General features: G+C 33.6%; 3 protein-coding genes across 4 annotated transcripts; 2 read left to right on the top strand and 1 right to left on the bottom strand.

Annotated features, from left to right (window-relative positions):
- The first annotated feature begins 9,671 nt into the window (after positions 1-9,671).
- Positions 9,672-15,162, top strand: LOC111057185 (cuticle protein 19.8). 2 transcript variants are annotated; one of them, XM_039432384.1, is made up of 2 exons: positions 9,672-9,714; positions 13,765-15,162. In XM_039432384.1, exons 1-2 carry the CDS (start codon positions 9,697-9,699, stop codon positions 14,587-14,589), a joined length of 843 nt encoding a protein of 280 aa, XP_039288318.1. In that variant the 5' UTR covers positions 9,672-9,696; the 3' UTR covers positions 14,590-15,162. The 2 variants fall into 2 exon arrangements, with proteins under 2 accessions (XP_039288318.1, XP_022200318.1); XM_022344626.2 differs by lacking the exon at positions 9,672-9,714 and adding an exon at positions 10,589-10,689.
- Positions 15,163-17,853: 2,691 nt separating this feature from the next.
- Positions 17,854-21,744, top strand: LOC111057187 (cuticle protein 7). Its single transcript, XM_022344627.2, has 2 exons — positions 17,854-18,163; positions 20,765-21,744. The coding sequence occupies exons 1-2, from the start codon at positions 18,149-18,151 to the stop codon at positions 21,239-21,241; spliced, it is 492 nt and encodes a 163-aa protein (XP_022200319.2). The 5' UTR covers positions 17,854-18,148; the 3' UTR covers positions 21,242-21,744.
- Positions 21,745-29,761: 8,017 nt separating this feature from the next.
- On the bottom strand, positions 29,762-33,484 carry LOC111057184 (cuticle protein 7). Its single transcript, XM_022344625.2, has 3 exons — positions 33,229-33,484; positions 31,743-31,937; positions 29,762-30,536 (listed from the first exon to the last, which is right to left on the bottom strand). The coding sequence occupies exons 1-3, from the start codon at positions 33,241-33,243 to the stop codon at positions 30,282-30,284; spliced, it is 465 nt and encodes a 154-aa protein (XP_022200317.2). The 5' UTR covers positions 33,244-33,484; the 3' UTR covers positions 29,762-30,281.
- Between the last annotated feature and the right edge of the window lie 38,605 nt (positions 33,485-72,089).

Consider the following 72,089-nt stretch of genomic DNA (forward strand, 5'->3'; position numbering starts at 1 on the left):
CAAGAAAAGGGAAGAAGAGCAAATAAAAAATACGAAATATTAAAGTTTTCCAATTTTCAAAATTATATGGGGTGGAAGCATATGAGCTAAATCCTTTACTGGAAAATATTTATTACCCACCCCCTTGGATTTTTTAAACCGCTTGTTCTCATTTATGAGAGGTCTCACCCTCGTTCAACCTCAAAAATACCCTCGGGGGCATTATTGGTGACACCGTAGTCAAGAGAGGCTTGCCAACGTCCTTTTTTAATACCGCTAGTTTCATCGCCCTGGGCTCCATCTCACTCACTCACCCTATCTCTCTTTTTTCTGTTCACTTCTCTTTTAACATCCTCATTCCGTTATCAGCCTCCCACTACTCCACCCTCCATTCTCCTTCTAATCCGAACGCTTGATAGCCACCGGAAGTGTGTAGATCACTATAACCCCTCATCTCAACTTTTTCCTTTTTTATGCACCGACGAAATTCGCTCCAGCTATTTTCTTGCAAACATCAACCCTCTGGACGACGCGCCTTGTTAACACAAGAGTTTAAACCCATACACTCAATCCCTATAACCACTTTCTTCATCCTTCTATATCACCCATTCTTCTTCTACCTTTTCTTCGATGCTTTTCTCTAAATCTGTGTTTATTTCAACCCCGCAAGTATCCAGTCTAGCACACGCATGCTTCCCCACACCCCAAACTACCATCCTTATATTATTATTACTCCCTCAAACACCAGAATGAGAGTCGTAAAATATCTAAAATTTTACAATCCTTCCTTCCTACTCTTGCGTACCTCATCCTCATCCTCTCCTTAATCCTATTCTTCGCCGTGATTTTTCCAGCTTGCCAATAAACCTCAACATGACTCCAGATGGTATATCAAATTAGAAAAATTATGATCGCTTTTTGTTAGAAGGCTGAAGATAACGACTGTTGGTGATAGGTGAGATGATTGATTGACGTGATCATTTTCATGAAAAATTGAAAATTATACATTCTACTAATCAATTGATAATTTTTCTGTTTAAATAGAATGTTGACAGAGTGTTGAATGTGTGTGTGACTCCGTCTTATAATCATATAACTAGAAAACCACAAAATAGTGGGAACTTCCAGCCAAATTGATCACTTTCGATGAAATAAGAGGAAATAGCTAAGAGTTCGCACTCTTATTAGAATCTAAGATCTAAGATGCTTATGAATAGTTAAGAGAGTATAAAAAGCACACTACACAATTTATTTTATCGAGATGATCTATATTGGGAAGCATTTCGTAGACAAATATTCCGAAAAAAGAAGTGATTAACAATTTTGATATGATAATAGTCATTAATCAAAAAAATAAAAACAAAAATAGTTTCAAATCTACTCTTGAGAATCGAGCGCTTGACTAGAAGCTGAATCAATTGAATTAATATTAATTATAATATAGATTACTATGAATTAAATACGTTATTGTGAAATTATGTAGAGACTAAATAGTATTTACAGATAGCATCAATTCTTACTTCAAATCATAACCCTGAATGAATGGATAATGATGGAGGAGGTTTGAATAACAATCCTTAATTGAATTTTAAAATAATCAGTGTCGTTTCTCACTGGTATTCTGAATGAGTGCTCTGTGTTTTAAGAGAGTGAATCGTCACTCAAGTGACTGGTGTATAGGTGTTTCAACTATTAACATTTAAGTATAGAATTACTCACATATAACTCATAATATTAATCTCAGCATTATTACATATCTTAACATTCTTAGCATTCCAAGAATCGTTCAGTTCATCTCGAGTTATAATCGAGCACGCAGCATAATACACACATGCAACAAACATTCCACTATCTCTTGACATCACCTCCTACAACTACGTGATAATCGCTGATCACTTTCTAAAGAATTGACTGCAAAATTCAACGTTTCAACATCATCTAGTTCTACATTGATGAGTTCACTGATGCAACGCTTTTATCCAATGATGCAGAACTGTATTAAAAGTTCGTAAATTTCCAAGTGCAGTCCACTCCTTGACTCAACATCCAGTTCATTGCGGCATGCCTTGAATAGATTTGTATTGTTGCAAGAGGCAAGCTGCTTGTGAAGTCACAACACTTCTCTCCTGTGATTCAGAACTGAAATGAAAGTCAAATTTCAGAGTGCCATCCCTAGATGTTCAACATTGCATGCATCGATAATACATTTTTATATTCACCACGTTGCAAGAGGCATGTTGAAAGGGAAGTTGCAAATTTGTGGACATATCTAATGAGCTTTTGGTTATATTTCCATAGGCAAGTGACCTTTCATGTTCACCGCTCTCAATTCACTTAACACCGGCGCTGGAAGGATTCAGTTCAGCTTAATTGGCTATTTCTGTGCTGGGAATGATGACCACTCCACCGACATCCAACAGCTAGTTATCTAGCTGAATAATTTTGTAGGTCGGATAGTCGAATCGAAGGCTAATTCCTAAATTGTTGTTGGTTTGGACATTGTGAAGCAATTCCTGACAGATTGTAAGTTGTACAATAGCAATGTTAGTTCCTTTGAGAGTCAATCAGATTATCAAGTTTTTTTTTACATAGTCATCATCATATATTAAATGAATTCTGTATTGGATGTTGCTGAGCATGCAGTGTCCAGAAATAAAATTTGGGAATTGAAGTATCTGCGATTGAGGGAGAGGGTGTAATGTAGAGAATGGATGGTGTTATGAGAAGAGAAGACATGAGTAATAAATTTCAAATAGGGAATAGTAAAAATATAATTTCTACGAGTTATAAATGGACTATTCACAATCAGCCTGACCGAGCGAGTATCGCACCATTGAACCCCATTGCAACTTGAGGAAATTGAATTTTCACTGTCCACTGTCACTGCTGTGTGCGAATTCAGCTTTAGAAATTTATTGTTACAAAATATAAGGATTGCACTAAGATCTTAAAGAAATAAGTGGTCTTAGTTTTGTCCGTTAATTGACCGAGCGAAGTGAGGTCTAAGATTCAAGTCGATGGTTTTGCATTTCTCTTAATGTTTAAATGTTTGAATGTTTATATGTTTTTATGTTGCGCATTTACGGCGAAACGCGGTAATAGATTTTCATGAAATTTGACAGGTATGTTCCTTTTTAAAGCCAATATTACCGTAGAAATCAGACTATAGAATTATTCATCATAAATCAGCTGTCTAGTGGACTTTAATACTACCCGTTCAAAAACATCGAACATCAAGAAAATGTATCTTTCCATTAACGTTAGTAGACAGTTGACTATAATACTACCCGTTCAAAAACATCGAACATCTTGAAAATTGTATCTTTCCATGAACGTTGTAGACAGTTGCATCCAGACCTGATAACAGCGCTCACACTCACATTCCGGGACGACACGTCACGGTACGATATAGGACAGAAAGCTCTATGTTTATTTAGGATTTTTTCTAGACATTTTTAATTGATAAATTATTTATTAATTTTTGAGAAAACAAAACAACAGGTCAATGTAACTCACTAAGCGCGAGGTCTACTGTTCACAGAACTACTAGTAAAACAAGAATTGAGAAAAAATAGTGTTTGTCAGTGCTTCATTCGATTTTTTTCGAATTTTACTTGCTCGTAATCATTTGGGTTGCATTTTTGAATTGTTGATTTGATATCTTATGGAAAATAAATTGTCCAATTTCATTTTTGTAAGGAGAACTCGATCAATGTTGATCTACGACACATTTGAATTTAGTAGCTTTTGCAAGAAAACTGGGTATTGGTTGAAATTGAATAAAGGAGATCGTAGATTCGAAGTAATTAATCAAAAGAGGCACTCAAAATGTCAGACTGAATTATTTGACTCTCCAAATATCATAGTCATTGTGCGATTCCGAAAGGGAGCAAAAATAAAGAAGATTACTGAGACAAATTTTATCGGATGGCATGTCAAATTCCGTAATTGGATAATGTCAAGGCGAAATTGTCGATGGAATGGGCGATGAGAGGTGAGCTTAGACGTCGGCCCTTGTTGCAAAAATAGCTTAAAAAATTCTGCAGCACACTGAGCTCTGGCATTGATAATTAAATTTCATCGATTTATATTGCTGAATATCGAGCTATTCAGGAGTTTAGTGAGAGGTACGTGTATATTGTCGAATATAGATGAGGTATCATTGAAAGGTGAGTTGATACAAATGAAGTTCAAAGATTATAAGAAAGATGAGATATTATAATCCTTGTTAATTGAAGTACAATTGGCAATACATCCATAATTTCATTTTTAATAAAGGTTTACAGGTTGGTAGCCCATACAATAATAAAAAATCAGATTCGTAAATTTCAATAAAGGTTGATAATACGTTCGAATATCTTATAAGACGTATAATAAATAATACGTGAGTATCGTATAGAGTATTTTTCCAACAATTTAAAAAAAAACATTATTATAAGAAAAATAATTCCAATGAACGCTCAGTTTACAACATTATTTCGGTAATTCCTAGTAAAACTATTTTTATCATTTCCATTGACTTTAGTCAAAAGCTAACTGTTGAACTAGTTATTCCTAGTACCAATGAGCATGATTTTCGGGCAGATTAAATACTGCTTGAATTGATAAATTCTTGATTTTTTATGTAAGATATACTGAATATATACGATTCATTGAGAGAATGAGCATGTGATCAGTACAATTCCAAACACAGAAGTAATGCCAGAATTGTATGATCGTAGGTATACAACATGCTGGAATATAGCTTCAAACTATAAATAAATTTGTACATCTTTGAATTTCAGAGTGAGGCTGAAAAGTATGATAGTAATTATGAAGCTATGTGAAAGAGTGGAGTATAATCTTAAAAATTATATTCGATAATTAAATTGTCCTGTATCTGAAAAGTGAAAAGTTAAAGTTAAGTGAATCATTAATGTAATTATGACTCAAGGTATCATGCAAAGTTTGAAAGGTTCCAAAATAGGCAAGCTCGATCAATAGATGGTGCGTTTTTCCCCCACCTTGATATTCCCTAATCCCAATAGGTGACAGTTGTGAAATGGTGTAAACCTTTGCCCCACTGGTTGGGTGACATTGTGTGAAGTGCTAAATTGCAAATCTGTTACAGCTGATACGATGTTCTTGAGATTTATAAGAGCAGTCGCTAAATTCCCTCTTTTGCGAATAAATTCACAAGAAATTAAGGCCGTCCGGCTCGCAAAATTACTGGTTTCAAACCTCAGCTCTAGCTCAGTGGTAGATACATGAATTTTCCAAACACAATTAATCACCATAAGGTTCAATGACCAGTGATTATTAATTCTTACCGCTGCTTCTATGAAGTTCTTGAAGAATACCAATGAGGAAATCAAAAGAATAGTTGATGACTGATTATCAGTAACCATGCACACAATAAAGAATAATAAAGACCAACTATAGTTTTTCTAGTTGATCCTTAAAACGCTTGTCATGAATACAGGTGTTCACCAATTTATCCTTCTAAAATTCCTTAGAACTTACAACGCCAGTTCTTGAAGCTCTCTGGATCCTTATATGATATAACTGGAACCTTATTAATATAATTATCAATATACTTGTTCTGACAGACTGAAATGATTATCATCAAAGGATAATAAATACTGAGTGCTCTTAATAAGATCAATATTAATTGATTCAATAATTTTATGTGCTGCTGAATATTTATTGGTACTAAAACAGCTCAAACTGTATATCACGAGATGAGTTAGGATATAATAAAAAATTCTATGATTTTGTATGCTGACATAAAACACAAAATATATTCCCATAAAACAGTGTATATAAAATATTCGATATCTATAATTTTTCAATATATATAAAATTTTCTTATATCTATAATTTTCTTTAAATAAATTCTTTTCTAAAATCTGAACAATTATCACAGGATTTGCTAGTATTCACAATAGTGAGTTTCAAAATTTATAAATATATTATATTTAATACTGATGCTTAGACTTCCAGTCAATTCAAAATTCTACAAATAAAAACCTGTTTGGTCTATAGATTTGATATGATATACTTTGTTCAATTAGCAAAAATAATAATCAACCAATTAATATTCAAACATGAGATCTCAGGGTTTTATATGAGTTCAGGCCGTGCATGGAAGTAAGCTTCCTACATATATCAAATAAATTTATAAAATGTTCTTACAAACTATGTGATAGTACTCAACACGTTGTGACTTTTTATTGGATTTAAGTTAATTTTAATAGCGCTTTTAATTAATTTCCCCACTATACGTAGAAAGCCTAAAACGAGCTCGTTTGATTTATCACTCACATTAATGACGTTCTTGATGGTCTCGTGGATTGAATTAATTATTTCCAATAATTAATTAGGCAGGCTCCTTTCGTCTCTGCTGGGCTAACGCGTGGTCCAGATTTCTTATAGATTTCTTTCTAAATTAAAGATATATTTATAGGGAATGATTACAATTACGAACTCTTTAACAACACTGAGTTCACAGATAATTTGACATTAATTACAAATATTTCACATTTAAAAAAGGGGTTGGCTTGATAATTTTAAAGGAAGAAAGAACCCTAAACTCCATGTGCATCCTCTCCGGTCAAGATCTTAAGCCAGAAGAAAGAGGTTTTCAGAAAAATTTATCTCTTCCTAGAACAATTTTGTAAGCTTCTTTCTGATTGGCCTTCAATTTAATAAACTCAATACAATTGGTCGCCTCAGGATCAAGGCTTATTCAACTTTATAATAGAAAGAATTTAAATAAAAAGTTTTTATATAAATATATGGAGTGTTTATCTTAAATTAATTTCATAAATAAATCGCAATATACGATGTTAATAAACAATATATATTTAGTTTTTTATATGAGTTTTGTTTACTCTGGATTTTCGTGCTTTTTAGATTATAATAAATATTTATACAGCAATAATAGTTGTCCGTATTTCTATACATCAACCTTCCTTAATATATATAATACATCTTTTGTGAGTAAATTTTTATAATTCAACCTATTATACTGGTTGATCAAACGATCAGCTGATTCGCTCAGTATTGATTCAAATAATTATCGATTTATTCTAGATCGATTGATTCTTTTAAGAATGTAAACAAATAATTCTAACCTCAACGTACATGCAAACTTTTATTTTTTATAATCCGCCAATAATAAGTAAGCCGCTTTATAACTTTTAATTTTGCCAATAGATTCCTTAGTTGTTGAATCACAGTTATACATGTTTTCTTATCATTTTAGATAATACAATTACTCTTTATCGCTAACAATATTCGATTTAAGTTGATTGATCCTTTGACTAGGTCTAACTTCTTTTCCATTTTATAATTCTATTAAAATTCACTGGTTCATTTCAAAATATTTGATGGTACTAAAATACCACGTGACACAGTCCTGTGCTATCTTATTTCAAGTCCACATTGAATAATTTCAAATACACAGTTTCACAGTTAAAATTACTCAACAAAATATTAATCATTGAAGAAAGAAAATAAAGCACTCTATTCTTTCTCGAGTAGCTTTGATACTCAGAGATGATGTCATTAAAACATACATTACCTCAAAGAGGAATATTAAGTCCTTGTTATACTTGTAGTTGTAATGCTATCAACTGCTCCTAATTGTCTAGAAAAAGTCCAAAGTAGAACAGCATTTGAAATATTGCAATCAGGGAGTGATATCGTCTCTCGTCTCTGGATACAATGAACTGTAAGAACTAGACTTTAAGGATCCATGCACTTGCAATCATGTAATAATAATTAGTGTGAAGTTGAAAGAACAGTGATATTGTGTTGCAGTCAATCATCATATCTTTGATGATACTTCGAGGACAATGTATTTTTGTTAATGTTATTGAAATTTTTTGGATAAAATATCGTACGTGAAAATGTATATATCACTCAAAAGGATGAAATATCCCTTATCCCTTATTGAAATATAGAATGAATAAGATATCCCTTATGAACCATGGAACTTTTTCTCGAGGAGTGGTCCACCTAACTCCGGAAGCTCGCATATTTATCACCATCTTTAACTGTCATATTATCACGTTTCTAGAGAGTTCGCAGACACTCAGAATAATAACAGATCTGCAAAATCTATAAAGTGGATACTAGCATCTCTATGGTTCTTCGCCGCATTGATGATTATTTGTGTGATTTTTAATGTTTGAGTTTAATTTTAGTATTCTCTCTGATAAGATAATTATCATTGAAAACTTTGAAAAATGTTTCTTTCTCCTAATGCATTTCATATACAAAGGTTCGTTCATCCCCAACATGACATTACATCGATTCTCTTTTATCGAATTGTGCGGTTCAACAATCTGGTCTCTTCAAAAATATACTAGTAGTAGTATCAGCCAGTAAAAGCTGAGCAAGCTTGGAATTATAATAATCACTAAATATGTTTACCAATAATCGCATGGTATTGGTTTAAGTTTCAAGTTTTATGACGTAGTCGATATTCTAACATTGTAACATCAATCGATAGAAGCAGCTGTTTTTCTTCAAGCAAACTCTCACATGAATCGTGATTTTCCCATTGGAATTCAAATGGAACACAACTTTATTGATGGTTCAACGAATTAATTAGGGATTTGAAGTTAGATTCTGTAATAATATAAACTACTAACTACTCAAGTGAATCTATGTTTTATTCCAATATAATATGATGGAATTCTAGAAACTATCTACTGAGTAGTTCACTGAACTGAGTTCAGTTAAATCAGTGGTCAAATCAGTTTATCAATCAATCAATTAGTGTTCAAATCATAGTTCTGAACACTAAGCTCTGATTAGAATTTGGCATTATACATTGTATGAATTGGTGAATAGTGGATAATGGATAATGGTGGATATTCCAAAGATTTCCAGTAAGTTATGTTTCGATTCCATATCCATTCTGGGAACCCATGATTTCAAGGCTCTTATATAGTCATAGACCATAGAGAGAGTTTCAAATAGGAACAACTGAAAAAACATATTCAAATTCGGATTCTCTCTACCTCTCTAGCTGTCATTCAACCTCAACTTGAGCATCACACATCAGTAAGGCAGTATAGTAGGTCAGATCACCTTGTGCGACTCTTGGATCTTATCAAGACAGTAATTTCTGTTACGTATACCAAGTTTTCATCCAAGCAGCATCAGTAGTAGTATTTTAGAGCAATTACGGAACTCAATACATTGTGCATGGTGCAGCAAGCCAAAGCTCAAGCTCAAGTAGCCTATATCGATTATGATGTGATTTCATACTGTTACAGATAAACACGTGATGTATATGACTATGTGATGTGTATATAATCATACCGCAACAGTTAAATGTTACATATAGTTATAGATAACAGAAGTGATGTTCAGATATGCTTATGTTATTTGTGCTGTACATAGGTATACATCACTTTATTGCAGCTTCTTCAATGGTAGCAATCCTTACCTGATAAACAAGGATGTATACAGATTGTGTTCTGTATAGATATAAGGTTTTGGATTGCGGTTTGCTCATTGGTAGCTGATAAACTAGGAGGTGAATGGAGTTTGGGGGGATGCGTAACTTGAGCGACCTTTCCCCCATCCTCCCGGGATCATCCTTACTCCCGAAATTATCCCCTCGACGACATCCTCTCGACTACAAATACCCACGACTCCTTCGGTAGTCACACACTAACACAGTTCATCTTCGAAGGATACGTCTCAAGTGCTCTGGTTGAAATGGCTATCTTTTACAAGGTAATAATTTTTGTGAATATTTTTTTTATAATCATCTTACTCATTCAAACGCAAAGATTCCAGGTTCATGCTAGTAAAAACACTTTTCCAAAAGTAGGCTCTGAGAAACCATAGTAATTGGCTTGGAAGTTTTCTGTGTATTATAAATTCTCCAATTCTTATTGTAAGCATCTGATTTGATTTTTTTGAATAGAGCATTTCGATAATATTATCACTGAAAAAATATCTCATTTAAAACACTTGAAAGTTTCACTGAACTTGGAACAAGTCTAAAGTCTGAATCACCTTTATGTTGATTTAGTCCAATCTCACTACAATAATTAGCTATCCATAACGTCACCAAACATTTTCCTCAATCACGTATTCGTTTCATTAATCCAATTGCAAGTACCTCAATGATTGGTTTTATACTCGAAGCCTTCAGTTCATAAAAATCAATTCTCCATTCACAAATGTAAACGTGAAACACTCGCTTTTGAAGAAATTTTTAAATGAGTTCCAAAAATATCCTCGTACTAAAAATAAAAATATCCTCTTATCTTCTTGAGTCTGCAAAAAATATAGTTAAGTTGCGAGGTTGTCCAATTGGAAACAATATTGTGCCCGCTTGAACTCTACCATTCAACATATTTTTCAATCATTGGTCATCTGAAGAAAATTTTTAAATGGTAGCAATCCTTACCTGATAAACAAGGATGTATACAGATTGTGTTCTGTATAGATATAAGGTTTTGGATTGCGGTTTGCTCATTGGTAGCTGATAAACTAGGAGGTGAATGGAGTTTGGGGGGATGCGTAACTTGAGCGACCTTTCCCCCATCCTCCCGGGATCATCCTTACTCCCGAAATTATCCCCTCGACGACATCCTCTCGACTACAAATACCCACGACTCCTTCGGTAGTCACACACTAACACAGTTCATCTTCGAAGGATACGTCTCAAGTGCTCTGGTTGAAATGGCTATCTTTTACAAGGTAATAATTTTTGTGAATATTTTTTTTATAATCATCTTACTCATTCAAACGCAAAGATTCCAGGTTCATGCTAGTAAAAACACTTTTCCAAAAGTAGGCTCTGAGAAACCATAGTAATTGGCTTGGAAGTTTTCTGTGTATTATAAATTCTCCAATTCTTATTGTAAGCATCTGATTTGATTTTTTTGAATAGAGCATTTCGATAATATTATCACTGAAAAAATATCTCATTTAAAACACTTGAAAGTTTCACTGAACTTGGAACAAGTCTAAAGTCTGAATCACCTTTATGTTGTTGATTTAGTCCAATCTCACTACAATAATTAGCTATCCATAACGTCACCAAACATTTTCCTCAATCACGTATTCGTTTCATTAATCCAATTGCAAGTACCTCAATGATTGGTTTTATACTCGAAGCCTTCAGTTCATAAAAATCAATTCTCCATTCACAAATGTAAACGTAAAACACTCGCTTTTGAAGAAAATTTTTAAATGAGTTCCAAAAATATCCTCGTACTAAAAATAAAAATATCCTCTTATCTTCTTGAGTCTGCAAAAAATATAGTTAAGGTTGCGAGGTTGTCCAATTGGAAACAATATTGTGCCCGCTTGAACTCTACCATTCAACATATTTTTCAATCATTGGTCATCTGAAGAAAATTTTAATCCCATTTACAAAGGGACAATAGTGGAAGATCCCTCCCACACACTAACAACACCCTCATATTTCAAATAAGAGATTCATTTGTGGAATCACAAAACTTGAATGTTTATTTCTTTTGAATTATTGTTGAGAGAAAGATTGAGGAAATGGATTATTGAAGTGGAATTCTATGAAACTAATCTTTTGAGCCTGCAGCACAAAACTATTTGATAAACTACAAACTCCACACAGTAAATTATTGAATCCTATCTAGCAAAAAGAGATGATCCAATTGGATCGATAACGTCTATCGCTGACTATTCTAATACTATTCATTATTATTCAGTCACTTTCCTATAAAAAATTGAGAGCTGAAGTGAATTTATCAAGGATTGATATTCTACATAGATGAATAATGCATGACTAATTATTACCTTATCTTCATTTGTGAACTTTCAAGTTAAACAAATTGTAAGGATGAAATGTTTTATTGAGCTTATAGGGTAATGTATATACAGTAGTGTCTTTCTTTGCATACTTCTCGAAATATTGTATACTCAAAGGATATTGTAATATTTTGCTTTTCTTCGCAATCTTTTCAAGATTCAAAAGTACTGTGGAAGAATTCAAGACATTCAAAACATTCTCTTCGACTTGACCCACTGTTTATAGTGTTGGTGAGGAAAACTAGTGTACCGTGTAACATTACTGTCATTATTACTCGTAATCTTTTGACTTAATTCAGCTCAACTTATAAGACAGCCCTACTCAACAATCAATTATTATTAGCCTACGAAAGCTCTCATATTGAAAGGTCAATGAGCATGCGGATGATCCAAATATTGATGACATAACTATCAAGTAGAGTATTGTAACAGAATCGTGATCTGTTATTATTTTGTCAAGGAAAGGAGAGCCGCAAATTACCTTACTGCTCTGCTTGGGAATGAACTATAGAACTTGATTTAATGACGAGTCTGTAAATTATATCCTCTGCCGACTGGAGACGTTGACTCTCGTCCCTCGTCATCTGGCCAATGATCCCCATCCGATAATAAAAATAATCATTGAAAGAGGATTGAAGAAGGAAGATATTTTTATCACGTCTATCCTTCTTCTATTTCTGCTCCTCTTCACTAGAATATTTAAATTATAAATATGCTGGAACGATAACTGTACAGCCTACAGCCTGAGGCTGTAGCACATACTTTTGTCATATACTTTATGAGCAATTGAGACTCAGCTACTGGACTATTTTTTCAAATTAATTGATTAAATACTCTCTTATCCTCACCTAATACTCATCAACATTATTTTATAAGTTTTCTTTTCCTCTTCCAAAGTTCAAATAACGTTGATAGTTTGAGGAACCTCATTACAATAATAATTATCTCTCAATGTAGCCTGGATTCCACCATGAATTTTCAAAGCGAGCTTTTCACAATTATCAGATCCTTCTATATAGTCGGAAATCTGTTAGTCACATTTTTCGACGTTACATATTGTTTTCATTTCTCAGTATCTAATCAGGGAAAATACAATGACAAAACATTATTGGATCATATAAATAGAAATATCAATCTCAGTACCCTTTTTTGAATTATTTTATCAAAACATTTTTCGGACATTCATGCCATTTTCAAGTCAAATTTCGACTATTGATTATCAAATTAACTATAAATCATCCAGTCAGATTTTGACTTGCGAATGGCATGAATGTCCGAAACATGTTGTGATAAAATAATTGAAAAAAGGGTACTGAGATTTGTATTTCTATTTATATTACAAGTAGCCCTAAACAGAAAAGAGACAATTATTGGATCATTATGAAAATTAATGTTGAATCAAATTGAATTATTTTGTATGCTATCATTTGTAATGTGAGAATTTTTCAATGAGTTTCAGTTGTCTATATTTCAAATTTCAACTGTGATTAGGATTATGATAAATATATTATCTATTCAAAGCTTAACTATTTGTGCCAGGTTTTTAGAGGAAACACAATTTGAAACCCTTCACCAGTAACTTTCTTCCATGATTGATGACTACCAATATCATATCTATCTAATCTACTACCAATCCTATCATATACCAAGAATAATCTCACTATCAATCGTAATTCCTATTGAATGTGATTCATATTTTAGAAATTGGATATATTACAATTGGAATCAATAGTCTATTGTTTCAATTTTCAATTTGTTTGTCAATTAGTTCACAGAGCGATCTAGATTTCAACATATTAATACAAATCAGAGTTCACAACCTGTATGATTGTATGATTAGATATAATATCATTCCGAAAATTAACAGAGTTTCCATTATAATTCGTATACTAATAAAGCTGGCCACTATAATAATTTATAGTAGTCTAGCAAATAATAAGATCATAAACATTCAATACGAACATCTCACTTTGGTTGTTCCAGGGTCTCTCAGTCCTGCTGTGCTCTCTGGTGACAGTTCAAGCAGGATACCCAGCAATTCCTGGAGCAGGAGTATTACCGGGAGCAGGAGTATTACCAGGAGCACCAGTTCCTCCAGGACTTCCCGGCGCTCCCATTCCACCAGGATATCCTGATCCCAGTTCGGATTACTCCTTCAACTACCAGGTAGCAGATCCAGTCACAGGAGACACCAAGGATCAACAGGAAATTCGCAGAGGGGATGTTGTGGAAGGAAGGTACAGTCTGATCCAACCTGATGGATCTCTGAGGGAAGTGACCTACACCTCAACACCTCAAGCCGGCTTCAATGCTGTTGTTAAGACCACACCAGGCGTAGCTCCTCCCAATGGTCCTCTGGGTCCCTCAGGGGTTCCAGTTGCTCCAGCTTCGCTCATCAAGGGACCAGGCGCCTATGCGGTATCTCCTGTAGCAGGAGTTGCACCAGGCGCCTATGCAGTACCTCCTGTAGCACCAGTTGTTCCTGCTGCTGTCAAGCCAGTTATTCCTCCGGTTGCACCAGTTGTTCCACCAGTCAACCCCTACCTAGCCAACCCAGCTGCAACAGCCTACCCCAGAGTACCTGCTTACCCTTACGCAGGGGTTGGAGCACCAGGAGCATACCCAGGAGCATACCCAGGCGCTTATCCAGGAGCATACGCTGGTTATGCTGCTACTGGTTACCCCTACAATAACTATGCTACAGCTGGTTATCCTGGTGCTTACCCCTATGCTGGATATGGTGGAGCCTATCCTGGAGCCTATCCCTATGCCAGGCCAAATTATCCAGTGCCATACCATAAGAAATAGATAAGACTATAATCCAAACTATAAGTGAGAATATTGTATACAAGAAATATCTTAGCTCCAGCTCTTCTCAATACGTATATGTGTAATCTTTGCCCTATAGAAATATGTAAGAACTAATATCTTCCTACATCATTATAATGATGTATATCTAAGTGCAATACTTTCTAAAAGTTTCTGTATTCCAATAATTATATTGGAATCCATGACTTTCTTTCAATTGGGGAAATTGGTATTAAAATTTTCTCTTAAAAATTCTTCTTTGAAAAAACAAAAACTGAATAAGCGAATAATTTCACAAATTGTTCATTCTAGCCTTCATTCTGTTATTGAGTTGAGAAGCTTATATATTAGATATCCTGTTAAGGAACTCATTTCACGCAAAAGCTTCTTGAAAAATATTCTGCTAGAACTTCTCCAGTAGCAGTTTTCTCCATCAAGTTCATCATGAATACTTTATATTATTTCGTTCATTATCATACACTATTAGACTAATATTTTCTTCTACTGTCTCTCACTTATTTTTGTATATAAACTATTGATATAATTGTGATATTAAATGGATATAACACTAAATAATCTGAATTTTCACTTTTCAAATCTGATAATACCTTCTTAAATGTAGCAGTCTCAGCAGTAATCTGAGACTTCCATTTAATTTTTTTCACAAAAGAAAATGTGAGTTAGCTGTAAGATGGAGCTTTCCTATCACGAAACAGAATTTTTCTAATCCATTTGATGAAATAATATCATATTTATTTATCTCATATACTACAAGGTACAGAATGGATGGTGTCTTTCCAATCAAAAATTTTATACAAATAATTCCCCAGTCTCATCATTCTTCATTTCTCAAGCATCTCTCCATATATCGTAGCTCTGGAGAATAGCCAATAGAATGGAACTCTAAAAAATAAGCCATTACAATCAGATGAATTTGTTGGGGTTGAGAGGGTGGATTTTTGTAGTTCCAAGATGAGACTCAAAGACACAATTACTGCAAATTCCAAATCGACTACTGCCAAGTCATTACTTTTCAGTAAACTCTTCCTTTTGAAGCTTTGCTTCTCAAATTTCTAATTCTGAGATGTCTAGGAATTCATATAGCTTATTGTAGGCAATATTATTCCTCATTTATGACTTTGTTTTGTTAGATTCAGTCGAAGATTCGAAGTTCATGTAGAAAGGAGTTATCGTCTTGAATTATGTATTTAGAGATTTGGCAAATAAAGACGATGATCGAAGCTACAAAGTTTCGAAAAACTTCCTTCAATATAATGTGTTATTCCTTCTCTGATCGCAATACTATTTTGAACATGAGTCACATCAACAGAAAAATCGCAGAGAAAATTAGAAAATGAAAATAATCATTTTCCAATTGGCTGTAACTTTTAAACTTGTATTGAAATCAGAAAAACGATTTATGGGAGCGAAAAGAGGAAAAAATTCTCCACAACCTTGACTACTTCTTGTACTTGTAAGTGTTTCACAAGATACGCAACTTTGAATATGCGAGACTGTGAAAATGATTAACGTATCACAAATGTTTCGCATATTCAATGTTGCGTATCTTGTGAAACACTTACAAGTACAAGAAGTAGTCAAGGTTGTGGAGAATTTTTTCCTCTTTTCGCTCCCATAAATCGTTTTTCTGATTTCAATACAAGTTTAAAAGTTACAGCTAATTGAAAAATAATTATTTTCATTTTATCATTTTTTCTGCGATATTACTGTTATTCAAGAGTCTCTAAAACGAGTAAGGTACATGATAGAAAGTTGCGAATGGTCTCAAATGGAAGAAAATTATTTGCTCTATAAGCTGCGTTGCCTTAAATCCATCTTGCATGATTGTTTATTATCGCTGTCGATACTGTGAAAATGAGGAGAATATCATGCTATGATACATGATTCAGAATACAAATTTCAGCTATGATACATGTTTTTGAACCGCCTTGACGAACTGAGAAGAATGATCTGTGGTACGAGGAGATCTGATCATTCTTTCAATAGTAATAAGTGTTTAGAGTTTTGATCTTGACGTATCCTTATGACGTACCCCCCCCCCACCACTAGCAAATTAGCAAATACTAAAATTGAATGTTTCTAACGGGTGATTCTCATATAAAATAACCCTCGTGAGATGATTTCATTTTATTTTTGTTAGGAAGGCCTTGAAAAGGTATTATAATGAAAAATTTGTATTTTGGCTGTGGGACATGATTTTCTATTTTTGGGTGTATTCCCTCTCCCCCACTACTTTATTCGAAAACTCGTCAGGAACCCTGTTCAAAATTAATTGTTCTTTCACGTGATGTGTAGTTTTTTATCTATACTAGAAAAATATCCAATTTTTATAGGGTACAAGTGGTAGACTCGCATTATTTTGAAAACCCCTTAAAAAAGTACCCCTTTTTTGGAAATTCGTAGTTCCGGAACCATAATCAATGGTAGAATTCTAGGCGAACATTCAATTTATTGAAAAGTTTATTATCTTTCATTTTGAAGAGGATAATTTTTCTCCAAAAACTCGAAGTTTTCGAGATTAAATGGAAAAATTAAAAAAAGTCCGAGATTTTAGGGGTTTTTGGGGGTTTTGGGGGTGAAGCCGCACTCTGGCGTGTCAGAAAATTTCAGATTCCAATTTAGCGCCCCAAAATACATATAGAACCGTCGAGAAAAATTCTTTCGGGGCTGTTTCCTGAAAAACGACAATTTCACTGAACTATTATACGTTCGTTTGTGTTTAAAAACTGAGCAATAGGCTACAATGAACGAATGAATTTAATAAAGGCCTTTCAATCCATGTAAAAAGTCTACAAAAAGTCAAGAATAATGAAAGTTCAAGAGTAAATTGAATTTAGACTATTCTAATCAACATCCAACAACATTATAACTTTCCTATTTGAACAATGCTTATGGACCGGCAGGATTGCAGAAATTGTTAAAAGATAGAAAATTGATTATAGAAAAATTACAAATAAATCACTTCCATGTGATTTCCTATGCACAAAAAGCGAAATATTTTATTCAAATCCGATGTGAATTCGAATCTACACAAACAGTATTCACATTATTTTGTAAATGTGGAGATTTCGTAATCTGGATAATCAACAAGTAAGCTGAGGAGATAATTATTATGAATGTTTTGTGAGATGAGAGTTGAAGAAGAAATTGTCAATTAATATTTTCTGTCCCCACTAATAACACTTGACATTTTGAAGTGTGAGTCCCGGACTCCACCTTCACCTTGGACCTTGGCAACTTGTCGAGTCAGAATCTTGATTCCTGGATGTTCAATTCCAATTAGTTGACACTAATAAGTTTGGACAGGCGAGTTATTAAAACAGGATCGTGCGACAGTCATTGTGTCTGAAGAAGAGAAGAAAAAAGAAGACAGAGAATCTTGTCCAATGAAGAAGTGCTCTAGATTTGGGTGGGGTCGCCAACTAAGAGGAGACCTTCCTGAAGGACAATCGAGATCCGATCGGTTTAAATAGCGTTGCAAACCGAATCAGAGCAAGCAGTCTTCAGTTAAGAAGAGGCATCTACCCATCTATCCGAAATGGCTTTCATCCAGGTAAGGGTTCGGCTACTCTCTCGAAACTACATGTTCTCGTAAATTATACAATCAGTTTTCAGTTACGTTGAAATATTTAATTGAAATATTCTCTCCAATGCATAAATCTTGATATCTGGTTTTGATCATTCGATTCTTACCTTTTCAACATACAGATCACAGTACCTATTTGATCTAAGTCATTTTTTATACAATTTTGAATTACCCAAATAAATATATCTTAATTATTTATTGACTGATAAACTCTCAAATGGAAGTAAATTTGATAACAAAATCGCAATAATAATTGGAACACCTCTTCATACTATCTTTTTATTGATGATTCTTGTTTATTAAAATAATTTTTGATGGATATAAGACTCGATTCAAGTTCCAGAAGTATTTCAACGCATTTTAATAGATTATTATTGACATAGTTTTGATTATTGTGATCATTCAATATGAATAAGTCTCATGCACAATTAACAATTAATCCCATGGAGTAATTCCTGTATTGCCGATAATGTGAGTTACAAATGAGATTATGAATTTCTCAAAACTTTAAAGAATCTCAAATTCTTCAAGAATTGTATATCCTTTTCTATTGCTATGTAGGATTATTTCAATTTGCATTATTGCAATGTACTTTAATTGATGAGCTCGGTTAGATGAAACTCATAACAAAATTTTTAATGGTTTTATTGCCGTGAACAAATAAATGTTATTCACAAAATCATCGGGTGAACATTAAACATTCATTATAAACACAAACTGTATATCATTGTTGACAAATTCAACTCATACACCTACAATTGATGGAATATTTTATTAAATGTATTTTCTGAATTCAATATTATATTTTATATTACATCATTAATACATGAGGAATTTTGTATATTTCCTCCAATGCAGAAACTTGAACCTTAGAAATAATCAATAAGACTGTCATAAGATAATATGAAATAGCAGTACTGGTTCAGCGATGGTACTCGTCGGTAGACTGTAGGCCTACCGGCACCTCTCGGGACGAAAAAGTTTTGATTTTTTTGAATCTCTAACACTTTCTTGCTCTCAAATAGCTTCAAAACAGCTCTAAAATCCACCACCAATCGTAGCATTGCGTACCGGAACCTATATTGTTAGAAAAAAACAGGATTGCGAATTATTAAATAATATGATTCACTAGTGGTTCATGTTTATCAGTTTTTAGTGTCTGATTAGTATTGATTGTATTACGAAACCTCCTGTCAAAAATTTCAAACCAGAGAATAATTAATCATTATGCACTCTTCCTCATTAATCTTTTGAAAGTCACCGTCACTATAGTAACAAAGGAATATTGTTAACACCGTATCAATTCTAATTAAAAATGGATCAAGATTGTTTCTCCCAGTTCTGAACTATTTTAAATGAATAGAGTTCTTATCAATCAATATTTCTCAACTCCTTCCTTTTCAATAAATGAATGATTCGATAAAGCATGAATAATGCGTATTTTTTAGATTACTCTCTACGAGCTATGCATTCTTGATAAATGAAACTGACCAATATTTATCATATTGTTACATTCCACGGTAATAGCCTGGTTTTATGTTTTATGGTTTTATGTTAATTATTCTCGACTATTATAACGATTCTAGAGTCGATTGTTAAATTGCAATAAGCAATTCATAATTCCATTTCATTTATTTCATTCACTCAAACACAACATCAAGTAGACTATTGGTGTTAACAGGATTATCCCAAAACAGTCTATCTACCTAATTTTGATAATAAATGTGTTTATCTGAACACCTCTTATATTCGAATTCTTCTTCTTATTATTATTACTACTATTATAATTCTGTAATTAAATATATTTTAATTCATAATAATGAACGAGATAATTATTTGATCCAGGGTGTATGTGTTGTTGTTATGTATTAACATTATGATTGTCAATTGCCCATTGTTTTTGTAGCCTGAAAGTAAGTAAAATGAGTCAAGAATCTTAATCTTGTGTGCACAGTGAATAAAATACGGGAATTTGCAGTTTGCAACCATATATTATCTAAATATAAAGAAATAAGAATCTCAGTACCCTTTTTTGAAATATTTTATCACTACATGTTTCGGACATTTATGCCATTTTCAAGTGATAAATAAAACATAAATGTCCGAAACATGTAGTGATAAAATATTTCAAAAAAGGGTACTGAGATTCTTATTTCTTTATATTTATATCACAAGTAGCCCTATACAGAAAAGATATATTATCTAATTTGCAGTTAAATAATAATAAATAGCTTAGCAATCAGGTGGGATGATAATTTGATAGTGATTCATGGTGAACTCAATGATGGATTTATTGTTATGACATGAAATTTGTCAATGTATATTTCATAACTACTCTTATAACTCACCCTATCTATTTTTGGGTTATGTAGGGGAGGGGCTCTTATTGTCTCAACTTCGCCTAGAATGTGTAACCTATCACTCCTATCACCTCCAGTAATAAACATATATGTTCCACCAATGTTGCCATTGGTTTCACATTTGAAAGTGATTCATATCTGAAATACGTTTTAATAAGTTCCTAGATTTAATCAAATATAAAAAGTTTTGTTTGTTTGTTGCACACAGACCAGCGTCGTAGTGCTCGCCCTAGCAGTGTTGGGTCACGCTCAGTACCTATCCGCACCGCTGGCCGAGCCAAGCCGCGACTACGCCTTCGGCTACCAGGTGGCAGACCCTATCACCGGAGACGTCAAGAGCCAATCAGAGGTGAAGCAGGCCGGAGTTGTCCAGGGCGAATACAGCTTCATCCAGCCGGACGGCTCTCTGCGTCAGGTCACCTACGCTGCTGCCCCAGGAACAGGATTCAACGCTGTTGTCAAGACCATCCCCGGCGCTGCCCCACCCAACGAGCCTATCGTGAAGGCTGCCGTCGCTCCAGCTGCCTACCCGGCCATCGCTCGCGCTGCATACCCAGCAGCTGCATACCCGGCAGCCGCTTACCCCTACACTTCAGCTGCATACCCCTACCATCATGGTACCTACCCCTATGCCTACTCGGCCTACCCCTACGCCGCCTACCCAGGCTACAACAGGTTCTACTAGACCGCAACATCAACCCACGCGCAACCTCGAACACCCTCGCTAAAAGTTCCAAGAAAATTGTAACCTGAAGATAATCACATCCTTGGAGTGTGTTGTGATAAGAATGTTTCGACACTGAGAGCTGCATCAGGAAAAACATACTCTGTCCATTCCAATCAGCAAAGCTTGGTAAAAGCATTCAGTGTAAACCTATCTGTATGCAGCTTGTCAGATCTTAAAAAGTAGTCGAAACATTACATTACCACTACAACACACCATCATTAACAACTTGAAATACCATCATTGTAAGCTACTCAAGTACATCAATATGAAGATTTCAATAAGTGGTACTTGATACATCATTCTCATCCGTTTTGATGATTTTCTATTGTTAGTTTTTCAGCTGTATATTTTTAAAATGGATAAACGATGTGGTTAATTTTGTATTATAAACTGAGTTACTTGACTCCATTTCTCCCTGTTGACTGTGATGAAAGCCGTTGAATAAAATAATATCATTGGAATACTTGTTTCTTTCTAACTCACCTCTCATTTATTTGCACAGTTGAAGAATAGTTCATTTATTTATTTATTCATTTAATCATTCAGAATTACACAACTTACAGAAAAGTACCACAGGCTTATAAGCCCAAAACGGTTCCAATTCTAATTTATACAACAGTCCAAATGTAGCTAGGTTATGTGTCACTCAACATTCATCAATTACACACTCAATTTACAATTCAAGACACACAAAAATCATTTTTAAATTGAAAAAATACTTCTAAATTAAATCAATCACAATTAATTAGAAAATTCCAAACTTTGAAAGGAATAACTTTGATTGTTCGATAGGAATGATTTGTTTCTGAATGAGATTGATAATATAATCTGTTTCAATGAACTTTTTTCTCCACTTTCCCCTAAATGGAAAATGCTTCCTCTCAACAACGGAAGATTGGGCAACTTCTGGTTGTTATGGAACACTTCAATGGGTACTCGTTAATTTTGAATGGAATAGGAAATACATTTTCAGGTTGAGTTGCACAGATAGAAATTCAAAAAAGAGCATCAATCTGTTCTATTATTGCTTTCTACCTGATTCCACTCAACCTCAATAATATTGTTCTGATAATTGATAAATATGTTTATTAATATTATTATTATCGATATAATAAAAGTATTGTTTTAATAATTAATTATTATCATTAATATTATAGTAGGTATTGTTTTGGCAATCAATAAATATTTTTATTTTCACAAACTCTGTATAATTTATAATGGTGAATGTGAAACAGCTGCATCAAAGAAATTATCTCAAAAACATATGTTTAGGAAAACCATAGTTTTGAACTTCGTTTTCCTGATGCAGTTTTATCAATGCTGTATCGGCAATATGAAAACGGCAATATCTACAATATCGGCAATATCTACATGATAATAGTTATTCTCTACCATTTTTATTTAATTAAAATTTCAAAATTATTCAAGCCTTGATAAAATGATTGACTCACTGTACAGTCAGTCGAAAATTTTGATATTGAAATGAGGAGTAATTTGGCATGCTGAACAAAAAAGTAAGGTCCCATGCACCTTTTTGATATCATTTCTTCAAATGAAAAATGAGTTTTGTTGGTTGTCAAAACTCCCCCTGAAAGAGAACTATTCATTTTATCCTATCTTTCAGTAAAATAACAATGATTTCTGTATTGAATAACATCTATCTTGCCAACAAGAATCGAACTCTTTGTGAATTTAGATATGACCTAAACTTTGAAGTACTTTTGAAGTACTAATTGAAGTACTTTTTTCAGTTAGTTGATGAAATGATTATCAATAGAGAAAATGATTATAATTTCATCAATACAGAAATAGTTGAATGAATTGTCGATGTACTGAGTTCCTGATCAACAATAATTCAATATTGGTATTTATCCAATCATTATTTTTTTCAGAAGTTATTTCATTTGAATTAGAAAATATTTATAAGCTCCTGTCAATTTATCATTCGTAACAATGAATTCTTCAAAACATGAATTTAATCAAATAAAAAATTGTCCATACTTCTGTATTCATGTTCGCATGCTTTCCACTTGTGATGGATAGCCAAATATTGTGGAGTGAGCTGCACGGCGAATTGTAATCGAGGGCTCTGATTGGCTGAAAAGTTCAGCGTTCGGAGTGAGGTGAGGCGAGCAGTTAGAACAGAGGCAAGCGGCACGGCGAATGGTTTGGAGTACGGTACGGCGAATGATTAACAGCTGATTTTTAACATTATGAAACATATGCTCATGTTCGTTGAAAGGCAAGATGTTCGGAGGAATGCACGGTTTGCTGCGCGGTTCGAGGTTCGGTTCGGCATGTGTGGACGCACCTTTAGTTGTTACAGGACATTTATACAGATCACAGGCCAAAGCAACATAATAATCAATCTTCTTCTTCTTTTTCTTCTTCTTCTACTTCTTCTTCTTCTTCTTCTTCTACCTATATCTAAAAGGCTAAGCCCCGACAAACTGAAATCACACCACAGCCCAAACTACTTAGCCTAAAAACTTGAAATTTCGCACAATTGTTTATTGTAGCCTCAAAACATCCATTACAGAAGGATTTTCAGAAATCTGCCCCCCCCCCTGAGGGAGCTTGGCCCCCAAAATTTTCACTTTTTAACCGTATATTGCACAGCAAAGTCATGAGGAACTTTTTCGTTCAGGTACGAAAAAAATTAGATCTATGCAGAAAAATTTCGATCAGGAGCACAAGGGGGTTTCAGGAGAGGGCACTTTTCGAAAATGTTGATGTAAAATCACACTACAGCTCAAACTAATTGGCCTACAGACTTAAAACTTTGCACAAATATTCTTTAAACATGCTAGATGCGCACTAAGAACAGATTTTGAGATATTTTGCCTAGGATTTCAAAGGATGAAAAAGGATCCTATTAAGTAAGCTTATGGTAAGGTGAACTCCATATGGAACTGAGATAATTGACACATGATATTCTAACATATGTTGTAATCATTGGAAAGCTTAAAACAATTTCATCAATTGATCGAATTGATTTTGCGTTGATTGAGAGCACGAGCTTACCACGTGTTTGTCCATCCTTGTATGCTTGGCCAGTTCGGTTTGCGCCTTCTATCAGCTGTATATGGAGTCTCATACACTCCGATTAGAGCAGAGCACAAAGGTTTTCTTTGGTTAGGAGTTTGTTGATAATTCTTTTTTCAAATTCAAATTTTATTGCAATCAAAAATCACATTGAAAACTTTTTCAATAGACAACAAGATTACAGAAACAAATGTCAAACATATACCTACATTTATTTGTAGCATTAAATATAACTTAATATATATATATATTTTGTTAATATTTTGCGAATTAAAATTACGAGTTGATGAAAGATGCGGGTAATTCCTTATATTTGATCCAAATGGTCATTCATAATACAGTAGTTGGGGTCACTGCAATCAAAATTTTTTTATTCTGTACGGTAGCCAATAAATTCCATATATATTGATTGTCCATAATGTATCCAGTGTCCATAATGGAAGTAATTGAACTACTCAAAATTAATGGTATACTGGTTCCTCATAGATTTATAGTATTCCTGGTGATTGAGCCTGTCTTTTTCAGCGTTGTCTATTAATAATAAAGCTTAATTTAGAACTAGCTTACCCAGCGAACTTCGTACCGCCAATTTATCTCATGTTTCACTTGACTTTATTTGGTGAATCATGAAATTTATCTGACAATCAACATGTTCATTTACATCTCAATACGGACTTCCTATGTGCTTAGTCATACAGCATTCATTATTCCGAAAACATATTATTCTTCTCAATCAATTGGTAATAATATCTATATGTAAAGTTAACAATTGAAAAAAAGCTTATATCAGTGTTTCAAAGAAAAATATTCAATGTTTTCATAGCTGTAGATTGGTCCAGGAAATATGCGATGTACGATGAATCACACAGAATTCCATATTCTTTCCATTTTAGGATGAATATAAGCTAAGCTAAATTCAAAAAATTGTAAATTATTCTTTCATTCTTCAGTAATTAATGAATGCAATATGAATACTATACATATATACTATAGATATACTCTCTTTCATTAGGTGAATAATTTTTTCAACATTTTCCAGTTTCTCAATGATAGGGGAGTGATAATTATTTGTATAGGTCTTCTAAGGAACCATTATCAACAGCTGGTACCAATCAACTACACTTCAACTCCAAACTACCGTTTTAATACCAATACACAATAATTCATCACAGGGTGATATGTTTATTACAGCTGGTAACTTTAGATGCTAAATCATATTATCACAATATGATCTTGAATCATGATCATCTTTTCGTTCTTCAGTAGCTGCTCGGCAGAAAATTTCGAAAACATATGTCTGTAAAATTGATTAATAAATAATTATTAGCGGCTAATTTATTATTGGCAGATCATAAAAAATAAAAGTTTGCATGTACATTTGAGGTTAGAATTCTTTGTTTTTGTTCTAAATGAATCAATCGATCTAGGATCAATTGACAGTTCTTTGAATCGATACCTAAAGAATCAGCTGATTGCTCGACCAACCAGTATGAATTAAATTATAAATCTTACTCAAAAAATATATATTATATACACTAGGGAAGGCTTATGTAAATAGATAAGGACAACTATTATTGTTACACTATTTTTTATTGCAATCTAAAAAAGTATGAAAATCAAGAGTACACAAAACACACATAAAAAATTATATGTACATCATTTTATAGCATCATGTATCGAGATTTAATTATTAAAATACTTTTAGTCTATAATTTAATTTATTTATGTAACAAATTTCCATTTATCTTTGTATAACAAAGTTGGAGAAACCCTGAATCTGAAGTAACCAATTGCATTGAGTCTTACTAAGATTAGAAAGCCAATCAGAAGGAAGCTTATAAATCATTCAAGGAAGAGATGAAATTTTTCTGAAAATCATTCCTCTCTGGCTTGTGATCCCGATCTGTGAGGACACACATGGAGATTAGGGTTCTTACTTCCTATTAAATTTTAAAATCATCAAGCCAATCCCTTTGTTAAATGTGAAATATTTGTAATTAATGTTTGATTATTTGTGAACTCAGTGTTGCTAAAGAGTTCTTAATTGTAATCTGTTCCCATAAATATATTTTCAATACTGAAAGAAATTTATAAGAAATCTGGACCACACGCAAGCCCAGCAGAGATGAAAAGGACCTACATAATCAATTATTGGAAATAATTAATTCACTCTACAAGACCTTCAAGAGCATCATTACTGTAAGTGTTAGTTTTAATGAGCTCATTAGCCGGCCATTAATAGTGAATTGGGGAATTGATCAAAGCGCTATATAAATTAATTCAAGTTTAAAAAATTCGCAACGTGTTGAATGCTATCATAATAAAGTCTATAAGAACGTTTTATGAATTTACTTGATTTATGTAGGAAGCTTACTTCCTTGCACGGCACGAACTCATAAAACCCTGAGATTATTGAATTGTCATTTTTATTAATTATTATTTGCTCATTGATCAAAGTATGTCATGTTAAATCTACCGACCGAACAGGTTTTAAGTTGTAGAGTTCTGAATTGACTTGAATTCCATGTATCAGTATTAAATACAGATTTATAATTTTTAAAGCTCACAACTGTGAATGCTAATAAACCTCGTGATAATTGTTAAACTAATAAAGAATATATATATATATATTGGAATTATAAATATAAGAATATTTTATATATATTATTATTATATGGGAATATATTTTATGTTTTATGTCAGCATACAAAATCATAGAAGTTTTTATTATATCCTAACTCATCTCGTGATATACAGTTTGAGCTGTCTTGGTACCAAGAAATATTCGTCAGCAGCATATAAAATCAGTGAATCAATTAATATTGATCTTATTCAGAGCATTTATTACTTATCATCCTTTGATGATAGAAATACTACTCAGCCAGAAAGGTCTTACTGATAATTATCTTAATAAGTCTACAGTATATCATATAAGGATCCAGAGAACTTCAAGAACTGGCGTTGTAAGTTCCAAGGAATTTTAGAAGGGTAAGTTGGTGAATACCTGTATTCATGACAAGCGTTTTAAGAATCAACTAGAAAGATCATAGTTGGTTTTCATTATTCTCGATTGAATATATGGTTACTGTTAATCAGTCACCAATTATCTTTTTGACTTCCTTATTGGTATTCTTCAAGAACTTCACGAAAGCGGCGGTAAGAGTTGTTGATCACCAGTCAACCCTGTGGTGATTAATTATATTTGGAAAATTCATGCGTCTACCACTGAGCTAGAGCTGCGGTCTGAACCCAGCATATTTGTGAGCCGGACGGCCTTAACTTTTTTGCGAATTTATTTGCAAAATAGGGATTTTAGCAACTGCTCTTATAAATATCAAGAATACCGCATCACATGTGAAGGATTTGCAATTTACCATTTTACAACTTTCAAAGAGTTCATGTAGTACCTACTATTGTGTTTGAGACACTTCTGGCGCTATCATAGTTTCACCACTATTCTGTTCCACAATCCTATCTCTTGCAGTCGTTAACTATATCTATAATAATTATATAAAGTAAAGAGCTGGCTTATGCACGTAAGGGATAGGAAAATTATTTTTGACGCAACATCACGTCTGAACTACTGGTCTAATTAACTTGAAATTTTGCTTATAGATTCTTAATTAACCAAGGATGGTTATAGGCCTATTCTCAATTCTTCAAAATTTCATTACGTCAAGTTTTCATTTTGTCAAGTTTTAAAATAGATCCTTGCGTAGCACGGGTTCTTGCTTGTAGTTCATATACTTCGTTTTAAACAATCCAGGTATGAATGATATCAGTTTTGCAGAACTCAAATCAACTTTAAGTTGATGATTTGTGGGTTCATCATTGGTTGTTCTAGCTCTTTCCTATCAGGCTCTTGGACAATGTGTAAAGGGTGGGATCATGATACAATTTGATCATCTAGTCTATTATCAAGAGGCCTAATCCACAAGGAACAAAAAAATCCATGACCCAATCAACAAGGAACAAAACAAATCCATGCTGTGCTCTCTCTATGTCTCCGTCATTAAGGTACATACATGAGCGACACGATCACGCGCATTTTTCGTTACATCAGCTGATGCTAAGTTTATTATATCTGTATTCCTACAGAAACAGTAAGATACAGATATAATAAGCATAGCATCAGCTGATAAAAAGTGAAATGTGCGTGTTCGTGGCGTTGAAGTCTGTACGCACCTTTAAATCTCTTGATAATCAATGTCTATTAGAGAAAATATTTAAAAAATATTTGAGAATGTTACCTAAGTATCTGTTCACCAATAATCGAAAATAGAATCTCTAAGATCTCATTCAAGTGGATAATTTAGCATGAGCTAAATCTCATGCTATGATGTTGTTTATGAAATTGCAAACTGAGTGCACATGTGGAATACAAGATAATTTGTTGTATGAGTGCTTTCATTTGTATCAGTTCAGGGTATAGCATAATCTTGTTATTGATCTTATGATATTGGATTGTCTATGGTTTATTCAACCGAATCATTACCCTAACTATAATTCTTTGGCTGATAGAGATGCCCACAAAAGATTCAGGCTTGTGCGTGAATAAAGGAGAATATAACGATGGAGTAGTGAACCTACAGTTCCATGTGGGTCCCGAACCACCGGTAATTGATTTTTTTTCACTCAGTTTGGGCTATTGTATAAAAACACATTCTATTTTTTCAACTAAAAAGTCTGTTGTTCACCACCTTGGCTGAATAATGAAAGAAGTAATACAGACTTCACTAAAATTGAGAATATCAATCAATAGATCCACTCTCAAGATTTGAATATCATTCATAATACTTGATAATATTGGAATGGGAATGGTACAAGATTAACAGTATTGGTCTTGAATTGTTTTTCCAATTACAAATAATTTTATAGAAGAACTTATTTATAGAAATCGTGAAGATTGAGATGAGAAGACTTGAAAAAAGTGTGAGATCATTTCTGTAGTCTGATCATATTTCGGAACTTCAAAATGAATGGAACCACTGTTAACATAATAATTATTGTGGATTGATTTTATATTCGATCACTTAAGTTCCGTTGCTTGACTAGTCACATTTTAAACAGCTCAAACAGTGTTCTCATTCAATTCAAAATTTGACTGTTTGATGAAATGGAGGCAGTTGAGTTCATGTTCTATAAAGAACGAACTTGGGCTTTGATAAAGCTCAACGCTAAGACTTGATGTAAGACTTAGGTGTTCTGCTCTATATTAGATTGGATTGAAACTGGATAAGTCAGGTGCTTCACTCCATAGTGAGGTTAGAGTAAGCAAGAGTACTATAACAGTTAATGATACTCTTTCATTCAACAAAATATTTGGAGCTCGAATATTTCCATATCATCTTAGTCGATGAAAAATGATATTTTCGCTAGTGATAAAAATATATTGTGAATGCAAAGGAGAGCAACGAAAGTATAAAACCGGGATTCAAGAAACACAGTGATTTATTTACAAATGTAATTCATACAACACATTTTAGAATTTATTTCCTGGTAAGTATCACATATTAGCCTTCATTTTTTGATTCTTCAAATAATAAGTAGTATACTGGCCATAGTCCATTACATCTTTTGTCGGTTAAATTATACGGCTGCACTTGGTATCCACTCGATTCCACTGCATCCACTTCAAACAACACTTTCAAAGTCCAAGAACTCATTATTTGTTATCTGGTATTGATTCGTTTATAGAGAAGAGATATAGAAATAACATGAATAAACAGTAGGAATTAGGAAAAGTATACGTTTTTCTATAGACTTTAGTGTCAACTTATAGTCCACTAACTTTCATGGGATCAAGAAAATAATCTACAAAGAGAGACAGTTCAGAAGTAAAGTAAGAATTCAAGTGGAAACTCATCTGAATATAGTGTTAAGCGAAGAATAAAAATGTTGTTTGATAGTTTGTTGAAGACGTAGAACTAAGTAGTTTTTTAGATGGTAGAGTCTAGTAGTAAGGAGCGGCGGCATATGGGTATCCACGGTAAGCGTAAGGGTAGGAGGCGGCAACAGGGGCGGCAACTGGGGCCTTGTAAGCGGGGGCGGCGGGAGCAACAGGGGCGGAGGCGGCAGACTTGGAAACAACAGCGTTGAAGCCAGCGCCGGGGGCGGCTGTGTATTGGACGGTCCTCACTGAACCATCGGGCTCAACCAGGGAGTAGCTGCCTTCAACGACGTCTCCGTGCTTGCTCTCCTGTTGTTCCTGTCATTTGAAATAATGGATTAATCATTTTTGCTAACTATTCATTAGCTAACTTATTAGCATCTATTGGAGTATTTATTTGCTAACAAAGAACAAGAATAGCAATACAAAGTTGAGGAGGCGGGGGCGCCTCTGAAGGCAGGTATATTTGATGATGAGAAAATTGATAGTACTGGAATTGAGAAAAATGGAAAATGGACTCATGATGAGAGAAAATTGGAAAATGGAAGTTTTCTATGTAGAAAATAACATTCATTCAATTCTGGATAATGAGTAGCCCACATCAACGTTTAAAAGTTCTAGTTAAAATATAAAATCCAATGGATTTTTATCATATAGATTCAATCATAGTCCATTAGATGCAAAAAGTTTCCTAGAAACCAGGTCTTATCTGATTAAGAATATTTAATGAAAATAAGACAAAGTGTTTTCAAAAGAAGAACATTTTCCAGAGGGGAAACAAGCATCGTGGTGTAGAAAAATGGAATGAATTGAATGTCATGGTTACTCTTGTACTTGCTTACCAATATTATCAAGAATGTGTGCAAAAGGAATAGATTCGATTGAAACTGACGACATTAATCCAGATTCTAACACTACAATTCGGTGTTGAACTCTGCGAATAGACGTTCCTCTCTTTATGCTATACAACATTTTATAAAAAGATAAGCTAAATTAAGATATTGGGCCCATAACTCAATCATGGGAAAAATATTCTGTTATATTGTCTTTAAAACTTTTCTTTTTAATAGAAAAATTGTTCAAGTATTATTACACAGTGATTATCGATAATATCGTGGGCTGAATTCACTATGATGTAGAAAGAACAATACTGAAACCATCTCTATACCTAAACTCTAAGTGATCTCTCTAAGTGATCATTATCAAGTGTGATACAGTCATACAGTGGTTCGAATGAACTTATTTTGGAGTATGAGAAAACATGGAGGGATTCAAGTTGCGATTTGCTCATTCAGGAATTTGGATGAACGAGTAAAATTTCGATAGTAGTGTGAAACTACTATTCAAGTTGCAGTGAGCTAAGTAGAGTTTAGGTTGCATGGCTTTGTTGGATTATTTATTTTTAAGTTCAGGGTTTTCAATTTCGAGTATAGTGTTATGGATTGATTGAAGATTTAAGAGTGAAGGAGAAGGATTTTCTTGTCATAGAGTTAAGATTGATTGAAGATTTAAGAGTGAAATTACCTTGAAGTCACCAGTGACTGGGTCAGCAACTTGGTAGTTGAAGGCGTAGTCACGGCTTGGTTCAGCGACGGCGGGAGCGGCGTTGTAGTAACCTGGGTTGTAGTATCCCTGGTTGTAGTAACCTGGGTTGTAATAACCTGGGTTCTGGTAGTACTGGCCAGAAACGGCAACAGCTGCCAACAGCAGAGCGAAAACCTGCAAAACAAAATTATTTTCAACAAATGAAAACCAATGTTTTCAACAATTTCTTGCTCAAGATACCTAGTAAGAAATTTCATTTATTGTAGAAAACTGCAGAGAAAATATAAAGATAAGAAAAATTGATCATGATTGCATTAATATAAACAGAACCGGACAGATGTTCGATGCAAATTTGCATGTTGAGCTCACACTGCCAACAGATGTACAGAAGAGTTCAACTCTTCTAAATTGCGTTGTGTGAATAATTGCTCAATTGCCTAACAGAGATATTATCGATGGAATTGCAAAACTTTGTCGCCGTAAATTGAAGTGTTACCTCAAGTAAGGGTAGAGAATTTAGTTTTTGCTTATTAATAACCCTCATAGTGAGTTGGAGAGCATAAAAGCACATCCAAGAAACTCAGATGGGAGATTATTACTAATTTCATGTTAAATTCACAAGTAAAGATATAATGGGGGTTGATTTATTTTAGTAAGAGAATTATAAAAAATATTTATGTTATTTCACATTGCCCATTTTTATGAAGATTAAAATAGGAATTATAATTACAAAGAAACACTTCAAACTTACCTAAAGACTGAAGAAATGCTTTTAATATAATTATTTGAGATTTGAAAATTGGACATAGATGATAGGATTGAACATAAGTTCTGGATTTGCTGATAGGCATAGTCTAAATAGGATTGGAATAGTATTTGAGGAATTACAATTCAATAACTGAATTGTTTATGATGAGTAAGTAAGGTCTGTAGGTCAGTAGGTTTGTTACGTCTAAAAGCTATTCAACCTCTCACAAGTCATAATAGCTGATAACAAATATACCAGGCAAACCAAATTAAATAATCAGAATAATCTACATCAACAGAATTACAAACTTACAAACTATTTACTAGAAAATTCTGCTATTCAGTTACATTTGACCATTCAAAACATAAACTGATCTAATAAAAGCCAAGGAAAATCAGTTTTGTTTGAGAAGAAAGGAAATTTCATTCGGAAAAATCGTGTTCTGTTATATTGGTTGAAGATTCCAATCAAGAACATTAATAGTAAGCGAGGATAAATTACAAGAACAATAAATTTCTTTTTTTGTATCACAAGTTGTTGGAAAAATCTTGTTTGATACTAATCGAAAGGTGAGCCCTTATTGAATATTGCCATATTAGAGACTGATAATGAATATTGGACAATTTCAATCTAGAACTTTAGTGAAAAAACTGAGGAAAATTCGAAAACTCTATTCTGAGAATTGATAAATTTGGAAAACTCTTGTTGAAAACTCACCTGAGTGTAAGCCATTTCTGGAGATGAGTATGCGAAGGTAGCTCGGGATGCCACTGACTGTACAAATGACTGGAGCTCATCTGCTATTTGTAGTTGGCGCGGGTAGTGGCGACCTCGAACCTTACCGGCGACCCACCGGCCGGAGTCCCTTGTCTCACAGCTGAAAGGTCATTCCAGTGCTCTTCTTTGGCGTCAATATACTTTATATTTTTAAAATACATATATTATTATATACATTGGTGGAGGCTCCTGTCAACAACCAGAATACTTGCATATTTTCAGCACAAGTCGTCAAGAAGTTGCAAAGTGGGGGTTGAAGGAGGGAGGGACGTGTAAGGAATGAGGGGGAAGGTAGAAGGAGGATGATCTGCAGATAAATTTATGTTAGTGTTGATCTGTTTTTTCACCTTCAGAAAATTTCGCATTCCTCTTTCACCCTCCTTTATCCTTCTTCTTTCTGTCTTTTTCTTGATCGCAATGCTGGTGCTAATACTAGCTGGCTAATATGCAAATCGTGAGAGAATATAGATGATCTCTGGTAAGTGTTGTTGCGGATCCTATAACTCATTCATTCTGATCCGGGTCATTAGCATTGTGTGTAGATCACCAATCTATTTTTCCTTAAAGATCTAATTTTTTCCAGTCTCGTTATTCTATTCTTATCTTATTATTGAAATTAGTAATTGTGTTAAGTGATCTTCTACAATATACTATTTCTATTTTTTTAAATTAGCAACTGTGCAAAGTGATATGTGATTTGTGACCATATTCATTACTTAATCTCCATTGGTGAAATTCAATGTTCTGAAGATCCAGGGTTTCACCCTGGTTCCAGGTTCCAATGGAGTTTCACCCAATTCCCTGTGTTATTATCAATTTATATTAGAGGTTCAAGTTCATGGTAGTATTCTTAACAGTTTATGTTCACTCATTATCAATATCTCATAATCAGATTGAAGTAGATTTATAGTAGCCTTTTTAGTAGTTTATAGGATATCTTGAATGCTTTTGAGTGCATTGAAGTTGAGGTTCTTTTATACTGATTAGCAGTACATTAATCATGACTGTGTGCCTCGCCAGTACGAACGCTACTTGCAAATGGGTGAATCAAATTTATTCAATAATTAATTGAAATAGAAAATCTCTTTCTTAAATTCTATCTTCAACCCTCGAATTTAATGCAATCAAAAGTTCTGATCTGATCTTTTTATAATTTGAATTTCACTCATTCATTGATGCTTAAATTTAACCCTCAGATTTGCTGCCTGTCAATCGCTATCTCAATCGCAATAAATTATAAATGAATTATACATTTGGGAGAAAATAGAAGAAGGAGAATCCTTAGCTTTCCTCTCCCGGTCAGTGGTTTTTTATAAAAATAATAAATGAATAGATAATGTAATTACAAGTATTTATTATTATTAAACGAAATTACAAATTAAATGCTGTGAATGTTTGTTTAATAATTATCATCAATTCAATTCACCAGCACTTGAATAAATGCAATATCTCAGTAATTTCTGTCTCAATTTTATCAATTTTGTCAATTAAATATGACAAATCCATCGCCACTAAACCATCCTTACTTTATATAATACTAGCAGGTAACCCCTGCTTTGCACTGTGGGAAATTTTGTGTTGTAAATTTCAATCTTTTCATGTCCAGGGAACATAAAAAAAAAGAATTATTATTTATTATTTTGTCAGAGTTAAGTGGATTCGTGTTGAAAATTCTCAGCGAAAAAATGAGGTTCATTGGTCTCGAACCCTCAACGTTCCATTCAAGAGTTGCGCGTGCTACCAACTAAACTATGGAATCACTTGGAGAAAGCTCTGTTTGGTTGGGCTTTAATCGTCAATCGGTTGATTGATAGAAATGGAAGTAGCTCTATAACGACCCTCGGTAGATTCAGAATCCTTCTGTAAAATTGCAAGTTAATTGTTATTTTATTAGTGATGTTGCGTCGATCGTGAATTTCCTATTTCGTGCATAGGCCTATATGAGCGATTTCCTTCCTTTATAATATGGATAATGTGACTATGATCTACGACTCTATAAAAATAACCTCGTTTCCGACCAGACCATTACATAGTGATAACTTGACTTAGTGATAACGGCAAAGAATGGCATGATTTTCCCCACCGACATTAGACCCTTGCGGATCACGGATTACCTGCTGGTCGTAAATAAAGTTTCTTGTTATCTCAAGTGTGAATTGATTCATAGAATTTGAATATGAGTATTCAAATGGTAAGAAATTGTTACAAATAAACCAAAGGATAAACCTAGGATTGGGATGATATGAACTATTGTGATACTGTCTTGTTCTTTTTTCAAGGAAAATGAAAAATCAATCCCATCGAAACGATTTCAACAAAAACTGTATCATCAGATGAATATTTGGTTCATGTCAAGTCATTTAGTTTGAGATTGGACCCGGTAAATTGGTGATTCTCCCGGTAAGTCTCTCTCTCTGCTAAGACACATGAGTGCTCTATTCAAATCTGTCCATTCTGCTCCATCTGTTGCTTCATTACTCCTGCTGTAGATAATTTATATTAGATTTATACCTTTTCTTTTGTGTCCTTGCTCAAGTTTAGCTTATTTTATGGGATTGATGATTGACATCCAATTATTATAAATATAAATCTGATACGTGAATTTTAAATAAACTTCGTGTTCTGAAGATAGACGTATTGAAATAGTCCATTTGCGATATTATTTCATAATAAATAATTTTCCAATATCGGATGATCATCTTAACAATACCAAAATTAAAAAGAGGATAAAGCAGAAATTCAATATTGGATAAAAAGCAATTATATTTTCAATCTTTGAACTATTGTAACCGTTACAACTACCTGGATCAATATTTCACATCCCTCATCCCTCAATATTATCATTCTTTCCCTCAGCGCTCAGCCCTGCCTATCAGTATATATTTGGCATTATTATGATGCCAAATACCTCCCACCTACTACCTCCTTTCACTTCCCTGACACTCTTTCTCCCTCTCTGTTATACCTTACCTGCTTATTACATGGAGAACCATAGTAGTTGGTAAGGTATTTTCCCCTCTTTTTTCCAGTATACCACATCATTTTGGTAATTTTGTTTTATTCCTTATTGTGTTATATTTTTGTTACTGTTTCATTGTTTATTGTTCTTTTTTATTGTATTTTTGTGTTTTGTGATTCAATAGATTCAATTGAATTGAATAATTGAAACTTTCCCTCTTCAATACAATGGAACCCCAATGTGACATATACAAAGAGGCTTGGAGAATAATGCTTCTTACCATGTAATGTATGATATAATAAAGTAAAAAACTGGATTATACATGTATGGAATAGGAAATTCACGAATGATGCATCATCACGTCTGAACTACTAGACTGATTAACTTGAACTTTTGCATAAATATCCCAATAATTTACCAAGGATGGTTATAGGACTATTTTCAATTCTTCAAGATTCTATTATGTCAAGTTTTCAGTTTGCAAGTTATTAATTAGACCCTTGCGGAGCACGGGTTACTGCCAGTCTTCAATAAAAGAGATTCTTGAACAACTAAAGTGGAAGTTCCTCCTTGAAATCGGATACATTATAACAAGATTTTCTTTTTATCGTTGTTAATCCTTTATAAACATAATTGTCTTGTTCTTACATGATTCCATTAGCTTCTCGACTAATTCGATAAACAAGTTTATCCAACTCCCGTTTCATAAAATTATAAAATGAAATAAAAAAACCGATAATCTAGTTAACTGTGTGGTTGATGATGACCAGGTGAACTCAATACATCAAAAACGACCTTGCAGTTGAGTAGAGAATTATGCATCTATCATCTTGGTCCGTTAATAACTAATGCGGCTAAATAAGGCATCCACACATTACTGATGACAAATGTGAACTGGATGAGGGAGAAGAAACACAAAGTTTTATGATAACCGAATGTGAAAGAGAGAGGGCGATTCAGAACCAGACTGAACGCATCATTCAAACTTGTTGGCTGAAGAGAGTCCGCGTCCAGAAGTTAGCGAGACATCACCAACATGAAACGGATTCGTTCAAGTGAAGCACCACTGGAAGACCTTGATGACCGATGAATAAAGTGGTCTTGTTTCTCTACATTTTTTATTTTCAATGCAATATTTGCTAAAAAGTCAACATGAATCGTTTATTGAGATGGAAATGTCAGGCACTCGACATGTTGAGCCAATTTGTTGATCAAATCACATAAAATCCAATCAGCCCACGGAAATGCAAACCAATCTGTGCTATATGCTAACAACATCACGATGAAACCAGTAATAATGCTCATAGTAAATATTATTGGTATACTAAAATACTGAACATGTTTACTGTGAAATGTGAGGGCATAATGCGTTATAAAATCAATTTGTAAATCTTAGAACAACTTGTAAGTCAGTAATAAAGAGTTTTATCGTTAGCACAAAAATTTAAGTTGAACATCTTCTCAGATATTCAACTACAATCCACATTTAGATAACTGTACATGAATCATTTATTATTTTTCCGACTAGAGATATTTTTCCCCATCATCATCTTATCAAAACTTGGAGTTGCAATACTTGTAAAACATGGGCTATCACAGTTTACTACTAGTCTATTCAAATAACGGCCGCATGTCAAATTTACATGTTGTGAAAGCAGCTGCATACAAATAATTTGTTGTAGTTTTCCACAATTTAGTACCACAGTATCACTAAATATCTTTAATTATTGTCTCAAATTATCTAGAAATAATTTATTTAATCTGAGCTTTGTCCGAAGCTCGTTAAAAGCTTGAATACAGAATGAACAGACTAAAAATTAGAAACTCTTATTGTTTATGTATAGTGACTAACGTACCTCAAAATGTGTTCACAAACATATTCCTTGGAAGCCTTGCCAGTGAGTTGAATGGTACTCGCACTACCTCCATAGAGAAATGTAGAGTGTTTTTGATGAGTTAATTTTATTGTGGATGATTCTTACATAAGCTTGTTTGTCTGTTGGTGATTGAATGAGATGATGAACGACAATACCTCGGGTAGGATTCGAACCGGCAGATTAGATAGAAAATTGCGATGGTTTATACGATACCACACTGGAGCTGGCCGGCTCTATCTAATTAAAATTGTATTCCTAAGTATATATTTCCTTTAAATTTGTGAAAGTAAGCTTATTGTTAATAATAATGATAAAACCAACAAGAACCTTCATTGCCAGGATGGGAAAGATTCTTTTCAGATATAATAATGATAAATATTTTTTTATTAATGGAGCCAATAGACTGAAACCCATTTTGCCTCCTCCACACGTTACAATGTTTTCAACACATCATACAATTTGAAATACAAGGAGATAAAAAATGAAAGAAATATACAATCAATATAGAAAAATACACATCAAAATATTATGTGGCAAACTGTCGAAGGGAATTTTTATGTTAAATAGATTAAAGTTCATTGTTGATAAGAGTGTTTTAATTTCAGTGTATTTTGCTTATCTTCATTCCCATTTGTATTATGGTGTTCTTGCCTGGGGTAATGATACGAATGTAAATAAACGTTTTGTGTTACAGAAACGAGCAGTAAGGGTCATTGCTAATGTGAATAGTCGTTTTCACTGTGTAGATTTATTTAAAAAATTCAAGATATTGACAGTACCAGCTATTTACATTCTTGAATGTCTTATGTATGTAAAAATTAATTTAGCAAGTATTTCTGTAAATAGCAACGTTCCCAACCATTACACTAGAAATTCTGAATTGCTTAGAGTGAACCAGTGCAATTATGCAAATACATTGAACTGTTTTAAGGAGTTCGGTATAAGAGCTTTTAATAAGCTTCCTGCACATTTAAAAGAGCTAGAAGTTGGTAACTTTAAAAGAGCCATAAAAAGATGTTAATAGAAATATGTCCATATAGAAAAGAGGAGTTTATAATTTGAGGGTATTTTGTTTGATGTTTGTATGCTTGTGTTTGTATTTTTATTTCTTTGAATGTAGCCTGAATACTTTTATTTGCCATGTTTAATCTATGACGATGCTATGCATTTGTATAAATGTTTTCTGCAATAAAGAAATCTTGAATCTTGAATCTACAAATGATCACTAAAGTAATAGTAAACAATAATAATTGATTATAAGAATAATCATTAAACAAAATTGAATGAATAATAATAGATAAAAATAAAAGAAAAAAGAAGAAAGAATGAAGAGAGTAAGAATGTCTGTGTAAAACCAAAAATGGAAGGAAATGATTTATTGAATAATGATAGAAAAATTATAAAATTAAAACACCAATCACAAAAAGATAGATAACATGCTATCCAACCAAATTATTTGAGATTTTACGGAATTCGATCCGAAATATATAAATAAAATCATAATATTTATCAAGTTAAAATCAATTTCTCACAGGATATCCACATGAGCTCATATACTATAGTGCTTGTTGAGATGAGATGAGATATAGATGTATATAGACTTCAATGTTTTGGATATCAGGCAATTATTTGTGAAAAATGCACTAATTTATATGTATAAGCACCATACTGATATTTTCATCAGAAATACCCACACATATCCCACCCGAACAGCTACAATTTCAGGAATAATAACACTTAGAATTAACAAAACATATTCATCTACAAACATTTATTACATAGTTCATATGCTTTTCAGGAATATTCCCAACAAACTCAGAGAATTTGATGCAGAATCTTTGGTAGTGTACAAAAAATTGTGAATCTTTGGCTAAACGAAATAGGTAGGGATGGAACCGAAAATATTATTAGCTCAGTTTATAGGTTAAAGAGTTTTATACCCAACTTATTCTAGATGCAGCAAGTAGGCTTCTAACTAGTGGACGTTCTCAAGCTCCGGTAAATTCTATTTTTCAATAAGATAAACTAAATTTCAAATCTCTTTATTTCTTTACTATCCTTACCTGTTAAGTTCTCATACAAGTTTCATCTGAATCATTTCAATCCAGATTCACCCTTACTCACAGGCAATAGCCTATGTAAGGGTATTTCTCATTACTGTCATATTCTTTATTTTGTACAGAACAACAAATTGTTACTATTGTTACTATAGTCTTTATTATGCTATGCTTATGAATTTTATGTTATGTTGTAGTAGTACTGTATTTACTGTTGTGCTGTGCAATATACATAAATTTTGTAAAGTGTTGAAGAGAATAAATTTGATTTGATTTGAGATTCGTTCATTTCTTTACAATAGATGTCAGGTAGAATGGAAATCAAATCCATAATGCAATAATGGTGCAACGATTAAGAACTCAAAATATGGAAATTCATATTTTTGATATTCGAACGATTAAGAACTCAAAATATGGAAATTCAATTGCATCCAAAACCTTGATACATGTTTTTCAAATACGTAGACTATTGTTCTTATTCTAACTCAAAGACTGGGTCATTCATATCTGCTACAGCTTTGCAAAAAACCAACAAAAATTACTTTATCTTAAAAGGAAGCCAGTTGACTAAGTTGTCTCCAGAGACCAAATCATGAATACATTTATAAGGTCTCTTCTTTTCTCATCAATATTCAGCACATAATATCGGTTCCAAATGGGGAAAAGACGAAGCTTTGATGTGATTTATAATCTTCATTGAACTGAAAAGCTTAAGCCATATAACAATGGTTGAAAGGTTTTAGAGTTTAGATGTCCTCGCTCCTACATCCTACCGTATTACTGTTGATGTTTTTTCACTTATTCCATTATTCTACAATAATATATTTTTAAATAGCACAACAGAATCATGCCCAAAACGTCTTATATCCCAAATTTAGGTAAAGTTGGAAAAAAGGAATAGACAAATTTTGAATTTAAAAACAACTGAAAATGTGGATTTGCAATTATTGTTAATAATCTGCAATGCGCTTTATATTGGATTCTTTTCATGAGCTTTGAGCATAATAAAAGAGTAAAGATAATCTAACAAGATATCTCATGGTATATGGAGTTATGTTCAAATTTTCAATGTTAACTCAAGCTGATAGTTCTAGAACGAACTTATTTTTTGTGTAGCTATGTGATGCTGGTAGTCTGTCATACTGTACCGTTCTTACACTTTCACCCGGCCAAAACATTAATAATAGACAGTAGTCAACTTGAGTTAACAGAAAATTGGCTTGAAAGTTGAAACATAAAGGACCTATACTTTGGCACCAAGGGATATCTTCTAATACTATCTATGATACTAATCTATGCCATAATACCAATTGCTTAAGAATCCATTCAACGATAACCAAAGGAAATTTTGACGTCGTATGCAATGACGTTAATTTCATGTTTTCTGAATTCAATGAATTAAAAAAATGAAATAAGTAAATGAATGAATAATAATAATATATTAATGTGTATAGAATGATTATTCATTGCTGGATAAGCTGGTCTATTACGGGATTATTGAGAAAATATTGAGACTTTCCTCAAAAGTCGTAAACAGATAATGTGTATTATGATGATAATAAAGTAGTATCGACACCATTCGTAGAAACGAAATAATTGACGATGGTAAGGAGTATTTTAAATATTCATTGAATGCGAAGATTCGAATGCAAAGGCAGGACATATTCCAAAACTTAGATGGAAGATGGACGAAGAAAAATATATCAGTATTTATTTTTCCGATACATAGACTCTTTTCTTCGTGAAATATGTTATATTCATTTGAAAAAAATAAGTTCTATGTGTGTACTACGACCAAATTACTTTTCCCTCAGGAAGAATGCTACTCTCAAAGTAGCGCAATCTGCTTATGGTGAGGTCAAGGTAATAATGGCAGTATTTGATCAACATAAACCGGTATTGCTATCCTTTCTATGAATAATTTCCAATCTATGGAATTTACTTTTATAATTATTAGAAAAATTCAATTCCAAGTTGAAATAGAATGAAAATTCCATCCAATACCCTTTATAATTTATTGATGAAGAACATGTTTCAGCCCATGCGAGCCATTTTCACTAATGAAAGCCACGAAAGCCAACATTGTTATGCACCAATAAAATATAGGAGGGTAATGTACTGGATAATATTTTTGTTCCATTCCAACTCGAAATTGAAATGTTGAAAACACTTATTATTGAATTTTATTAATGAAAAATTATTCCAAACACAATTTGAATTAAGTGGCAAAAATACTCAGTGTACTGCCTTGTACTCAGTGTAGGGCTTACTCGAAATTTTTAGCCGGATTACTGCTACCTCAACCACTGTTACTTCCAGATAATTTTACAATCAATAACATCAGTCTGTTTACAAATACATAATCAATTTAAAATTTGATCAAAACGTGAACCTTTCTCGATCCCACATTCTCGAATGTATACTAACACCCTGCGAAAATCCAGCTTTCCCCTTATTTGCTGCGCATCAATGTCTTTATCTCCCTAAGTAAAATAAATAATCATCAGACAATTTCTGAATCCTCAAATTTCACATTGCAATTTTAAGAGAAGAGAAGTTACGCTCTTTTGAGTGAAGTCAAAAATGAGAAAGTCAGCTCATGTAAATGTGAAGTGTCGAATTTTTATTGAATCTTTCTTATTCCCACAACTTTTTTGACGTTCACTTCTTTGGTGGCTTGTGCTTGTACACGTGCGTTTGTGGGGTGATTTGCAGGGCTTGCTCAATTGGTGGGAGTGTAAAGAGCGATAAAAAGAGAGAAAGAGAGAGAGTAATGAAGTTGGTAAAAGTGTCGAAAAGAGCGAGAGAATAAGGAGGAATAGTTTTACGAGTCGTAAAAAGAGTGTAGCCAATCCCCACTGTGTGAGAGAAGATGACAACCAACGCTGGAGGTAATCATCTATTTTAGGCACTGGAATTTCGACCCTGTGAGGCTGATCTGGAAATGTTGAACAAATGAGCCTAAAATATTCATCTCTATTCCTTGGCAGAACTTTTAAACTGATTCTAATGTAGTAGACTTTTGTAATGTAGAAGATACAGGTATATCTTCAAATGTTTTTGCCAAGTGCATTGAGAGAATGAATCATAATTCAATTCAGTATTCCATACTCCTATCACGAATTGTTTCCGTTAACATGATTTCTATAAAATTGGTTATTATGCTCTGATTTAATTTTGAGAAATATGCACATAAAGCACGGCTTTGGACTGATTCGTGGTAAGAATGCAGATGAAAAAGAGATTTTTGACTCACAAAATTCGACAGTATTTCAATTAAAACTGGGTTTGAGAAGTCTCAACTACATATTTCCTTTATCAAATATTGATCAAGAGTTACAATCACAGTCCATTTCATGGATAATATACCATCTGTATTATAAAGTGTATAAGTTATTATTCATTACAAAATGATAAGTTATTGTCCACAGCTTCCATTATGCCTACCGTATAACGTATATAGTTTTTTATTGATTTGACAAGGCATATTCTCTAAAACCAATCCGAAACATATCTGAATATAAAATAAATGAAAACGTTATTCTTCTAAATATATAATGGCCAAACATGACTTTCAGTGTACTATCAATCTCCGAATTTCCTGAACTGTTAACATATTATGCCTTGTTGTATTTTTCAAATGGACCACTGCAAACCTTCATGTAGTCTGCAATTGACAGAATCAGAACTAATATTAACTTGTCTTTTTTATTTAGGGTTTCTTTTAATATGAATGAAAATATAAATCTGAGTACCCTTTTGAATTATTTTGTCACGACATGTTTCGGTATTTTCACTTGAAAATGGCATTAGTAGCCGAAACATGTGTCAAAATAATTCAAAAGGGTACTTAGATTTATATCTTCATTCCTGATATTGGATATATAGTCCCTCAGACAGTGGGAATATTGCGATAGAATTATCTTCAGGAAAAATCCAAAAGAATTAATTATTATTGCTGTCTCATCTTCCAAGAGAAAATGACTATTATGTATTATTCAGTAGAATATTGCTAGTTTTCCTCAGGAAAACTCCAACATAAAGAGGAATATTCCAAAATATTGAGTATAAATTAACTTTTCTCCAATGAGAATAGAAGGCGGAGTTCCTCTTCTCATGGCCTAAGGCTAAACATATGTGGTTCATATATTACTCTGGTTAAACGATGATCGTTGTCCTTCTTTGGACGGAGTCTAAATTTGAAGGCACCCAGGAATTTCAGATTCAGATTGAGAACTAGGGTGACCTTTCAAGTAAGTCACCTAGCAGGAGCAATTTGAACCAGAAGAGCGATGCACCAAACGATACGATTAATGATCGAGATTCTGTAACCATCAAACATACGGTAGGTACTGTTGAATCGAGATTATCAGAACACGAATTATGTAACAAACTCCATTCATAACATCGATCGCACCGGTCTACTTAATTTGAATCATAATATCATGAACTAAAGTCATAAATCATACATTGTATGAATACACTTCATGCACTCAATGTTATTAGTATTCACATGAGATATTCATTGAAAGTTATTTAATACTATAGAATCTCCATGTTGATAGTCTCTCATCTTTGGAGTTATATTGGTGTGCTTGGAAAATAATGATGTATCAGTCAAACTTTAAAAACTCATATCAATTAGCACGATATCAATAATTATTGACACATTGCATGAATGTGGAATAGACATTGAGATAATAGCCTTGAGATAATTATCTCATGTGAATAAACTAATGCTGACTTCCAACTATGCCTTCTAACTATGCCTTCTAAACTAATGCCTTCTAACTATGCTGAAAACAGAGTGTATAGAATGCAAACATCCTGTTATTAATTATAATCTTTGATGAAGAATATTGTCCTAGCTCTATACTGTACCTCGTAATTGAACACATTGAAATTAGAATAACGGACTTGAATTTGATAGAGAAGAGCTTAATAAAAAAGCCTCATAAATAAGAGAGATCATTCATTAATTAGGATATGACATGGAATTTACTTCTCTAAATGTTGATAAAACACTTTTTCAGTGTTTTACTATGCTCTATGATTTTAAAATATCATTTTTCAATTATTATGCTGGGCGGCAACAATGGGAATATTTCCAATGGCTTATCTCATCCTTAACCTATAGTGCTAATTTCGAATAATCTTGGGATTCTGGGATATGTATTCCAGCATATAAATCTTTTATCTTTCCTTTTATGATTCCTGTCCGAAACCCACCTCATAACACCTCCTCTATCTCCATATAATTTGTTTTGATTTTTTTTGTTATGACGTGTTATTGTTTTTGTTTGCATTGGTCTCTGTGTGAATGAAGAAATCATTTTATTTTAATATGTGGTCCATTTGGCTTGCGGCCGAGTCCTTTGACCGAATTCAGGGTGCACTGTTTGTAAACAAAGCGCTGCTTCCTACTTGCCAACAAAACAAAAAAACACAAAGAAAGAAAACACAAACATCCACTTGTAGAGAATGCTCATAAGAAACATTCTCACAATGCTCAAAAACATCAAGAGCAAGACATATTCAATAGATATCTCGTACATAACTGAAAGCTATATATCTCTTCTATTGAAGTATTGATTCATGCTTTTCGATCAAGTCTCCAAACTCTTTACTTCAAACTCTCTATCTCAAAATACTCTGAATAGCTGAAATGAATTCTTTAAATTTCTATTAAATAATGATAAATAAAATAATCATGATTAATAATATTTTAAATGATAATGATTAATTAAAAATAATTTAGTATTAACTATTTCATACTTGTATAAGTGTAAGCATAAATTACCCTTAACTCAACCGATGAGACTCGTTAAACTTCGGTACGCTTTGTTACGAAAAAATTATTTGTAAACTTGTACTCTCTATTCAGAGGCCACAATGATTCTAATCATCCTTTCAGATAAAACCATCAACACGATAACATTTGAACCATAATTTGTCAAATAAAACGCTAGGAAACAAAGACTGGTGTCAGAAGAGGTCGTAGGAATTGTATATAGAGTTAACAGAAGACCCAGAAGGGGTTGTCTGGATCTGCTCTTTCAGGGGTTGTTGATGACTGCTTGTCAAATCTCCACAACTTTGCACTAAGTCTAATTAATTTACTGTGCCGGTAACTATTGGACCAGCTTCAAGCTGTGATTGTAGATTGTATTTCTATGGATACTATAGATACCATACCTATGTACATTTTGTGGATTAGGAGTATGTATGTAATTTATTCGCAATCCATGTGAATAGAGAAGGTTCAAATGCAAAACAATTCCGGCTCGTTAGGCAACCGCAAGTTCAAGACCGTTTACCGAACAAGAATTCACACTTTAGAATAGCATTTTCAGATTGATGAGCATTTGAGAATCAGCTAATGCATTTCCGATAGCGAGAGTTTCGATAGTAATCAGATACTTTATTGGTACTCAACTATGCGGGCTGTACATGTTAACATCAATCGATGTATGCGTTATCTGAACATTTTGTGATTTTCAGGCAATAATTAAATTGGGAAATCTCAACAATTAAACTGAAATAATTTCAATGCTCATTGCTTGAAAACTACATAGTCTTGAGGGAAAAAACTTGAGCAAATGAAATTATAATTTTTTTTCTGAAATTATTCCATGACTATCATAATAAATTTTAAATAAAACAATTCATTCTTTGATGGAGCGGAGATTATATGGATTCTATGAAAAATTTTAGAATAGCTCACTTTTACTCAACTACAATTATTATCATGAGAGTATTCCACTTTTTGGGTGACAATTATAATAAAATAAAGAAGACAAATGAAAACGAAATTGAAGCTTATCTTACATGTATGATAAACAAAAATATTGGAGTCAATGAACTGAATATATTCCATGTAAATGACTGAAATTTACAACACTCTAAATGCAAATCCCACATTGTGTATTCAATTGAAATCACAATAAAACGAATAGCATTCTCATGTGTTAATCGAACTGAGACAAATTTGTAGATTTCTAACCACATCCAGTATACTGCAGTACATGGGCGACCATAGAGCTGAGTAGGTTAATTTTCATAAACTATCATTACTGTACTGTTAGTACAGTGAACGTATATAGGTGCGTACAGATCTACGCGCTGCGAACATGAGCAATTCACTTTTAATCAGCTGATGCCAAGCTCTTTATATCTGTATCTTACCGTTTCTGTAAAAATACAGATATAGTCAGCTATATTATTTATCTGACTTTGTAAGCGATAATTCTTGCATGTATTTGTTTTGAAGGAAATAAATTCATTATACGTTTGTATAATTATTCACATCAATGTGGATTAGAACAGGGAGAATAGTTGGAAATGATTGTTGGAATTATTCATATTATTCTCACACATTCATTGCAAAAAGAGTTTAGAAGACAGTATGAAAACCATCAAGTAAGAACTTAATGAAAATCTCATCGATAGTATCATATCTGATATATGATACTAGTAATTCTGTGAACAGTAGACATCACGCAGTTTTCTCATCTACAAGACAGTATCTGATGTCATCTGTTCTAGTTGATTCAGTTGAATCACAATTCACAGTTGAATCATAATTTACTCCTAAAAACTGTTATTTGTTTTCTCCAAGATCAAAAACTCACTTATGTTAATAAACTCAGTTCACGTTTGAATTTGTATCCCATATGATAATTTATTCAGTTCCGTGATAATCTTTCCATCTGATAAAAATATTTCTGAACTATTTAATTTTTTTTCAATCAAGAATATCATATTTTTTCAGCATTATTCAGTTCATTTAATAATTTTTATTTTATTTTTTTTCGATCACCTATTGAATTTGTTTTTCAAATGTGAGAATATTTATACTGATGGGCACGCATCATAAAAAATATTGAAACCCTACCTTATAGAAATAGACACGGCCAGACATCTGTGTACTGCATGCAATGAATCCACTTGTCAGCTGATTGATTATGAATAATTCTATAGTCTGATTAATCCTATCTTCAAAGTAGATGATAATATAGTAATATCAGAGTATGAAGGAATTCCTTTTCTTTTCATATTATCTTAAAAATGCAAAATTTCAAAAAACCTTGTGTATACATAGACGCGTAGTTGAAAAAGGAATATTCCTGCCAAATCTCATCGAATTCTATCAACGCGTTTGGCCGTAATCGCGTTACATACAGACAGACAAAAGAAAATCCGAGTTAAATATAGACCTCACTACGTTCGGTCAATGATATTTATAATTCATGATATTTCATAAATATTTCAAGATGAACATGAATTTGGGATTAACACTTCAACTGTTAATTGAGTCAATTGGAAAATCATTAGACAATTTGTCAGGAATTGAAATTTGAAATAATTGTGAGTCTCCTCACAGTCAGCCAGCGGTCGTGCAATTCGAGTCACATAGAACAGAAGCAGAGAAGGAGGGAGTTGTGTTGAGTGAGTTGAGTGACTGGCATTCAGTTAGCGCCTGGTGTAAACTCACTTCAGCACTTAGCTGTAACGTGACTTGCATTGCTACTTTTGCAGGAGTAAACCTGCTAACTCGATATAGTCAATTCTGTGCTGTTGGAATTAAAGACATAGATGGGAAGTACCATTCATAGCGTCAAATAGATCTCCGTGCATTATTATACATTATAATGCACTCAGTTCATAAATGACTCGAAAGAATTATTTCTGGTTTCCAACCAGAAACTTGAAAAAGCATTGCATTACTGCTAGTAAAATATTTTTGTTCAAATTATAGATAATTTATAATGGTAGGAGAGAAATTGTACTTTTGAGATTTCAAGATGAACAAGTAAGTAGTACGAATTGAATCCTTGACAAACTCACTCATTGAAATGAGATCCAAATCCAGTTAATTGAACAGAAGGATTCGGCACTGAAAATATCGAAAACAGAAAATTTCATAAACATTACAATCATACAAAAAAATTCGTCTGGCCAAGGAATCGAACTCATCATCCTCGACTGCCGGTGAGATGACTGTATCTCCAGACATTTCTGGTCAACTTCAATCTGATCTCAAACATTCATTTGCCTATTCCTTTGTTTTTGATCTCTACTCAGCGTGAGAAAAGAAAATAATAAAAAAGGAGAGAATAGAACGAAAAAGAGAAATAACAAGCAAGGAAGGAAGAAGTGATGTGTAGAAAAAGAAGAAGAAAAATTTATAGTGGAAGTAGAGGATGAATCGGGAAAACAACAGGTGAATGATAAATTTATTGTAAAAGAATCGAATAAGCAATGGGATAGAAAGGAAAAGAAAATCAAACATGTTTTGGCATGATGGGCGGATAAATGATTGTCAGATGCGTCAACCGACTCATGATTGAAACAGCGGTTGATCCATAAGATTGATTCCCGCTGCAATTATCTAGACAGGTACAGACTCCGCCGAAAAAGACAATATTTGCATAAGTTGAAAGAGCATCTTCGATTATGCTAATCCATGCTTGATTGTGCGGAAGGCCTGTCTGTCAATCATAATATCACCACCATACCTTCACGCAAACCCTTCATATACCATACCCATACCTACACCTTTAAGGTCCATACCATAAACCCAGCAGCCATGGTGAATCGTGATGATTGATGATTGTGTTGACTTGGCTCATTGTGGTTGCTCTGACTATAATTTTCGAAGACCCTTTGAAAAATGTCATCTTCCTTCTCCACCCATCTTTCCAGACGTTTTCACATGCCCTCTGTAGTATCATGTTGCACTCACATGCATGCATTTTAATAAACAATTCCATCAGATTAACGAATATTGTTCATAGTGAATTCTACTATTTCAAACCAGCTTGAAGATCTCTAACAGCCAAGAACAGTGGTTTAGTACCATAGGCCTCTTTTTCAAGAATTCCCGGGACACATGAGTTTTACATAATTTTCTGCATCTTTGCAGAAAAGGTAACAATTTGATTAAAATAAGCTTCATTTATGGATATATCTAATTGAACTATTGATATCTTGATAGAATTACTATTTATGGCTTTTATTGACTGAAACATAATTTTTGCCTCGCTGTAATACCCAATGACATCTTCTATATACTTGAGTGTATAGGTTATATTGGGTTGCAATATCACCAGAAATTTTCAGTTTCAACTCTCAGTCGGCTTTGTCATTTGATGAAGTTTAAAAATAATATATATCTTCAAAATATTAAATAATTTGCTACTAGAAAATCAACGTATTCAATTTACTGATTGAAATGCATATTATTTATTAATTCAATCACTTATATTATTGATTTGAATGGACATGAGCTAATTTCTGTCGTTGAATCATCACCTCCATTGAACTTGAAGGCAACTAATACAAGTTTCTATGTAGCCTAACTACAATGAATTTTTATTCCAGTACCAAATGCTCCTATTCACGATATTTATCTATCTTCGAGGATATACGCAAACTCTCAAAAAGATTGATTGATGCTAATGCACCACGATACAAATCCCACAACGCTACAATCCGACCATCGATTGCAGTCATTATGGCAAGCAAAGTACTCCTGTTTCGATATCTGCTGGACGTTTTAGTTTGAAAGTTTCGGTCGATATGCTGCCCATTCACAGACCACCTTCCAAGCCAGCGAGTGTCATTCGAAGAATCGCTACATAAAAGCTCTCAGGCTGTCATCGTCTGGTTTACAACTAGGTTCTTTCTAGTATAAAAGTGTTCCTTTTAGTACATAATGTTGTGTTGAACGCATCCCAGTGAGTGCCCTCAATAAACAGACATGAGTAATATGAGTAGAACGGTGTTATTACACGCTTAACGACATGATACCAACCTGGGAGTTGTCGCCTGTGCAATTTGCTCTGCTACCAGCGAATTGTATGCTTTCAACTGGGCACAAAACCTTTCAGCGCTGGAACAAAATTACGCCTTATATTTCCATCACGGATATCTGTCATATCTTTATTATTTACACGTACTTTGCATGGTTTATCTTGGTGAGTGAAGCTTCCAATAGATGTTTTATAATGGTTGTTTACTATGAGCTGAGCTGGTGTTTTAATAGAGAAGATATGGAGAGATGTATTCGAATCTGTGAGAACCGGATTCCGCAGGTCCGCAAATTCCAAAACTTTTTTTCCGAAAATTCATTCATGTTACAAATAAAATAATAAGCAGTAGATTTTTTTTAATTTGTGAATAAATCACAACTGAAATTAACAATCATTAATAAAATATCGATGCTTCAAATAAAATAACAAGCATTTTTCCCATGAATGGGAAATGCCCATATATTGTGATATATATATTAGTCATTGTGTGCAGGGAAGATTGGCATTCTACAGTCAATGTTTTTGATTAAATATCCTACGATATTTTCATCAGAAATCTCGTCAACATGATGTAGTAAGTTAGTGCTTTTGAAAGAGTTCAATCTCTTCTAGAATAACAATAGCGAGGATACGAATTACAGTTGAACGTCAATAATCCGGATTAATTGGGACCGGACCCCATCCGGATTATCGAAATTACATAAAAAAAAAAAAACGGTCAACACGCACTATTCAAGAAACAAAGCTTTTAAAATTCCATATACAGTATTTAATTATTGGTAGGTAGACCTCCACCTTCGACGACCACTCCCTTTCTCCTAGCTTCGCGCCATTCTCCCGTCGCCCGCTCCAAAGTAAGGAGCTTAGCGCCGAGGGCAGAAGGTATGAACATTTTATTTCTTGCCAGAGACGAATCCGGATTATTGACGGTCCGGATTTTTGACGTCCGAATTATCGACGTTCTACTGTATATCATTATTGATTGATGCGAGGCTGAGGTTGGACTTTTGATCCTCAAATTTATACAGTACGGTTTCAGTCTATACTCAATATGAACAGAACGAATCAAATATGGAATAATTATAGAAAAAAATTGTATGAGAATTTCAATAAAAATACCCAGTTGAAGGAAATAAATTCTAAGGAATTAAATGAATTCTATGCAGAAGAACAAGAAACTGGGACCAGTTTTTATCATGCTATTTATTGATTCATCTATTGGATATCCTCGCTGGATCAGATGTGGTGTACTAAGATTTCCAGCTCACACATGCATCACAAGAAAAGGTTCAATGGAAAACTTATCAGACGAAATCGATTTTGGCTCATCAATTGATACTTGTATAATGCGTAGGATTCAGAATAGGTTAAATGCTGTAGAACTCAGTCTCTTTTGAGGAATTTCAAGTGATAAACGCCAACGTCTTATGGTGTCAACGGTGATAAATTTTTCTTATAAGATCAGTAGCCCAGCATTAAACCGGTATTCTGGTAAAGCCTTGACATTTGCATTGTATTTGCTCGCAGATCTAGATATGTTATTGGAGATGTTCATCTTCCACTCAGGAATTTATTTGGAAAGGGCAAGGATCAAGATGATGATGCTCTTATTCAAATGAATTCCACATAACACAATCTAGGAGGAGGATTTGATACTGCAAAGCCTATATCTTGAATCGTATTATTTATAAGTTGAACTGTTATGTTTCAATTTCAACTGAATTTATTCAAAGAACTATTTCCATCGATATCTTTGTGAAGTCAATCAATTCAATTTTCCTTATCTGTGAGAATAAAATTAGATTCTGTGAGTCCATAGAGATGTTGAAAAATAAAGATTTCATTATTGAATCTTATTTCCACGAGGTAGGACTCTTTCTCATGGTTTCGTACTTCTTTACTGTCTATCAGATCTAGATACTCACCTACCTGTTTTTTGAATCTATTGTCATTTCTCTTATCGCTCTATTCTATTGTATTGATTACACTTTCAAATGAGGTAACAGTGGATGAATATCCGAGGGGGGGGTTTAGTTTCCAAATTAATGCTGGAATTGGAATATATTGCGCATGGTGATATCTGGAACAGAGAAAAACAAATCATGTTACAGGGGAAAAAATAATTATTCCAAAGTATGAAATTGCAGATCTTGTAAAAATTAATCGAATGCGATAGAATAAAAAGAAATACTTGAGATAAAATATAATTTAAAGGACTCACAAATAAAGTTTATTGGAAAACTAACAATGTGAATAACTGAAAATTCTAAGTGTGAAGTCTTAAAATCTGTAGAAGGAAAGGACAAGTTAGTGATAGTGATATAGCACAAGAGAGACAGAGGAGGGTTGTTGAGTATTAGGTGCAAGGTGCAGAATGAGGAGCAGCTTCCAAAATAACGGTTCACGGTAACATTTAAGTATCGAATTCGCATGCAAATCAATGACACTCATATTGTCAGATAAGACGGCAATTCCTATTCCCTGTGTCCCTCCACAGTTTTGCCCTTCACTGAGATATGAGAACCACCACAAGCGTTGTGCTCGAATTAAACCATTAAGACATCTCTCTGGATATGTTGAGTACTTGTTATACAAAGGCGCCCACTCTTTCCAGAAGGGATGAGCGACCTTATCTGAAGCCCTTTCCTAAATCTTAACGAGGCATCGTTCTGGGAGCTAGCAGCACCTGATCTCAACGCCTGCTCCTATTACTCGTTGGTTGCGATTATAGTGTTATGCCGTACTTAGGCCTACTTGAGATGCTGCTCTGCTAAATTTTCACGATATTTTCAGTGTGAATTTAGTTGTATGAATCGAAAGCTTCTTTCTTAAGCTGACATATAATTTTGTAGTATTACTCATATCGGTACTATATTTAGAGATTGTAAAATTTACATTGATGATTCAATACTTATTATCATGTACAAAATACTATGAGCATCATTTGAATATTATAAGACTTACCCGTTACATAATTATCATCTAATGAATCCTCTATGCTCTAGTGCTTGGAAATGTTCAACTTATCCCAATGTCTTCTTTCACAGAGTATTATGAAGTATTTTAACGAAACGATCACATTGGTATCAATTATTAAATCATGTGATGGAAACACAAGTTGCACTCATAAGACAAATGTTCATGCTTGTAAGTGGAACGGGGCTTGTTACACAAGTGAATTGAAAGTAGAAAGATCACTGAACTGGAGATATTATGAAGTGGTATGACTTTAAAAATATTTGCTTTATTCACTTTTTCCACTTACAGAAATCGTACTGAGTAGAAACTTGAAGAATTCTACTTATCACCTTTTTCCTTTTCTTACTCATCTTCTCGAGGTCTCATCCATAACCTTCTAATCACTCCATAGTTTTTATCTCCTTACTAACTCCTTTCATGACTAGGAGCTAGAAGAATTGAAAAATTTCACTCATCCCCTTCCTCCTCTTCCTCATTATTCTCCACTTATTGTGTATTTCTTCCCAATCTTTTTATCACCTTCTCTTTCCTCTTTCATTTTTCTTCCCCCCTTTCTCCCTTCTCCGTCTCACCACCTTCTTTCCTCCTTTCTTTTTCTTAGACCTCTTTTCCGTTCCTTTCACTCCCCCCCCAACTGTTGTTTCTTTTCGTCCTAAAGATTTTCTTCTTCATATTTCTCTTCCTCTTCTTCATTTTCCTTTTTTTGTTATTCTTATCCACATTATAAAACCCTTCTCTTTTTGTGTTCTCAACCTTCCAATCTTCTTTCCTTTGGTTTCTTACCCTATTCTCTCTTCTCTCTTTCCTTCCTCCACCCTACCAAATCCTCTTCCCTTCCCCCCTTTCCCTCTAAAATATCCTCTTCTTCCACCTCCCACTAGCATTTGCATTTATTGACCATTGACATTGGCAAGTGGCGAGCATTTACATAGGAGGCTGAATGACAGTCGTTGCAAGAGGATTACGGTCCACTGCCATTCTGCCCACAAATCCTTGGCCCATAAGTACGATCATGCTCCTTCCTACACTCTAGTCTTCAGTACTCCAGCTTCAATCTTCTTTTTGTCTGTGATATGCGTATCGAAATACGTTGTAAATATCTAACGCCATTTTTAACAGTTTATTGAATTGTGGTTCGTAAACAGTGCAAATCCTAGTGGAGTCTAATTAATCTAATGAATCTTTAAATTGAGAGAAATATTGCCAGTAAATACAGCTATGTCCACCTGTTAATCTAATGAATCTTTAAATTGAGAGAAATATTGTCAGTAAATACAGCTATGTCACCCTGTTCGCCTGTTCCCTCTTTTTCAAACTTTAAATCTGAATATATGAAGTTTGATAAAAAAGAGAACCAGGAGGACATTGACAATAAATATAATGCTCATACTTTTCAGAAAATGTTAAAATGAGTGGAATTTTCAATAATGTATTTGATGATTTGCGAATAACTAGAGTAACTAAACGTTGGGGCTGGCAGAAAAAAGTGAAGTAACTCTTATTCTTGACAATATTGATTACAGACCATCCAGATGTATTCCCAACACAATACATTATCCATATACTATTATAATAATATCTTATTTTATTGTCATGACTACGCAATTCATTATTGGATTATGATCATACAATCTTATTGTATTATTCTTATGATGTTTCTCATTTATCTATGAGAATGATGAGAATAGGTTATGATGATAGCAAGAAAATCAAATCAAATTCGTTGCTAATATTCTATCACATTACTACTAAATCCATTATATGAATAATTCAATGACGTGCAGAGTATCAGTATGTGAAATGTAAAATGTACAATCACATTCAGTGATATTACAGGATTAACTTTCTTTGAAAAACCCGAATAGATTTCCTGGAAGTTCAGGTAAGATAGGTTGAACAATTGACAGTAATCTAATTCCTTACAATAAAGCAATTAAAATTTTATTACGATTCATTTTTTGAAGTCTGCTCTTAAAATCAACTGAGGTCTGAGGGAGTCCACTTTCTCCGTTTTTGATCTTTACAACCTCTAAACATTTATCGCATTCGCACTTACAAAAGCAATACAACAGTGTGCAGACGAAAAATATACTGTAATTTTTATTACAAAGTCACAAACGTTTTTCGCGTCTCATCGTTAAACTATAAAAATAAAGGTAACAGACTGCAACACCAAGTCGAACATCAAAAACTGTATGTGATGATAAAAGTTATTATTATTTTCATTATTACAAGATTTATGAATACTAAAGTTCAATAACAATGTTTCTCTTCTATGTCTCAGTTTTTTCCACTCATTTAACTCACCATACAGAGTGAGCTTATTATTGAAATTTTAATACTTCCAGGGTAGTTTTAATGTGCGGACTACATTTTAAGTAGGAAAATAGAAATGTAATCGTAAAAACGATGCCTTTAGAGCGCGATGTGTTGTAAAAGTATATGACACCCTGGAGAAAAAATATGTTAGTATATTTTTTCACAGGCCACAATAGGTGGATATGTCATTTTATTGTGTCTTTCTGGGCATCATAAAATCGTGAAGATTATTAAAATGTGTGCGGTTGTTTCATTTTTCCGTTTTTTTTTCTCTCAACTATAAATTTGAGTGGCTATGGTGATTTTGAAAGTAATAAATCGATACACATTATAAAACTAATGGCAGGAATTTATGTATGCCACTCAACGTTTGAACGTTCATTCCAGATAGCATTCTTCCATTTAGGAAGATAATATTACCGTTCTATCCATTTTACAAATGTCTCCTCGATACAAGATGTCCAAACCATAAGCTTGGGCTACATTTACAACAACAATTCATAACCTGCAAGCCATGCGCACAATACAAGATACTAAAATAAAATGGGAGCTCTTAGGGGAAAGCCTTTCGCAATCAAAGACAGTTTTATTTCTTGTAGTCATCTGGAAATGCTCAATTTGTAAAAGCATCTTGAGAAGTGAATGCTCCACAATGCAATAACCGTTTTCATATTTCAGTTTCGGTGTTGTTGATGTCAAAGTCTACAGGGTTCCAGTTGTTGTTCTCTTATATAGAACGTTTTCCTCACAAACTATTCGTTATAAGGCAACTTATACGAACTTTAGATTTGTTTTCATCTTAGATAATAGGATAATGATTCCGAGTTTCAAGCTTTTGAAATGAGAGTAAGTGAAAATTTGTAGGCCTATTCTATTCATTCCAATTTATGTAATTCATAGAAATGTGCAGTTTCAGTTAACCAGCTAGAGTGATTACCTCTTGAGGTGCTTTTAATTCCGTAATTGAAATAAATGTTGAACACCTTTCATTGTACGCTCTTGTACTATAATATTATACTTATACTTATAATATTAAGTTATATTATAGATGAATATAAGTAATATTAAGTAGATCAAGGATTGTTTCTTAGAGAAAATACTAAGTAAACTTCATTACAAGTGTGAGTCCTCATTATGAATGATTCGGTTTTATCATGATTTTGAATTCAATCAAAAAAGGAACCAGCTACTGGATAAACTCCCTACTTGCTGAAGCTATGTTGGATTACATGGAAAAGTAACAGTTATATTCTGCTTCTAGGGCTGGTTTCTCATACATTTGAGAAGGAATACAACAATTCTTACCAATGGAGCTTTTCACCCGAAATAATGCAGAAATGATTTCTTGAATTACCCTGTAGCTTTACTTCCTCATTGTTTCAAGGGATAAAACTTGTTTTCCTCTGTTCCTCAACAAAAATAAACATGAAAATGAATGTTCACCTTCAGTTATTAAAGCCATTTGTTTTAAATACATACTTCAGGAGCATTCTCAGGCTGGCAACCCTCTCCCTGAATATCACTTACAACGTAGAAAACTCTTTCTGCTGTGGTTGCCTTTATGTTGTACTTTACTTTTAAATTCAACCCCATCTAACATTATTCAGAGTGATTCCCTTATGTTCCCCATTTTTTGAAGGCAAGTAACATTGAAGTTCTCACGTTTTTAGCTCGTAATGAACATGTTGTATTATTGGAGCTAAATACTGGTAGTAGTTATGTCAGGTTGTAGCTCACATGAACAGCATTGCATAACATTGGAAAATCCATTGCATTTATATTACTATCAATGATTTCAGCGGATCTATCAACTATCTGACATTCCTCTTGCAGCTTATCCCAGGTAATTCGGTTAGCTAGAATCATAGAGAAAAAGCATAATATAGCATTATGCTATCTTTTCTCTATGCTAGAACGCACTCAAGTCATTTGGTTATGTGGGCATCATTTTATAGCTGAACGCATGCATGCAGCAACATAATTTCTACAGCCTCCAGTTGTTCGTATCCGTTCTAACGAGACACAGCTAATCAAAACGGACAGCAGTAAAAATTAACGATTATTACGCGGATCACAACAATAACGGGTGATGGCGAAAAATAATAAAATTAAGCGCGCGTTCGTTTAGTCCCAGGCAAAGATGGCGGAAGGAAGCGCTTTATACTTAGGCAAACAGACGTTTTTATCGATTCATTCACTTAGTTGGGTGGCTGGGTAGTGAGCAACATTGTTTTGGCACCCTCTGGGAGCGGCGGAAGACGATTTTTTGGGTCAGATTTACGAGATGGTCTCCATCGAAAGCTTTTGTTAGATCAAGCAACAGCATTGGTACGAGTGCTTGAGTGACAGTCATGGATACGGTATGATTTTATGGTAGCTCATAACAGTATCCATCGACTTGACTGTCGTAAACGTCTTCTGATCGCCGAAGACAGTCGTCAGTCGTCAGAGTCATAAGCGCGCAAGAGTTGAATTGAATGCTACTTGTGATTGAGCCAGGGGTTGTCGAGAAGGGGGCACCCTTGGAGGGCAGTACCAGTGTCCGTTATTCTCGGCCGTCCCTCCAGTAATTAATAGCCTTTGCTGTTATTATTAGTTGAGCGTCGCCGACAATGAGATTGACATGTGACAGAGCAGAGAGGTCGCGTGCTCGTTTCCGCAAACGTCATGAGCTACTCTCTCCCACTCAATTCTCTTTCTGTATGAACTCACTGAATTCTTGTCACAAAGGACGGACACTCGTACATGTCGTAAAATCTAACGCGATTTCAGAGCCCTCCTTCTCCTGTTCATTGCTAGTGCTGGCCATCGGACGGTTTCATTATAACAAGACGCGAGAATGTGTCAAATAATTTCAAATCATGATAGGCTACTATGCAGCAATAACGTAAACAACATAGTGACTCATCCACGTTATATTGTGGCAGTAAAGAGCAGAGCAGAGCATGAAGTTAGACTTTAGGAGAGAGATGATGTAGTCATGTAGTAGCTGTAATATTGTAGTAGTAGCTGATCACTCAGACTCGCGGAATTTGAACGTCTTGTAATGTAATCAGTGTAGTAGGTAGTACTGAATGTAATATTCCGGTATTTTATTACTTGATAATTAATTCTGACAATGAAAAATGCTTCTGTTTTCTATAAAGCCTTCTATGGAATTGATATAATAGTACTGTTTTCTCAAAATAATAAATAGAATAGATCATATTTGATAAGTAATTCATTTATACTAAATGGATCATTATTGTTGGTTTAGGATTCATAATTTTTGAAAGATTGAATTCTAGGATTCTGGAGCATATTCGAACTCACAGCACCGTATTCAATCTTGTGGGAATTTTTATCCCCTCATTTTAGAATCTACTGAAGCTCACCAACTGCTGCTCTTGTTTTATACAAACAATGAAAAGCTTGTAAAGACAAATTACTCTACGATTGAACGATTTCTTTGATTCAAAATTGATTCCTACTCTATCACATGAACAAAAATTATTCATCATCCATTGCTTTCGAAAAATAAAACAATATAGAACTTCGTAATCTAATCATATCCATTAATGGAGTTGGATCACCACTGCATTGTCCATGTCCATGAGGTGGTTCTCAGTGAGCCTAAATCAATGAAGTAAGTGAATGAAAATCTATAATCTATTTGATGATCTGGTTTGCTTTGCAGTTTATTAGGTTTTCTCAATAAGTAAGTATATTTAAAATAAATGCTATTAATTGTGAATTAATCCAGACAATGATGAAAAGCTGAAAAAATTTTGAACTCATAAAATATTAAGATGGAAATAATAGTTGTGAAGTATCCAGTTTTTAATATTTATTGGTACAGACTTAATAGGTACACCGATGAGCTCGTTCGGGATGCAGTTTACAATCTTTGGAGCGATGTATACCAGCTGCTTACGAATAACCGTTAAATTCGAATCATAAGTAACATATCTATGTAGATTGTATCTTGTTCTATGAGTTACATTGATTCTTGAAAATGAGCTTCTATGTTTATTGAAATATTTAAATATGCTAAGCACATAGAGTTGACGGATTGACATGACTCTCAATTCACTGAATGCAATTTTTGAGGGGAACAATATGGGTTTATTTAATATGGTTTTTATGATCATTTTCTGTATAATGAATAGTGGTAACAAAAGAGTGTCATAAGTACCACCCCAAACCGCCAAGCCATAATTTAATAGAGATTGTACAATTGCAAAATAAAGCATTCTCAACTTTGATAAATCAAGTATCGACCTCAACTTATAAAAATTATAGGAGACAAACCTTAGTTTATGGCATAGGTATTCAATATGCCTTCTCCACTTGAATCCCTCCTCGATTATCAAACCCAAATATTTTATTTGACTAGTCCTTTCAATCTCAGGACATCTACAGGGAGCATCGTCTAATAAATTACAATTTAAATGCAATTTAAGTGTACAATTTGTCTCTTCATGTCCAGAGATATTTCTTGAAAAGGCGATATATTTTGTTTTTTTAATATTCAAGCTTAGGGAGTTAACATCTAACCATTTCTTCAGAGTGGAGATGCCTCTGGAGGCGGCTCCATAGACTCTCTGCCAGGTGCTCTCTCCAAACAACAGCACAGTATCGTCAGCAAATGAGAATACCACACCTCCATTCAGGTCTAGCCTGAGTATCTCATTTACATAAAGAAGGAATAAGATTGGTGATAAGACTGTTCCCTGAGGGAGACCATAACCGGAGAGAGGCAGATCACTCACACAGTCATCAAGTGTAAGAATTTGTGATCTATGTGCAAGGTAGCTATGGAACAATCTCAGAGTTGTACCTCTGATTCCTGCTCGATCCAGTTTATTTAGTAGTTGGTTGTGAGCCACAGTATCGAAAGCCTTGGCTAGATCAAGGAAAACCGCAAGAGTTTTCTTTCCCTTATTTAACAAATCTGCCACAGAATTTGAGAAATGGATTAGAGCATCATCAGTACATTTATTTTTTTGAAATCCAAATTGGTGGTCTTCTATTATCCCATGTAAGTCAAAGAATTCAATAATTTGAAATTTTATCACTTTCTCCATTATTTTCGTTAATGAACTAAGCAAACTGATTGGTCTATAGTTCTCAGTGAGTTTTTTATCACCTGATTTGAATAGAGGTTTGATTTTGGCGACCTTGAACAATTGTGGAAAAACTCCTTCGCGAAAACATTTATTTATAATTGATGTGAAAGGATAGGCAATGAAATCGGCTACTATTTTTAAAGTTTTACTATTTATACCATCAATACCTGGACATGTATTATTTTTCAGACTGAGTATGGCATTTTTTATTTGAATTTCATTTACCGGTTGCAAGACAAAAGAGTCGGTCAATCTCGAGTTATTTTTCTTATATTTGAATTCATAAGCGGACTGGCTGGTATATTTAGGTATCCTATCAGCATAAGTTTTACCAACATTTACAAAGTATTTATTTAATTCATGTGCATTTAATTTTATTTCATTTTCTTTCCTTTTCCTATCTAGTAGTTCATTTATGTAAGACCATAATTTTTTTGCATTATTCCCACATTCGTTAATTTTAGTTTTATAATAATCATCCTTTGTACGATTTATAAGATTATTCAGTAGGTTCCTATATGTCCTGTATTTATTTTTCAAGTTAGTATTGAAAGGTTCCTTTTTTAGTTGTTTGGCAATTTTATCTCTTTCATTAATAGACTCTATCAAGCCAAGCGTGATCCATGGTTTCAGTGGTTTTTTCTTATGATTAATTTTTTTTTCATATTTAGAAATATGTATATAATTTGTAAGAGTATTAACAAACCTCTCAACCATAGAATCAACAGAATCATCATTGTTCAGAAATTCCCATTTCTCGTGCAGTAGGTATGATTTAAGTTTATTAAAATCAATCATAGTAATTATATTTGTCTGTGTGACGGGAGTGTGAGGCAATTTACTGTTTAGATTTATATGAAGAGTGGTAGCAAAGTGATCAGTGATATTTAATTTAAAGACATTAGCTATTTTTGGTTCGATAGAATGTGTAGAATTCTTGAAGAATATATGATCAATTAAAGATTGACTATTATCCACTTTTCTAGTCGGAATATTAATTAAAGAATTAAAACCATTTCCATTCATAACATTCAGATACTGGAATGTACAGCGATCAGTGCTCAAAATATCGATATTAATATCACCTGCCAAAACTACATTACGATTATTCGGAAGAGATTCAAGATAGTTATTCAACACTCGGATAAAATTATCTGTGTTGCTGTTCGGAGACCTATAGACTGCGATAACTTGTATTATCAAATCATTACCCAGTTCAACAATAACACTCAGCGCGTTAGCTTCTATCAACTCACAATCTAAAACTGTGAAATTATATTTTTTGTTAATATACATGCAAAGACTATCGCATTTATTAAGTTTACTGGGCTGGTTTAGCAAATTGTAGCCATCTATATAAAAATTAATAGGCTTATCGCCAGAATACCAAGTTTCAGTTAGAATTATTATATCGAATGACACTTTGAAATTATTAAGACACACTATGAATTCATTAAAGTTCTTATAAATACTACGAATGTTCATTTGAAAAATGTTCATATAGTTAACTGGACTTGTTTCTTTATCAGTGAGTAAATCATAATAATTCACATCTTCAATTTCTCCCGTCTTAAAAACGTCATCACTCAGAATGTTACATAACTCGTTGAAAGAGTTCATACTAAATAAAAAATCTTATTCTAAAAGCTCCGGAGAAGTCCTATTCAACCCGGTCCTCTGAAGACTATTCGTTTTTTCGAGTTACATCGCCATTACCAATTTCGAGAAGATCATTCACGGTCCGAATTCTTAGTGCTCTAGTATTTTCCTGTTTCCGTATGTAAACCTTTCCATCTCTTGACCATGCAAATTTGAAATTCTTCTTCTTAGTGAACTGTTTTGCCTCGTATAGGAGTTTCTTATAGTAGGGAGATAAATTTTCATTCAAGTAAACTGGTTTATCAGGGAGATTTCTATTTATGTTGATGGTTCGAAGATTAGCTTTAGGGTCGTTTTTAGATTTTTTCAATTCCTCACGAAAAACTTTATAACACTTCATCCAATTATTCTTTATTTCTCTAGTGCGAAATGATACAATTAAAGAAGGAATTTCTTTATTTCCTGCTGGAAGTCGATGAGCGGCGTTAATATCTGTTTGCTGGTGGCTGATTTTAAGAGCTTTAGCTGTTGATGCGATGATTTCATGAATATTTTCATGGTTTGTTGAAGGAATACCATGAATTTCGATATTGTTCCTTCGCGAGTATTGCTCCAATTCACAGACTCTTGATTCCATGTCACTTAGTTTCATCTGAAGTGAAGCATTCATCTTTTTCAATTCAAGATGTTCATTATTTAAAGTTTCCATGGCTTTAGTGTAGTCATCAATTTTTGACGAAAACATTTCCACTGATTTTCCAAATTCTTTCATATTACCATTAATCGTATTAAGTTCATCTTTAAGAGATTGTACTACATGATTCACACTACTTTTTATTTCCTCTCTAATTAGATTTTTAATTTCTGATAATAGTTGTTCAGGGAAGTCAGAAATCTTTTCCATTTTCTCGGGAACTCGTTTAACACTTGACTTACAAACCGCACACCTCCACTTTAGTCGATTTTCTTTGGATAACTTTTTGAAATTTGTTTCACTTAAACCAGTACAGGCGTAGTAAAATAAACACTTGCAGTCTGAACAGCGAAGCGATAGCTGTTCTTCAGTAACACTATTATCACAATTCAAGCACGCACAATTTTGCATTCTAGCAAACGAATTTGTAAGACCAAACGAATGACTAGCTATTAGAAATACTACTTATCTTTTACGATAACAGAGAAGCCGAAAAGACGTTCGTTCGGCTCGGTAGTCGAGCTTCTACTGAATTGAATGTCGAATTCATGTTTTAGTTCACAGAGGTAAAACATATGAACGTTCATTCCAATAAACTAGAAGACATTCAACCGTAAATAGAAAATAGGCCCAATCCACTGAATAGTAATATCCAGTATAGCACCATTCCAATGCATTTCAACACAAATGTAGGTTTACAATGTCTAACACAATGTCTAAGCTTCTCGAAGAATATGGAGTCAGAATCATGTTTTGATGCATAGAAGTTCTGATACTATTGTTTCTTCAATCAAACTCGAAGTAATACTTCAGTTTGTTATAATAATATAGCTTTATTCACATTCTTGAAAAGAGCAAAAGCCTCTCTTATGAGGTATATGTAGTTAGCAACGTTGGCTCCGGTGGACGGATGAATTTTCGCAACGAGTTGGAGATTTGTGGCTGATTGAAACTAGAGAGGGGGAAAGATGTGCAAAAAAGTTATTGACAGGCTGAGTTCAAAATTGAAAAAAATGTAAATACTGTGTATCCGTTAGTTTGTTTTTATGATAAGAAAAAAATCCTGATGTTTTCAATAATCTTGTCAATTTATTCAAGTGTTCATATATGAAATGTGTACACTGTTTTTAGTAGATTTGTAGGCTATTTTTCAAACGAATAAAACAAACTTATTTCCCCTTAATTTAAGTTATTTGAAAATTTGATATTATCAAGTTGATTGGAGACTTTATGTAAAAAAGAAGAAGTTTACTTTCCACAGTCCATAGAAAATAGTGAACGACAACATTCTTGATCGAGAACATTGACCTAGAATTTCACCATCCATCTTCTATCTTCAAACGTGAAGGGTGCTGTGGCCTTCTCAATTCACTACGTCACCAACCCCGCATTCTAACTTCTCTTCAGCTCAACAAGAGGAGAAATCTCGAGACGATACCCCATGCAAATACTTTGCTCATTTGTTTATCCAGATTATTGAGAGCTTCCAAGGCAGACAGTCTCCTTTCACTCAGGCTATCTCTATTCAAATAAAGAAGAAACCTCCCAGCCAGCCTACAGAAAAGAACAAGCATTTCTTTGAGAGGTAGTCCGCAAGAAGATACAACAAAGTAAATATGATCGGACTCCCATTCTCAAAGTCAATAGTGTGCAGCTCTGAAGTTGAAAACAGGAAAGATGTTGAACAAATAGGTTTTGCCCACATATGGGAGAGAGAATAGACCTACTTCCAATTCTTTGCAGATTGAGGTATTTGAGTTTTATACTTTGTGGATATTCACTAGGGAATATATATGCAGAAAAGGAATACTTGATAGGTCTGTGCGGCGCAAAAAGTTTGGTAATGTTGCTGAAATGCGTTGGCAATGCATATGCATATCCAAGTAGATTGATATTTTGGTGTTACGCAACTTGTTTTGATCAGATTTTTCGAGTAGAGGATGAGATTTCCAGTAGAAAGGAAAAAGGTAGAAATTGAATTTCCAACTCTCAAGGAAATTATGGTGGCATCGGAAAAATAAGCCAAAAATCTCTTCAAAGCCATAGCTTTTGATCTATCGGTATTTTTTTTATCGAAAATATAGGAAAAAACTCATCAACTGGTAAAATCTCAACAAACACAATAGAAAAGATAGTAGACGTTATCGGAAACAATTCGTTTATGATATCAAATAACATGAGATAGGAAATGGTAATGATTCAATTCTGAAATACAGTGTAACTCAAATCATCCAAACTCTGTTTTTCTGAATCACCAATTATTATTGTTCAACCCGTTTTTAGAAGAAATTAGGGTGGATTGCCGTTGATTTTCGCAAATTTCAGATACTGTATGCTCAAAAATGTGTTCTAAAGTGTTCAAAACACGCCTTCTTTGAGGTTGAATTTATACAGTAAAGTATTAAACCAGTTATAATCTGAGTAAATAACTCTATAATATATATTCAATGAAGGTTTTATATGAAATTCCCGTTTTTAGTAGCAATCCAATTGTCCAAATACATTTGATTCACCGAATGGGGTCCGGTTGGATGCCAATAACAACCAATAGGTGATTCGAATAATTGGTGTTTCATTGTATCTTGTTTTACAAGTCAGTAGTTTCCGAAGTTTGCTCTGAATTCTCGGTGGAGGAATTTACTGTTCAATTACATTGAGAATTGAATTTGAAAAAAATACATTTAAAAAATCATGATGAAAATACTCTACTTGGCAAGATTTTCTATGAATATGAATTGTTTACTATAGTCCGTACAAATTTACTTCAGACTTGGAGGAATATGCAGCGCAGACAAGTCGAGGGAGATCAGCCAATTACAGTGATTAATAGAGTCATAGGTGGAATCACAGTTGCCGATTTGTCAGTCGTCTGACCGCTTCCAGACAGGAAACTTCGCTTGTGTAGCATAACCACATGAACAGTCACTAGAAGTTGGAGATCGCTGGCCCCTTCAAAACAGAAACATCGCCAACGGCATAACGCCTTTGTATCCCTCCTGCTGTATGCTTTCTCTGCTGCGTATATCCATCCCAAGTCTGAAGTAATTCTGTACAGAGTATAAGATACTTATCTCTTTCCTGTATAGGGCTACTTGTAATATAAATATAAAGAAAATAAATGAAAATCTCAGTACCCTTTTTTAAAATATTTTATCACGACATGTTTCGGTCATTTATGCCATTATCACTTGAAAAAGGCATAAATGACCGAAACATGTCGTGATAAAATATTTTAAAAAAAGGGTACTGAGATTTTCATTTATTTTCTTTATATTTATATAAGATAAAGATACTTGTTTACTTTCCACTCAATGCAATATTCCACTCAATCCTCACTCCTTTTTCAAAAGGTGTTTAACATTGAGAAAGGCTTACTTAAATTGCTAAGTAAAGAGAGCTCGAGTTGCATACATGTGGAATACCAGAACCTAGAGTTTCCAATCACTGATATTACCATAACATGATGTTTTGAACTTTTCTCTTGACAACTGCAACCAATTCCTTTCTTGGCATCTTGAGAGACAAATGTGGTTTTCGCTTTATAATTAAGTGAACAGTAGCTGCTCACTCCTTTAACAGTCGATCTGGCATGACAAATGATATCTCCACTCCGCCTCTCAACCCAGTAGCGCTAACTCCTTAGACCAGTAGTAAAGATATTTAGGGGTCGACTGAGTGGAACCGAATGAATGAGAGAACTGGAATGAGGAGAAGAAGAAGAAGAAGATGAAGGAGAAGAAGAACAATAAGAAGAAGAAGAGAATAAGAAGAAGAAGAACCTTAGTTCTAAATAATGATCAGTGCTGTTCGTAGTGCATTATTTATTAATAGAGCTCTCCAAAGTGTGATACAGTCGAGCTGATTTGAAAGCTATAACGAGCTAAGATCGAGTAAGAGGTCTCAAGCTGGATCCAGGTTTGGACCCTTGTTCCCAAGAAAGACTCTTCAGTATTTTGTCAATCGATTTTGTCCAATATCATTAATCTTGTCGACAAAACTGTAGTTAATAGTCGGATAACTATTTATACCTCCTGTTATGGAATTAAAGTGTAAGGAGCAGCTGTTTCCAAACACCTATTGAGAGGATCAATGCCTTTCTGGTTCATTGACTCGATATAAAAAGATCTGTGGTAAGGTGTGTCAATTAAACATCATTTATCTTTCTTTTTCAATGGAATCAGTCCCAAGCAATAGCGTATCTCATTCTCAAGAGAAACAACATACTGTATTGATTTGCAAATGATTTACATAAGTCTATTATCTCTCATTCTCAAAATAACGGTTAAACGAGTAAGGCTGAAGAAAAATCAAAGGCTGAAGATATTGAATAAAAATTGTATTTTCTTCTCTAAAAAAATCACTGCATGGACAATAACAGTTGCTGTAGTATAACAACGAATTGTATAATGGAAATCAATTTTTCATATTGTTAACCTCATCGCTCATTCTCTACTAGTGTTCAACCGAGCATAGTTTTCAATTCAATGATCTTCATTATTTCGACTTTATATCGTAGTCTTTCTCAAGAGAAAAATTTAGGCATTCTGTGTTTTCTTATTGGAATCTGGGTGCTAATCCCACTTCATTAACGTTCTACAACATTGGAATCCACCATTTCATCTAGAATTAGACAAATTATGGGAATAATTTCGAAAGATTTATGCCTTGAAAGTTTTATAATTATCAGAAGGAGTTGATTCTGACTCTTAGGGAGAGTTATCTTTCCATAAAAAGTTCTTACAGTTTCTTAGAGTAGGAAATCTTAAGCTTATGAGTTTATGAGGCGTGAGAAATCGATCTGATTTTGCACTTTGATTGTATTATGTAAGTAATTGATACTTGAACATTGTGAGCCTTGGCGAGATTATAATTTCAGATGTAACCAAAGTAGGCTCCCACGTCATTGGGCATCAAATGGATTGGAAACTTGTCCCGAGGGCTGTTATTTTCTCATGATTTCATCCAATCCAGCGCGCTCTAATAACATCTTCAATTGCCTGAAGTTTCCAGTACTTGTTATAACTTCGACACACGACTCTAGTACTTTTTGTCGCTCGAATTTGACAAAAACGAACTTCAGACGCTTCTGAGTCTTCAAAAGGCGTGTTGATTGAATCAAAAGCACGTGTGCTATCTTGAGAAAGTACGTCACCCTTCTACATTGAAGAGTTACTGCCGATTCTGTTACAACCGTTTTCCAGTTTGCAAATGTCGCCATTTCTGTTTCGCAGGACACTCGACAATTCAAACAATTGTGACTGCTGATGACCTCTTGAGTGAGGCAAAGAGGGAAAGTCTACTTTTGTCAACCCTACTATCGGCTAGAGAGTGAGTTGACATTCATTCACTCCATTAGATTGGTTCGTGGTCTCATATTATTCCATGCAGTATTTCTGAAACACATTGATTGAAAAAATTGATTGATTTTTTTAATGTAGACTACAAGAGGCAAGCGACGTTATACTTGAGTGACTTGGTTGATTTGTTGGGATGAATTCTTGAAGATGATTGATTTTCTATTTTGTGATTCAAATAGGAATATTTTTCGAGGGAAGCTTATCACACTTTTGATTTGTTCATTCATTGAACTATAAATATATAGATCAGAATGAATGAACAAATCATGGGAAATAGAAAGAAGAATTTCTTATTTATAGATGCTTCCTGAAATATATAAAATTTTTGACAAATAAAAATTATCTTTAAAGAAATTCAAGAAATTTGCAAATCATTCTATTCTATTGTTCATTATTGGAAGTCCATATTCATCCCAAAGCTGAGATTCTTTCGCTGAATTCTCCAGGAAATGCATATTTTGTTTAAAATTGCAGTTTTTATGAAATGTTAGCTTTTCAATCTTGAATCTTAGTGAGAAATTACTTTCTTGACTAATATTTCGGGAAGTATTTAGCGAGGAATAGAATATACGTGATTTTCTCTTAAAAATGATTGACTCATTTTCAAATTGGTTGTGGAAGATGATGATAATTCTGAAGCACATCTTAACCTCAAAGAAAACAATTTTACAAATTATATTCAACTGTAAATATGAATGTTGACGGTGTTACATCTCCCCAACACCGTAAATTGTTTATTAGTTGTTCTCAAATCCATTCTACAAGCACGGACCAATAAAAACATATCTCCCTACAAGAGTTTTCAGAGACAATCCAATTGCTTTTCGCAGTTATGAGTCTTATCAGGATCTTAGACGTAGTCTTACGATTCTCGGAATCGTAAAATAAGAAATTGAAAAGCAACTTCATTGTATACTGTAAACAGTAGCAAATATTCTTACCATAATAATGTACATTATTATTATATATTTTATGTACTTATTTAGTTGCGTGGAACATAAAACTATTGATAACTTCTCATTTCCAGAAGAGAAGAATAACATTTTTCGCAACATTGACCCAGGAAGACAATAGAAAGGTTCCTAATAAACTAAATACAGTTATTTTTAATGATGCATAATAAAAATAGAACAAAGATAGCAAGTGGACAATAAAATAATTAGAATGAGGTAAGCACTATACACAGTTACCGAGATAAAAACTAATAGGAGGAAAAACGCCGATGGTTTTTCATATTATGTTGATATTTGTTTTCAAGAGAAAATTCTTCAAATTTTGGAGAACTTCCTATTGCTTTCTTCCAACAGCTTCATGTTATATGGGAGATGAATTATATATCATGTATACCTATCTATGTTAAATGAATAGACTTAATCCATGAATAGAATGATTTCTTGATTCATCACTAATATTGATTAATATAATATAATATTAACTAATATTAATATAATGTTTTTTCAAACTTTGGCCTATGAATGCATATGCATATATATAATATTATCTAATATATAATATATCTAATATTGTAATGTAATATTTAGTGTTCTACTCTCTATAAACTACAGACATACTGTAATTATTTATACTGAATAAACTGGTTATTACATTTATTTAAAATGATGACTGTATCGTGAAGGAGTAAAGGAGTGAAGAATCGGAAATGGATGGAAAATTATGTCAATATGAGTAATTGGTTGATGGAGAATTTCATAAATAATGTTGGAAACATTCCTTTTGTAGAATGGAATAATGTTAATTTGTGATTTTGTGCCAATGTTTTGTCATTTTGGAAAAATGTTATTTTGTGATTTTATGCTCGAATGCTCCAATGTATGTTCGACGACAAAAAATGTTATCGATTAATTGATTGATTTAATCCTTCCCCATCTAATTGACCGAGCAAAGTGAGGTCTAAGATTCAAGTCGACGGTTTGGCATTTCTCTTAATGTTTAAATGTTTAAAAAATGTTTATATGTTTATATGTTTATATGTTGCGCATTTACGGCGAAACGCTGTAATAGATTTTCATGAAATTTGACAGGTATGTTACTTTTAAAATTGCGCGTCGACGTATATACAAGGTTTTTGGAAATTTTGCATTAGAAAGATAATATAAAAGGAAAAAGGAGCCTCCTTCATACGTCAATATTAGAGTGAAAATCAGACTATAGAATTATTCATCATAAATCAGCTGTCGAGTTGACTATAAATTGCATGTCATGACGCATGCAATTCAATATCTCAATGTAACTTGGTAAAAAATTAGCAGCTGTGTAGACTATAATTGCATGCCTCATTGAATGCAATTTTTATGCACTATTAAATAGGATGCAAAGAACTTATAACAGCTCGTCTGGGCGCCTAGATGTCTTCTGGTTTTCTCGCGCTTAATTCCGGAAAGCGTTATATTATGATAATTAAATCTTGTGTAAGCATGATCTGATCAAATAAATAGTTAGTGTATCAGTGTGGATGTGCTTATGGTTTGGGACGTCGTTATAACAGCGCGAGGTCTACTGTTCACAGAACTACTAGTAAATGTTTCTCTCAAACTGACCACCGATCGTATAACTCTCAACTGACCGTTGTAGTTTGTTGTGCTGCAGCCACTCATAGGATCCTGTCCGACTTGTGCTGCTGCCAACGGATTCATCATGAACTATCACTGTTAAGCAGGTTGCTTCTCAACAATTTACAGGCTCACCATCAACAAGATGCTTTTCTAGAGGAGGCTGCATTAACGGCTACATTTCTATGTGATGTAGTGTAACTTGATCGCATTGAACTTTTTATTTAATTCTAATCAGTTTTATCTATACAAAATGAGAATTCTTCATCATTGTACTAGTCTTATAGAATTTCTCTCTTAAATTTTCTTTACATTTGTCTGCTGTAGTGGAGATTAAAAAACATTTTGAGTGCTCAATATCAACATTTTTCGAAATGATCTCTTTTTTTGAAATGAAGAAAAAGGTTCTCAAATGGAAATGGGCAAGATTGGATGCGAATTCTATGAACGATTTCCATCCATCTTTCT

The sequence above is a fragment of the Nilaparvata lugens genome, chromosome 7 (assembly GCF_014356525.2).
Source record: "Nilaparvata lugens isolate BPH chromosome 7, ASM1435652v1, whole genome shotgun sequence".
Lineage (NCBI taxonomy): Eukaryota > Metazoa > Arthropoda > Insecta > Hemiptera > Delphacidae > Nilaparvata > Nilaparvata lugens.

What these genes read in the sequence shown, in the direction of transcription:
- LOC111057184 (XM_022344625.2), bottom strand. An exon ending in CAGTCACTGGTGACTTCAAG is followed by an intron (nt 30,537 to 31,742) that starts GTAATTTCACTC and finishes TTCAAATGACAG; the next exon opens with GAACAACAGGAGAGCAAGCA.